The sequence below is a fragment of the Ostrinia nubilalis genome, chromosome 7, assembly GCF_963855985.1.
Source record: "Ostrinia nubilalis chromosome 7, ilOstNubi1.1, whole genome shotgun sequence".
In the NCBI taxonomy this organism is placed as follows: Eukaryota; Metazoa; Arthropoda; class Insecta; order Lepidoptera; family Crambidae; genus Ostrinia; species Ostrinia nubilalis.
Window position 1 is genome coordinate 8168572 of NC_087094.1, and position 72089 is coordinate 8240660.

The 72089-nt window shown below is 35.5% G+C and overlaps 1 protein-coding gene and 1 long non-coding RNA gene across 10 annotated transcripts; one reads left to right on the plus strand and one right to left on the minus strand.

Annotated features, from left to right (window-relative positions):
* Window positions 1-524: 524 nt before the first annotated feature.
* On the plus strand, window positions 525-45640 carry LOC135073197 (vascular endothelial growth factor receptor 1). 9 transcript variants are annotated; one of them, XM_063967279.1, is made up of 24 exons: window positions 525-1085; window positions 25351-25689; window positions 25769-25878; window positions 26219-26384; window positions 28768-28919; window positions 29968-30136; window positions 31371-31491; window positions 31868-32049; window positions 32911-33053; window positions 33264-33552; window positions 33950-34093; window positions 34278-34405; window positions 34718-34898; window positions 35188-35442; window positions 36491-36715; window positions 38330-38486; window positions 38908-38999; window positions 39253-39285; window positions 40200-40354; window positions 40945-41067; window positions 41401-41570; window positions 41968-42112; window positions 42446-42617; window positions 43913-45640. In XM_063967279.1, the coding sequence occupies exons 1-24, from the start codon at window positions 977-979 to the stop codon at window positions 44311-44313; spliced, it is 4161 nt and encodes a 1386-aa protein (XP_063823349.1). In that variant the 5' UTR covers window positions 525-976; the 3' UTR covers window positions 44314-45640. The 9 variants fall into 9 exon arrangements, with proteins under 9 accessions (XP_063823349.1, XP_063823351.1, XP_063823352.1 ...); XM_063967281.1 differs by lacking the exon at window positions 26219-26384 and adding an exon at window positions 26662-26794; XM_063967282.1 differs by lacking the exon at window positions 26219-26384 and adding an exon at window positions 26749-26794.
* An 8456-nt stretch (window positions 45641-54096) lies between these two features.
* On the minus strand, window positions 54097-55459 carry LOC135073592 (uncharacterized). Its single transcript, XR_010257651.1, has 3 exons — window positions 55323-55459; window positions 54529-54594; window positions 54097-54197 (listed from the first exon to the last, which is right to left on the minus strand). It is a non-coding gene; the product is annotated as an uncharacterized LOC135073592 (long non-coding RNA).
* Between the last annotated feature and the right edge of the window lie 16630 nt (window positions 55460-72089).

The following is a 72089-nucleotide window of genomic DNA, read 5'->3' on the forward strand; positions in this document are numbered from 1 at the left end:
TGGCCGTGGTTTCATGATAGGATTTTTTTGAAGCTCGAAAAACTTTTGAAGTATTTTGTTTAATTTAATTTTAACTTACATAGTCATATGAATAAAATACTTGATTCGTTTTAAGCTGGAAATTATGTACCTACCTAAAGTAGGTACTTAACATAGTATGTTTAAGGATAAATTTAAACTTTAACAACAGGAAAATAAACACACACAGCATGTACGCTTGTTTAAGAAATTGATTGCAAATCCATTTTAGATTGTTCTAGTTACATATATATATGCGTAATATCGCACAATTTCCACACAGTATTTCGTTACAGCGTGTATTGTTGTAAGTGACATTGTTCCGAAACCGCAGTCAGTCAGCCGCAGCAATGTCAATACATTACAATGTGAGCAAAGTATAGATCGCTAATCAACATGGTAGTATCTAATTGTTGGAATAATACTTTTAGCGATAACGTAGCGTAAGTAGTTTTGGTCCGCGCTAGCCGGCCGTAGCGCGTCATCGGGCGAAACATTCTGTACGAACCATCGCGCGGAGCGGCCGCGTCGCGCCTTCCATTCAAATATCACGTGTCGCGCTCTTGAACAAGTTTCTCAGTGACCTTATTCCTCGGATACTGTGTCGTAAACATAACACCAATAACAACTTCAAAAGTGTCAACAAAAGTTTTACTATGTGCCAGTGAAAATATCTTATTTACATAAAACTCCGAACCGTATGGTTTAAATCAAAATGAGTCAGTGTTTTCAAGTTCTAAAGAATTTACGGTAATAGTGATTGTACTGTACGACGCCGTAGGTACGCATAACGCAATCTATGGAATTCGCCCTCTTCTGCACTGTTAAAATTGGAATCGATCGAAATAGAATCCTCGATTAAAAATCCATGTCATGGAACTTGTACTATAACTTGTAATTCATATGGATTATTAAATGGAAGAAGAAGATTTATCACACCATTTATTTTAAAATAGCAATGGAATTCTTCATTATGAAAAGCAGCCACAGTTGTTGGTTGTTTATCACGGCGCTGGGAATAGTACTGGCGACTGCGACAGTCGCCGCTAACTATGCCGGGACACCAGGTAAAAAAATAAGACTAAATATAACGGCATAATAAGTAATCAATGAAACTTTGTTTATAACTTTAATTTGGCACTAGAATCAGCAAGACAAGGTTTGAGATTTGAACTCTTTGTTAAAAAACATATTATGTTTAATACACGCATTCACTTCACAGGACCAGGTTCGGATATTCGCAATAACAAACCTAATTCACAATTCAAACGCACTAAAAGAAACGAAAGGTCTTTGTAAAATAACTTTCTACTCGAGCGAATATGCGAACCAACTTCTTAATTTCCATTTCGAATCTCAGTCCAAATATTATGTCCTATTGCACTTTTTTATCTTATCAGTATGAGTTTCAAAGCCTTTTCCAACATCAGTAATGTTTGATACTAACGAACTGTCACGAAAACCTACGATAACACACACGCTAAAACTTATAACGTGTGTTAAAACCATTGTTGCCTATTTTCCGTACAAACGAATACAAAGTACACGGTTTTTACCTCATGCAAAGCGACGTCAACGCGACCTCTAGTTGGTTTCAATCAACAAAAGTTCTGTAGCTAATGTTTACAAGTTTAAAATAGCAATTGTACCTGTTTAAATAATCGCCGCACGAACGCTTCGAAGCAAAGTGCCCAATAAATATCGGGCATTCTTAGCGTTGTTTGCTATTGTAAGTATTGTAACAATAGGATCAGCAGGGCTAAGGTCGCAAAATTTTCAGCATTTGTTCAGGAATTTTAAATAATATAGCATATTATGCTCATTACAAAACCCTAGTTATTATCTTCATGTGAATTGGTAAATGTTTATTTGTTTACTGACTAAACACGCTATGCATGAACATGATTGATCGGGCCATCAGTAATACAAGAGAATTTAATCAATATTTTACCTCTAGTGCGACAAGAACTTTCATTAACTCATGGCACGTCGATTTGCATATTAACCAAAATATCTTAACAGAATATTTTTATGTTTTTAGAAGTGCTATATTATTATCTAATCACCAAATTGATTTTAATAATAACAATCGATAACAATAAACAACGGTTAAAGATTTGGAATGTATTGTTGGAAAAGCTTTGACTCCATAGTGATATCGTGTAGTAAACACATTAAACCCTTAATGAAATCTATTTAACTAGCATTTTGGTCGTTACTATCCTCTTCTTGCGCATCTTTGGCATTATGACAAATGGTCACTAATTTATGACTTAAGGCTTGCAGCTGCTACTGTCTTAACAATCTGTCAGAATAACAAGGAACCGACGATCGACACGGCTTGGCTATGGGTATGCTATGCTCCATGGATTGCGAGTAAGTATGCTGTCTGTTCGAGTAATAATTGTGCTAACACTCCGCACAGTTATAATAATGCATAGGCCTGACTAATATTTAAATTGAAACCATTCACCCTTGAAGAAGCTACCGGAGAAGAACGTAACTAGATCTATCGACGAGGTTCCATTAGGAATGAACGTAAATAAAATTATACCGTTATAAAAGAAGAGATAGGTGATTAGAACATCTGGATATTGCACGCACAAAACCAATGATAATAAATTTATAACGATCGATTTATGATTTTGGGAAAATAACAAAGTATAGCGTCTTCATTTAGAATTAGTACTCTCGTATAAGAAAACAGATAGAAAATATTAGGAAAAGAGTTATTATAACAGATAGGTAAAACAATAATAGGTATTTAGTTAAAATACAATTGCACTAAGTATCATTGTGATTTCTATTTTATTGAAGAGAGCGAAATATCAGCGTACTAAAAATAGCTATTGTGTAATTCGCTTCCTAAAATCAGATTATTTGGTATCTTATCTAGGTAGATCCTTGTAAGATTAAGCACTACAACGCTACTCGGTGAGCTTATCAACTGTTCTAAAAACAATAACAAAACCGTATTTATCGGTCGGTTGTTGGTACTTTACACGCGTATTTATGTAACAAAGTGCACCTACTTACATATTCTTCATGCATGGTTGAAAGAAAATTATGAAAAACATCTATGAAAGTATTTTGAACATGACTGACTAGTGACAACCAATGAAGAAAATTTACAGTCAATTATTTCTTACCTAGTCTTCCTGCCCATAACACAATTTTATTCGTAGATACTTTTTACAATTACGAAGAAGTGATTGCAAATTCAGTGTAAACGAATACCACAAATACTGCATTTGAGCTATAGTCTTTTTCACCTAAGATGATTCGTATGACGTTTCGAGTTTGAAAGTTATAGAGATGTCACATAACTAAACCATAGCGATTTATCTATCGATTTTTTTCTAAGAGTTAGTGAAACCTACTTTTAGAGAAATATTTTGTATATGTGTTATTTAACAAAAAAACATGTTTTTTTTAATTACAAATATTATTGTAACAATTTTTTATTGATAATATTCAAATTCCATGGACTTCGTGTTCAAAAAAACGATTCCTAAAAAGTTCTGGTTCTATTTCTTTAAATTAAAAACTATTAATTTATTTTCAATGCGTTTATTAAAGTCAACAATCGAAAAATATAGTTGATTTTTGAGATGTTTTTAATAACTAAGTAATCACTACAATCGATTAATGAACCGCGGAAATAATCGATTTTGTTATACAACAAATACCCCAGCACAAAATCTATTCCGTTTCACACATTGCGTACATTAAATAAAAAATATTTTTACATCGTATTTAATTAAAATATAATCAATAGACTCAGATTTTACTATATATTTCAAGACAAGTAGTTAATTTTTTTTTTATTATATTGCTAATGAAATACAAATATTTTTTCAAAAATATTCTGCATATGTAGTATGCGTAATATGGATAACCTTAAAGTGTCATACGGATCATCTTAGCTGAAAAAGACTATAAACAGGTATAGTTCCAAAATACTGGACTGTCCTGTCGATGACATTGACAGTGGGGCGCCACCGTCAATACCGAATCGCTGGTTCAGATTTTTGCCATGTTGGAAACCATATAGTTGAACGATGGTAGCGCCCCCCTGTCATTGAGTTTGGTGGGACAGTTCAGCGTGGGTCAACTATATATTGCCAATTGAATTGCAAAATAAAGTAAAAAGGTGGTGGAAGAAACGACTCATCGTTCTATTTTATGCAGTCTAGACGAAGCGATGACACAGACTGAAAAAGGAATAAGTATTAAAGTAAACAATAAGAGAAGTGAATGAGCAGCTGCTCACTTTTAATGACAAAGTTGGTAGCTATTTTTGATAGAACGACAATCCTTACTATGAAAGTAGTTTGCGATGTAAAAGGCCGTCACATACAATTTTGGTAGAGCTCCCAAATCGTCAGTTAATAATTTTAATATTTACTATGCAACCTTTATATTAGTTTAATGTAATATTTCCATACTAAACGTCACTTCAAACAAGTGTTCAACGAGTGAATAACTTTTATTAGTAAGGGGGTAAGTATGTAGAGTCGAATCTCGTATCTCTTTCTAATTTATTTAAAATGTAGGTACTTTATTAAATTTTCAAATGCAAGCAGTTCATCTACTCAGTCCCTACTATGGAGTACCTACATCAAAACTACTCAAAGGCCATGTCCAGTTGCAGTACAGTTTCAAATGAACCTTTACTCATCCCAGTTGCATACAACATCCATAAACACACGTGCCATATACCAAGTGCCCGCAGTGAGTAATCTGCCTATGTTTATCAGAAACCGTAGTACTAAATCAGGAAACTTCGAAGCAGGATTTAGTTCCGGAGACGTGACACAGCCTCCGTAAGGCGCCACTGTGGCATGACTCACGCCGTTTCGGATGAACGCAGACTTTTCGTGACTCATAAGTTTCTTACTACAGTCACAGAATACATAATAGTAGCAACAGAAATTGCACTCCTTTGTGTAGGATCAGATGCCGACATTTTAACGGTAATAATAATAAAGCAAAATATCCAACGCACATGGTGCATTCGAAATCGCACCTTACTACTACGCTCACAAGAGCGCATTTTTTTGTGTTAAGAATTGATCTACGTCACCGCTCAAGCGTCAGGGTTGTATGAGCAAAGTAAAATAAATAAAAACTTTATTTTAAGAAGCATTTATTGTATTTACGATTAGAAAACTTTAATCTAGTGGAGTTTGTATAATCGTACCATCTCTAAAGTACCTATTAATAAACTTCAGTGTTGCGATAATTCGAAATTAAACAAACAGTTTTAAAAGGTGTAGTGTCGGAAAATAGACACGGTGAAGTAATGAAGTAAAGTTAATGTTTTTATTAGCTAAAATAATTTTTTTGCTATAGTTTTTTGTCATAAGTATTTCAAAATAATTTATTATTTAAAAAGTGTAGTTTTTTTTTTATTATTTAAATCACTACAGTTAATTATTATTCCTAAATATTACAATTTTTCATTAAAGAAGAATAACAGTGCTGTTGGAACAATAAACCTTGATTGCGACTATGATCGACCGAGCGTGTATAGATACACGTGTGCAAACAGGCGCGTGGCGGCCCGGACTGATTTGCAACTTGAAGTTGTCGCGCGCTGTAGGTAATTATCTCGGCCGGCATAGGCGAGTGACGGAGGCCTGCTACAGTTAAATGTTTTCCAATAATTGCATATAGTAAAGGAACTAAGTAGGTACTACCACCAATGTGTAAAATAACCATTCAGGAAATGTGAGAGCCAGCCATTTAAAAATTTGCAAGACTATTTTCTTTTCGAAATATAAATCCAAATTACTATTTTTTTTATTTAGTCTATTTATTTTCACACTTAGTTATCTTAAACAGTAACATTATAAACGAGAGAAAGGCTTTGGTTGACTGAACACTTAAATGGAAAACAGCTTGCTAAGTAGTCTGATTGAAAGAAAGTTTGACTGTCTTTGGACTACTATGCGACTTGGGTTATTTCTCGTATACAGGTTTCTTTAAAGGCAGACTATGAGTTTAGCGATTTATCTTCGGTTGATAAACCTATCAGAACAGCTTTTGAACAACGATGAAATAGAACAGCAAAAAACAACTTATTGATTGCAAAAAACACTTTGAAAGAGACGAAATATATGCAAGAATTCACAACACACGCACCACGAGATACAATTTGAATGAATCGATTATGGTAGAACCAGTTTGTTTGATAAGATAATGGACCCAAGACCAGTATTGCGATCCGCAAATAGAGGTGACGCGCATCTGCGCATGAGCATAAAAAATGTGCTGAGCACATTGATATTGTTCGTCTTATTAGGCAGTGTGTACTCAAAGCTTTATTAGATTTGCCATTTGGTCTGCTTATTACAAACTAGTTAGTAATGTCATTTGAGTTCATCGCTTCAACCAAATTATGTCCTCCAAGGATTTTCAAAACGACCGATACATCGCTACCCGCATTCAGGTGCTTCCCGCGACCTTCTAGATCGTTGGGTAATTAATATCTTTGAATACGTTCGGTATTATATGGGGGGGAATGGGATTTAAAAGGTTGGCAGCGCACTTGTGACTTCACTGATGTTGCGGGTGTACATGGGCGACGGCTTACCATCAGGTGATCCGTCTGCTCGTTTGCCTCTATCACATAAAAAAAAAAAAAAAGAATACTCGTACAGTCAGAGATTTAGGAGAAATGCCTATAATTTAATTTGTTTATTAGAACGTGTTCCAGGATTAGAAGATTAGAAACACTATTTGTAGATTATTCTTTACAAACGTAAACAAACAAAACTGACCTTTGTTACATTATAGATACAAGTTGCCAATAAATACCTACAACAAGTAGTGGGCTTCCTACTATTTTTGCTAGTGCCTCATTGGAATGGCCACTCAAGGTTGCTACGTCTAGCGCGTACGCGTTCAATTCAACCATTTACCGGTAACTGGCTATCAGGCTGAGAAGTTTATTGTATAACCTCTAACAAACTCACAGACGTTCGCTGACCACTTGCTTTGATACGGACGTTTTTAAGGCGATTAGAGTCCTCAATGACCTTGGGCGTTTGACCTTCACGCCGCGAGCAACACCCGCGTACCCCGCACCAAAAACTCCGATTTGACACCGATCAAAAATACACGGGCATAGGTAGATACAGAATAGAAGCTCTTTCTTCATACATTACTGCCTATTATTTTAAACTTAAATTGATGAACCTTGATGTCGGTGTCATTTAACTCAGGCGTAAAGGTATTTAATAAAAATAACAAAATCCATGAACATTTTGTACGGGATAAAATTTTATTTTATTTTTCGTAAATTTTCTAATGCTTTTGTCGGTTCAGTCGTTCTCGAAATTTGAACAAACCCGACTTTATTACAAGCTTTTATTTAGCTTGCAATTTATGATGTATGTAGGTAATTACATAAATGTTTGTTCGGGTGGAATCTTGCAAGCTGAATTAGTTAGACCAACTTCCTGACGACAACTAGGCTAGATGACAAAATTTCAATTATTTGTCCGTCAGACAGATAATAGAAAATATTCGACTCATATTTTTTATTTTCTTTCATAATTAAATAATAACAGTGCTACATCGAGTTGAAATGGCGCGATACACCACGCTTGAGTAGAATTTTTACTCAAATGTGACATCACGCGAGATTTCAACTCAATATACTCGTAATACTGTAATTATTCGATTATGGAAAAAATAAAAAATATGAGTCTAATATTTTCTAATTATCTGTCTGACGGACTAAATAGAATTTCGATTTCATTACCCAGTCATCATCCCTATTGGAAGGCATTAGTACCTAGTATTGTCTATGGCCTAAAAAAGCAAATGTTTCTGCTTTTGTCTATTGTCATTCTCTCTGTGTCACTTATGAAGAATAAACTGAAAATGTATTTGTCTTTTTATTAGAAATCCTTCATCAATTGATTGAGTTAAAATTTCGGATATAAGTACATGTAATTCGGGTGACAATGCAATATTGTGATGACATGGAGCTGATCTGATGGTAGAGCTGGAATGCCAGTGGCCCCATAGCAACTCCGGGATTAAACGATTCCATCGAGTTTAGGCTTGTTTGATTTGTATTTATTTATTATTATACCTAAATAATTTCATTACAATTTTCTAAAAATGCACAAAAGCTTAAAAATCTTGAAAACGGTGATATTTTTACTGGGGTCAAAATTGGACGTTAGGGAGACCATGGCGAGGCCTATCGATGGTTGAAAGGTTATCCATTGTTTTTGGGACACCCTGTATAAGCAAGTACCTAATGTTATGTAAGTACGCTACTTTGAAAATCATGAGTATTCAATTCTCTAAGGTAAACTGCAGGGTCTGATGATGGAGCTGGAATGTGGCCATAAGAATAGGCTAGTTTCTTAAAAAAAGACTTTTGGTCCGTCAATTTTACATTATCAAAAAATATTGGACGGGTACTTCTCATTTACACTCAAATTTGATGGTCACACAATAATAGTTCATAAACGGTATAAGTTAGAACAATAACTTTGATATCAGATGATAAAATATCTATTTAGCTACATACAAAATAAATTTTATCGTAATAGAAGCAAAAATAATACGAAAACATCACATGAAACGATAAAAAACGGGGTCATTTTTCGCGTTCTCATCGTGTCACACCTTCGGTTGCAATGAAACATTTGGTTACTGCATTCACAATTTTCATTCAATTTGTGTGTAGCATATACTAAAATCATCGTAATTAAATATACTTTCCACACAATATTCAAAAAAATATCTTCTTATAATTATTTCGAATTGAGAAAGCAAAATACGTTGGTCACACGATTTTAGGTACCTAAAATTTTGAGTAATAATACAAGATTGCCGTTAAACCGAACACCAGCAACCAATCACAGCATTCTATTCGGTTAACGTCAGTCGCGCTCCGGCCATTGGGTAGGTGAGATAGGTTCATCGTCGCTCCGCAAAAAAAATACGTAACTTTTTGTGATTATCCATAGACATACCGTCGCTTGCTTGAACAATATTTTCTACCTCTAAAATTTTAACAATTTAATTGAAACTTAGGCCATTGAAAACTTAACATGTTAGACTTATTTGTGTAGTATTCGACTTGAACCGTTAAATTCAAATTTAAGGATAATTCATAAAAAACTAAAATTTTCGTCACCTTCGTGGCATCAACTTCGTGGTGTTTTATACACGAAGGTGATTTTAGGCCACGAAAGTGATTTCTTGCTTTGGTTTATTTTAAAATATAGTGACTGGAGTTTATGTTTTTACAATATTTTAATAACTAATAAATTATACGTGGTAAGTAGAGTTCAGTAGGTACATCAATAAAAAAATAAGGGCCTCGTATTTTTGTTGTCTGTCTGTCTGTATGACTGTATGTATGTCTGTATAATTATGTGACTGTGTATCTGTTTTTAAGATAAATTTAATCTGAAGTTTGAGTTAAAAGTTGTACAACAAAAATACGAGGCCCTCTGGCCTCAATAAAAAATATATTTTTGTTGAGTGACTGATAATCAGTTAGTTTTTTTTTATTGAGGTACTGATAATCATTTTTTTTGCTTCTTTAGCATTTCAGAATGCCACCATTGTCACCCGTAAAACCAATTGCGTAGAATCTTGTAACTTAGTAGGTGACGTTATCGGTAAAATTTTATCTTGTATTTAGGTAGGTACCTATTTATATTATGTTATTGCTATTTATCTATGAAAATAAGACAAAATATATGTTTTAAAAACACTTAAGAGTCATTTACAGTAGTAAAGTTTGAAAAAATTATTGCTGTGAAGTACAGAATCACTTTCGTGGCATCAAAAAATTCAAAACGTTAAAGCTTCCAAACGAGACTCACTATTTGACTGATTTACTGAGAATACAATCTTCACATCAAGCGCTACAATTTTTGTTTACAAAAAGTTGAAATAAGTTAGAAATAAAATTTGCCACGAAGGTGACGATGAGAACCGTGGCGATGAGAAATACCCGGACACAGGATATTTTTATTTGTCAATTAAACAAGTAATTACGAAGATATGATGCGATGAAATTCCGCGTGACGACACAAATCGCCACATTTTTAAGCATGCCTTGACGTCATGTGCCTCATCTTCTGAACTTTGGTGCGCTTCATCTCTTTAAATTTTCATAAGTTTAAAAATGTGAAAAATACATTTAGAGTTTGTTTTTGGTAAGTTCACCGACGGACTAATTCAAACTCTTGCTACTTTCTTGCTTTATCCACGAAACATCCCTATTCTTCGAAATTATTACGATCTACAAACGGAAAATCTCTGCTCTACTACGCCGCAGTAAATTCCCCATCATAAATAAAAAGTTTTTTTTTAAAACAAGCTCTTGTATGCTAATAATTTTGGTTTCATGACATGCTCCTAAAATTCATCACCTTATAAGAGGATTTCAGTTCTTATCTGCGAAACTTTTTAATAATATAGGTACGTTTCATGGTTTGGTAATTTAGGGAAGTTTATTTGCACTTAACATGAAAAATATGGTATCAATGTACTGTGTACCTATGCACCTTCAGTGGCAACAACAAGGTCTACTGAGTACCTATAGTCTACTAAAGGCATGAAATAGATTAATTTCACTAAAAATTAAAACCAACTCCAAAACGACTCACCAAAAGGTAGGCTGCCACCGACTCCGAAAATGGCTAATTTTGTAATCAGTAGGTATCCAAATTTCTTAATAAGCTCTATGGAACAATTCAATACCACTTTATCTTAATTTTTTTTAATGTGACAGGAGGCAAACGAGCAATTACCGTCGCCCATAGACACCCGCAGACCGAGACCCGCAGACCCTTTTTTTTTTAGTATGAAAAATATAAATTGTTTTCTTCACGTAAATCGATTAAGTTACAGATTCTGACTAGCTCCTAATTTGGATACTGATTGCAAAGGCCTAGTAAATAAATAACGTAATAATTTTTCTACTTGTATTTATCTAGTGCAGTTGTTTTGGAGTCAATTATAGTTTTTTTACACTAATAGATTCTATTCAGGTAGAAAATAGCGTCTGAGCGCGTCATAATTCAATTGTATCGTCTGACTGCACGTACTCTATGAACAATTCTGACATAAAATCTATTGTCGAACAAAAGCTGGGTTGCACCATCTTACTTCAACTTTGACAAGCGTCAAAAGTCTGTCTAACTCCATACAAAAAACACCGGTTATCGCCAAAGCTACGGTCAAAGTTAGGTCACGTCAGGTGGTGCAACTCAGCCAAAGAAAAAATTCATTTTGATCGCTAATGTCAGTTTGCAGCGAGTGACACAACCTCCCCGTCTGAAGGCCAGCGGCCGACTGCCGCCCGCACCCCGCGAAGGCCCCCTCAACAGCAAAACGTTCGGAATTTATCAAAAGTAAAATTTATGAATGAAAGTAATGTTCGATTGAAAAACCCAACGTGTCATTTAAAGATTAAAGAATTCCTAATCTATTCGTGCAAAAATCTTTTAAATTAACATAGCCGTTTTGGAGGAGTAGGGAATTTAAGTAAAAAATCGATGTCCCGTATTTATTTTTTTAATCCAAAACAAAGAGACGTAGCGAAAATTCAAACGTCACAAATGTAGTCCTTGAACTGTTGTATAACATATATTTTTTTCAACTATTTCTATCCAGCAGTAAAAGAGGAGTAGGCTTTACAAAATGCCCATTTGGCGCGGATCGAGGACTCTAATCGCCTTAAGATACACGAGTAGGATTACATATCTTGAAAAGTAAACCATACGATTACTGTTCAAAGTCGATATTACACACTCACAGTCTACCTACAGCTTCTGCTATTGTGATTTATCTCAATTGTTTTCATCGTCAACAAGGACGACTAAGGTGGATACAAGATACGGTACGATAATGTCAAATAAGCGCTTCAAGATAATACCCGTCTGATAAGATTTTATTTTGCTAATTATAGTTCTTGCAATGTATCAACAGTGCCGTAACTAGGGCGGTGCCAGCAGTGCCCAGGCACAGGGCGCAGACCCTGGAGGGGCGCAGAAATGACCAGACCAGTATCTAGTTTTGTTTCATGCATGGTAGTTAGTAGGTACATTTTGTTTTATTGCGAATATGGTGTAGACGCGCCCTCTGTACTATCTATATCTATATGGCATTTTTCAAGCGATCTTGAAACAACAACACTTGTAAAGGTGGTTTTATATTTGTCTGATGTGTCGTGACGTGACGACGCGTCAGAACGGTATCGGTTTCATACATTTAGTACTAGCTGGTGCCCGCGACTTCGTCTGCGCAGGATTAGTATTTCGAACAATATGTTTATAAATTGTAGCCTATGTGTTATTCTGATGTATAAGCTATATTATTGTAAAGTTTCATTAAAATCCATTCAGTAGTTTTTGCGTGAAAGAGTAACAAACATCCATCCATCATCCATACAAACTTTCGCGTTTATAATATTAGTAGGATGGTAACGTTCACACTAGTGCGTAACGTGTTGTGTTGTGTTGTGATGGCTTATGTATGGAACCGATACAGTTCTGACGCGTCACGTCACGACACATCAGACAAATATAAATCCACCTTGTCTTGCTCGCAATATTACATACACAAACAAAAGTACCTATACCGTAACTATGAGACAATTTCTGTCTATATTCATTTGGAGGGCGCCACTTCTAACTTAGAAGTTCTAAGCAAATCTGTCAATCTAGCTGAGGAGATGTACATATAGTTCACGTTACGCTGTCATTGCTGTCAGCCACATTCATTGGTCCTCCCTTTATCTTTGATTTTATTCATTAACTACGTGCGGCGTTACTGACGCACTAGCGTGCGAGAGATAGATAGAAAATTCATCGTTCGACAAGAGTGAAAAGGATGACTTACAAAACTAAACGATTCACAAACGTTCCATTCTGCCGCGACGTCCCACCCAATGTTCGGGGATTCCCCGATACATCGAGAATCACGCATTCAGATAGCCGCAGTGTTGCCAGAAGGTTACTTTTGAACTGCATTGGTTACTTTTAGGTTACACTAATGAAAAGGTTACTTTTAGGTGATTTTTCAGAAATTGTAGAATTAACTTTTACAGGTTATTCAGTAAAAAATATTAATAGTGACAATTTAAAAATTATGTCATAAACTGCATTTAAACATGAATTTGATTTATTATTTGTTATAAAAAATGAGTTTTAGCCAATGTTTTTCGATAGTGAAACGCAAATCCATAAAACGTTTTTATACGACCGGTCACTTTTCGGTCTTCATGGAATGGTCAAAATTTCGAATTTAGGTAAATGATTTGATCAATTGTATTCATTTTCCATCCATGAACAACCTTACACAATCGCTCCGCACGCAGAAGGTTTCTTTTTATTCAAAAAGGTTACATTTTTTTATGCACATTTGTCCACTTTATTGTCAGAAACTGGTTAGAGCATTTTTCAAGGGCGCAGTTTTGAAAGCTCGCACCGGGCGCATAAAAGGCTAGTTACGGCACTGTGTATCAACATAACAAATTAACTTTACTTCCACAACAATTTTGCTAATAGCTTCTAGTTGTCAGGGGAAATCACACTAGATATAGCTTAATGTCAATAAAAAGTTAAAAAACTAAAACCCAACTACGACAAAAAACGACGCTGAAAAAGTATAAAACAAGATTTTCAGTATACTGAACTGAACAAAGTTGCTAATGTAGTTGCATAGTAATTTTCATGTTTGGAAAACCGCAGTCACACGTTGTCAACGTGCTACGGTAGGTAGGTATATGTAACGTGTGACTACGCCTAGTTGGGTTTTAGTTTTTTTACTTTTTATTTATTATTTGTACTGTTTTGGTGTTACAGTGTATTTGTGGCGCATAATATTAACTAAAGTTAAATTAATGAACTGATAAGTAGTAAAGAAGGTATGAACGAAAAAATGTGAGTTATATGCAATCAGCCTATGAATACAGGTAAAGTCACAAGCAAATGCTAGTAATATATATATATATTCGAAATGTACAAGTAAAGCGCTTTCAAATGATACCAAACACGGCATATTTATCTTAACTTTATTTTTTTACTCTGTATGTTTTGTCCGCTAGAGGGCGCCACATTAGATTTTGTAAAACCCCATATAGCCTATAACCAGCGGACAATTAAGACGCTTCTAATGATATGTCATTTGTCGAATTCTGATAAGAAGTTTAGAAGTTACGAGGGAACAGATGAACATACATACATACATACATACATAGTACATACATACATAGCCTGTCAAAATCATAACCCTCCTTTTGCTTTGCCGTAGTCGGGTAAAAACAATGTCGTAAACCAATATAATAGTAGATTTATAGATTAATGGTCACACAAACATAAAAGTGGCCAATAAAATGGACAACCCATTAATGTATTGATAGTAAACAATCATGTATCAAACAAAGATTGTTCACAAATAAATTGGTTAAGAATAGAACGAGAATAGCCGTAAATGAAATGGATTCATTACCTTTTGATAAGGTACTTGATACAAATAAGGCCTACCTAACTTTAAATGCTTATAATTCAATAAATAATAACGCCAATTAACAAAAACAAGGTTAATTATCTTCTTTCATCCTTTAATTTTAGCAATATTACAAAAAATAACACAATTTTTAACTAAATCTATTCAAAATAAGCAAATTACGAAACCACTGATTTTGGCTTTATTAAATCACCTACACGGAATAAGGCCTACATGATTCAAATGCCTCTAGACCTTAAAATTCAGGTTGTATTAAACAAAATGCGGTCTTATAACATTAAACACGTCGATTTGTTTGCGTTATCAAAATTTTACATACCAAGTAAACAGAAATATACTGTACATCTCTAGATATACTTAAATTCCACTTATTAAGAATTATACATAAATTATAGATAAAATTAAATATTCATAGTAACAAAGTAACGATTCCTTACATATATTATCAAAAAAAATATCAAAAACAAACAATATTGTTTTTTTGTATAGGGCTTATTAAAACACCGTGTTCGAATAAGGCCTACACATAAAACCTTTTAAATAAATCAGTTTAGGAACATCATTTAGTCTTGAATTTTTGTAAACAAAATGAGATATCAATTTTTGTTAGAACCAGGGCATAAAAAAGCTTCTGAATCATCTTTGCGAACTCCTACACAATACTTGTGATACCACCTAAAGCAGTCATTTATGGTCGCGTATCTGCTACTTTGTCTTCGAAATAGGCATGATAATACCAGTTTTTATTCTTTTTTCCTTAAGAATTATACATACGGCTTCTTTTTTCTTATTTTTTATTGTTTTTGTATTTTGTTTCTTTTTTTACAGGTTTTGTATTTTTTTGACACTGTTTTCTTTTTCTTTTCTGTGCTGTTAGTAACATTCTTATTAAATAAATATTTTGTTACTCTTTGACTCATTTAGTTTAATGAATTTGTCCGTAATCAGGTGTTAACATAAGTATCTAATATGGCCTACCATGCTGAAATAAGGCCTAGGCCTTATTAGATATCTCGCTCTTGTTGTCTTTAAAAATTTACAAATAATGCATCTATAGCCAGTAGTACAAATTAAGGTAATTATTAGCTAGTAAGGTATATTTAGAAACGATTACTAAGAAAAGCTTAATCTAAAACAGCGTCATTTTACCGAAAACTTAAGATGAAATCGCCTGATTTTTATAAGGGAGTACGAAATCACCCACCACCTTAGAAGAATGCGTGCCAATTGGTGCTGGGATCGTGGATCGGGACGCTCTTGCTCTCTACTGGGTTAAAGGGCATATGAGTACGTATCCTTGAAGTATTGTCCCGGTTGGATTTATTTATCTGTGTTTTCTGATGTATAGGCCTTATTAGAACGTAGGCCTTATTTGTATCAAGTACCTTATTTACGGTTCTTTTTTTGGTATATTTTGTTTATTATATGTTGCAAAAACGTAACAATCTTCACCACGATATTTTCAACGTCTTTATTTGTAATAACATTTATCAAATGCGTCGTTTCATCATTCTTCCATTCACATCTCTAAGAAGTGGTCCAAAATAGGCCATTCACAATGTGTGTGCAATTGAATCCATTTGGAGATGAGATTGCTTATTTGATACTTTTGATGATACTTCTTCATTTTTAGGGTTCCGTACCTCAAAAGGAAAAAACGGAACCCTTATAGGATCACTTTGTTGTCCGTCTGTCCGTCCGTCCGTCCGTCTGTCAAGACCCTTTTTCTCAGGAACGCGTGGAGGTATGAAGCTGAAATTTATATCAATTACTCAGGTCTACTGTCCCTTGAAGCTGTGAAAAAATCAAACTTCTAAGCCAACGCAATCAAAAGATACAGCCGTTTATGCCGCAAATTTTCGACACTTGCAAGGGAATCAAAACCTACAGGGTGCTTCCCGTGAACTCAGAATCTTGAAATTTGGTACGAAGCAACGTCTTATAGCATAGATAAAGGAAAAATTACGAAAACCATAAATTTTTAGTTACATCACATAATATATTTTTTTTTAATAATTTTAAACTTACTACCCATTTCCTCATAAACGCGTAGAGGTATTAAATTGAAATTCATACCAAATACTCAGGTCTATAATACCTTTAAGCTGTAACAAAATCAAACTTCTATGTCAACGCAATCAAAAGAAACAGCAATTTAAGCTGCATATTTTGAAACTCGCAAGTACTCGCAAGGGAATCAAAACCTAAAGGGTACTTCCAGTCGACCTAGAATCTTGAAATTTGGCATGAAGCAACGTTTTATAGCACACATAAAGGAAAAATTCCGAAAACCTTAAATTTTTAGTTACATTCGTTCGTTTCAGCCAAATGACGTCCACTGCTGGACAAAGGCCTCCCCCAAGGTTTTCCACAATGAACGGTCCTGCGCTGCCCGCATCCAGGCTCTTCCCGCGACCCTTACCAGATCGTCGGTCCACCTAGTAGGAGGCCTGCCCACGCTACGTTTTCCAGCCCGTGGTCGCCACTCGAGAACTTTCCTGCCCCAACGGCCATCGTCTCTACGAGCTATGTGCCCCGCCCACTGCCACTTGATTTTAGCAATTCTGCGAGCTATGTCGGTTACTTTGGTTCTCCTACGGATCTCCTCATTTCTGATTCGATCACGCAGGGAAACTCCGAGCATAGCCCGCTCCATCGCCCTTTGGGTGACCTTGAGCCTTCTTATGAGGCCCATAGTAAGCGACCACGTTTCGGATCCATATGTCAACACTGGCAACACACACTGCTCGAAGACTTTCGTCTTGAGACACTGCGGTATTTCGGACATGAGTATATGGCGAAGCTTCCCGAACGCTGCCCATCCGAGTTGGATTCGACGATTGACCTCTTTCTCGAAGTTGGACCTACCTAACTGGACTGTTTGTCCCAGGTATACATAATTGTCGACAACTTCGAGTGTAGAGTCTCCAACCTTCAGAGGAGTGGGTGCAACACGGACATTAGACATGATTTTTGTCTTGTCCATGTTCATTCTGAGGCCCACTTGTTGAGAGGCTCTACTGAGGCCATCGAGCATTGTGCCTAGATCCTCCAAGGTCTCAGCCATGACTACGATATCGTCCGCGAATCGAAGGTGGGTGATGTACTCGCCGTTGATATTTATGCCAAATCCGTTCCAGTCCAGAAGCTTGAAGACATCTTCCAGGGCGGTGTTACAGGTGTGTCCAGTTACATTACAAAATATATATTTTTTAATAAATATAAACTTATTACTTTTTTCCTCATGAACGCGTAGAGCTATCAAGTTGAAATTCATATCAAATACTTAGATCTAATTGCCTTTAACCCGTGAAAAAAAAAACATAGTTATGACTCGATTGTCGTAATGAACGAACTTTGTATACCTTGCAGGTTTGTACGGAACCCTCGGTGCGCGAGTCCGACTCGCACTTGGCCGGTTTTTTTCGTCTATTTTTAGTTGGTTAATTTTGCGTATTTTTCGATGTTTTATTTTTATACAAAATGTTTTATCTACATAGGTAGACTTAAGTTTTCTACGGCTTGTAGAGTCGCCAGAAAATACATAATTCATGAAAATAATGACAAGAATATTGGGTAGGTACGAGTATTTTGGTATTAGTAAATCTTGGGTAAGATAAATGAAAGAATTATATTTTTTAATAGGTAACTTATTCAAAAAGAAAAGATGCTTATTTCCTGATTTGTATATATAAAAATACCACCTTTTTATTTTTAGCTTGTTCTTGTGTTCTTAAAAGCTATTGAATAATTTCTGAATACTTATTCTTACTTACATCGGAAAAAACAATATTGTGTTAATTTGAATTTGTTTGCTTCAGGAATGAAAATATATGAAAAAATAGAAGTCTATAAATCTATGTTAATTTATAAAAACCTACCAAGCTAAGTAGTCACAAAAGGTTACATACACAAATACTCGTACTATTGTATTCAACTACTAATCTAATTGCAGTAAATATCGATGACGGTTCCTTTCTTTTATATTCGGACTTTGTTCTGACCTTTCAGTTCAATTATTTTAATTTAAATGAAGTTTTAATTGCTTTGTCTATTTACAACGAGCAAATAATACTTGCCGGCTAGTTATAGAGTTAGACCTTTGAGAATATTCCTGACCTTTAGAGCCAAGGTCGCGGTATAAATAGTATAAATACACGCTATGCTAGTTCAAGAACACCTTATCAGTTGTCGAAATAAAAGAACTTGAAATAAATCAAATGATCAAATTAATGATAGATAATGTTATTGCAATAGCGTCCTATTTTTATTATGAAGAGGTTATTACTCTTCATCGAGTTCTTCTTAATATTCAGGAAAATAACAGAGTAATTTGAGGGGAGAACTTGCTAAATTCAGAGTCAGTTCAGTAGTATTCAGTCAGTACTATAGGGTAAGTCCAGGATAGATGCCCCACTTTTTGAAACAGCTCTGTAACTCAGTCAGTAAGTTTTTATCAACAATTTGACCTTAGTATCTGTAAACTTTGGTCTTTCGTCTATGATATTACTATAATTATTTTAGTTTAAATTATACCGATTCTGAGTAAATACTATTTTAATTGACCTCTAAAAAGTGGGATAGACGCCTAATGTGGGGGATAGAAGACTCACTGTATGATTGCTTCAAAGGATAGATGCCTGATGCAGGGATAGATGACTCGTTAATACAGTTTTTGAATTCTAAGGATCAAATGCATTTTGAAATCAAATAAGCCAAGTATTATTATTTAAGATTGTTTATTATTAAATGAATTAAAATGAAATTTAATATTTTTTTATTAAAAATAATACTACTTCTAGCGCAGTCGGGTAAAAAGGTAATTCGATCAGAAGGGCACCCTATTTATTACTTTCCTAAGGTTAGCCGTAAAAAAAAGGGCTACCTAAGTAAACTCCGACAACACTAAAAATCGAATTAAACATATCTATCCCGTATAATTTATAAGATAGTCTATCAAATTATATAAAAATCTGCTTCATTTTACAGCTGACAAAAAAATTATCCCTTAAAAAATACTTACCAATATTATTTCGACGCTCGCTAAGGTCTGGCCGCCGAAGATTTTTGCTCTCACTGGCTAAACGAACGCACTCTTTGATGGTTTGCGAGGCGAAAAGTGGTACGGGGAGGTCCCTTTCTATTATACGTACTATAACTTTAGGCTAAGTTGCTTGTAACCTAGTGTACTTAAAATCGCGGCACCTATCCCACTGGGGCATGTATCCTGGAATTACCCTATAGCTTCGTAATTTTGTTCCTATTTCAAATAGAAATCTACGTGAACGAAGTAATTTTTTTGGACAAGTCAAAGTCAGTTTGGTCTTTTCTTTCATTATGCATATCTGGGGGCACGGCAGTGCCCCCACCAAGTCGAGCAAAAAAGCGGCACGGCCGTACCATCCTTTTCTCGAAGCAATTTAGGCCATTTTCGACCGCCTGTAACTTCGTTGTGGATAAAACTAGAAGGCTGAATTTTCATTAGCTATGCAGGCATTGTAAAGACACGGTATATTTAAAATTTCATTCAATTTGAACCAGTAGTTTAAGAATTATAACGGGTCAAAGTTACTTAATTTTGTCACTCACTGACTCACTGACTCACTGACTCACCGATCATCAAAACTCTAAGGCACTCTAGCAGACCTAGAAGCTTCAAATTTGGAATATAAGTAGTGTTTGGTGTATGAATCAAGGAAAAACTAAAATATTTGGGGGCACGGTAGCGCAACCGCCAAGTCGAGTAAAATTTTTCAATTTCGGTCCAGTTTTCTAGATACATAACTGCTGTCTACAAAATACAAAAAGAAATGAGATCCCATCAAAAACAATACTTGTCAAAAAAACCAAGTCTCGCAACTCAGTTGTTCTACGGTAAAAAGTTGTGAGATCCATGTAATACCAAGTCCAGGCCAGGAAATCTTTAACGTTTTACATAAATATATTGACTTGGCCATCGCATGAAAACACGTGTAAATTAAATTATTTAGTGCGATGGCCAAGTCAATAATTTATGTAAAACGTTAAAGATTTCCTGGCCTGGACTTGGTATTACATGGATCTCACAACTTTTTACCGTAGAACAACTGAGTTGCGAGACTTGGTTTTTTTGACATTACTTAGTTCCTATCCTCAGAATGTTAGTGCATATTTTTTAATTAAATCTGACATAAGCGGCTTACCATAAAAATAATGGTGTATTTAATTAGCCATATCAGATCACGATACTGACAGATACTATTTTTTAAACTTAGAATTTAACTGTGCTTCTAAAGTACACATGGAAGAAACTTTAAACAACAAAAAAACTTGAAGCCACTGCATTTATTATTCCTACCTAATAAACAAAAAAAAGTTTAAATGATATCATTATTATGTATCTAACAGTGATCTAGTGCAGCAACACTAATTGGGTTAATAGTTACTAGGTACTTATAACAAAGTATTTTTAGCTCTAGTAATGGCTCCATCAATAACAAAATAAATAACATACCTACATTTACATGTTACTCAAAATCAGTTAAGTACAATTTGTACTCGTACGTACCTACTTAATGTTCTGTACAGTCGGTAGCATATGATTTTTGTCGCAAAATAGCATTAAAATATAAGAAGACCTAGTTTGGATCCCTAAATGCTGCCGTTCAAAAAACGCTAAGTCACAAACTTACAAAATTATACTCTTTCTGCCGCACTCACCTTTAATGTCACCGACGTCAAAGAATATAAAATATTCAGACCCGCCACGGCTTAATCGACCTCTCTGATACGTCATAATAACAAAACACAAACAAAAAATAAAAACATGACTAGATAAGCCGAGGAATTCGACGTTAGTAGGGTAGACCGGGTACAATAGTACCACGGGTTAATAGTACCATTGGCGATATTTCTTCATACAAGCGACGTTAGGTTGTGTGCATAGCGTCAAAATATGCGCTTTTTGTGTTTCCATCCGCTCACCAGTCGGCGGCGCTTGCGCTGAGAAACGAAGGTGTACAGGAAGGATTTTTGTTTTTTGCCCAGCCGCAGTAAGTTTTTACGTCAAATATATGAGCCCATAAGTTGCCTAATATGCTATTTGTTACCAAGGTATTATTGTCAATAGTTTATCCAGGCTCTAAACTTTGTATCGACAGCGAATTATTGGCATTCACTGTGAAAATGACTGAATTTTAGGTGAAGTTCTCTTGACTACCTACTTGGAACAATTGTAGCAGTCTCCATGGGGTCAATTGTAGCGGTACAATCAACCCCGTGGTACAATTAACCCCCGGAACCTCATTTTATACTTACTACATAATATTTTAAATTGGTTATAATAAAATAAGTTATTATAAAACATTCACGTGGTATTCACGTACAATTTTAGGCATACCTAGGTACCTACTAAAATAGTCTGGGCTCATTCATAGTTGCATGCATTAAGCATTAATTAAATACTTACATACTTAACGTGTTTTATTAAATAAGTAGGTAGATGGCGATAAAAAGGTTATACCTACATATATAAGTACCTAAATGCCTACTTAAAATATTTTAATACAGGTTTCTAAAACCCTTCTGAATATGTACATTTTAGCTTAATGCAGAAAGTAACTAAGTATTTGAACGTTTTGTTTTAGATGCCTCGGCGTAGAGTCAAAAGTACGGATCGCGGAACAACGGATCTATTTCTTTATGAACAGGCTTATGAAAAAATCTTAAAAGGTCGAAGCAGTAGTAGGTTAATAATCAGGGTCAATTGTACCAGGGGTCAATTGTACCCTCATACAAAAATAGATTTTTCAGTTTTGATATTTCTATCATTGTTATTATGCTTATTGTTGTTTCAGAAGCAATATCCGAGCCAAATAGATGGCATATTATGTTGAAACAGTTAGTTTTTTCGTTTTTATGGAAGGAAAGTTATTGTTTTGTTTTTAAACTTAAGTGTTGATTTTTCATACTTGTTCCTAAATATTTTCGATCTCAATTAATAAATACTGATGATTGTAGGAGACCAAGAGTACAGAATACCAATAAAGGTGATGATTAGATAAACATAACTACTTTTATTGCCTCATATATTATTGGTACAATTGACCCGTTGTAGGGGTCAATTGTAACATGAGACATCGTACAGTTCAAATTCGTTTTTCATTAAGTATTCGAAAGAATAGTTCAACTCTGCATGCTTAAATTTGTAGCTTAAGAGTCTAGTTTTTACAGCACCCTAACAGAATAAGTTATATTTCATTAGATTTGTCAATATTGAACATTTTCCAAAAAATGGTACTATTGTCCCCGGTCTACCCTACCATCTTAACTTAATAATTCAACTAGTATTTTGGTAATTACTCTGGACTCCGGAAGTGACTGCTCCGAAATTTATCTAGAAAGATAATTAAATAAGTACTCAGGTACTTGGTTCCGTTTTAAGTAATAGCGTCATTAAAAGAAAATTTAACAATCAATAATAATCTAGCGATAGTTTCTACTCGTATGTTCGATATGACTAGTACAAACAACTTGAAGTTCATCTTTTATACAGTTAAAACTTAATAGACATTGAATTCAAGCGACAATATTAATTGAGCTCTAGATTTGTCAAACAATGAACAGTTAAAAAGTCAAAGAACTATCCATAAAACATTTTTTTTTCTTATCTACTCGTAGTGTCGTAGTCCATTGAACTAACGGATAGACTACTACTTCTGACGTAGTTTTAACGCAAAGGATGGATGGTTACATTGTGAATAGTGTAATCGATGAGTAGGTACCTATTTACCTAACTAGGTATGTATTCAAAACTGTAGTTGTGAGTTTATTTGTAAGAAGTAAGTAAGCACTAAAACAACTGAATCGATTTTCAAAATAAAAACAATATACCAACCAAATTGAGAACCTCCTCCTTTTGTTGAAGCCGATTAATTATTCTATCAGTTGAAAGTTGTTATTGTTCTTGAGCAGCATAGGCTTATTTCTGTGACAGATCTAAATTAACGCGGCTCCCGCGGGCAAAAGCCAGTTAAACATTGAAGTCAAATTCTTTAGTAATCTGTGATACCAATCTAGGTACTAATTTCTGTTACGACTTTAACGACGGCCTGTCTAGCTTTGCGTGGGCGGGTTTAATATTAATGACAGCGAAAACAGCACTAAAATCAATTAGCACTTTTACTTAGTCAACGATAACGTCGCTGAATGCAGCGACTGTGTTTTGTTTTAAACTATTTGAAAAATAGATTCTTTTATTTTCCATCCATCACATTCAAGTGTTATCCAGACTGTTCCATAATATTTATAAGTAGGTAGGTAGTTTAAGTACTTCATGGTACTGGAGTGAGGCTGTTATGAGGAAGCAAGTCGTTTTATAATGTTTTAGCAACAGGATGCCGCTGATAAGATAAACGCATTCATCCGTTACTCTTAACAACGTGTTTTTGTTGTAATTAGGATTGTTATAATTAATTAAATGTATTCCAAACACATGAACTACTTATAATTAATCCGATGAATGTTCAAGTCTCTACATTGACTAGAAAAATAATATCCACGATGTTAATAAAGACTCTACGAGTAGGTAGGTACAAGCAGAAAAATTTAGGTACGTAGATGTTACCTATAGTCGCGAAATATTATAACGTTTATTGGCATATAACATAGACTGGGGTTAATTTCATTTTGATAGAGTTCATGAGATGTAAGCGTGACCTCTTTACTGGACGCAGATTAATAGAAATGAAAGGTCTTGATTGTTTGGTCTTGTCTCGGTTTCAAGCAATTTAGTCGTACATTTTGAGGTCTCATTCTAGAAAACGATTGAAATTCGTACACACATACCTACGCAATCCGCGGGCACATTAGCTACTCCTGGAATTTTATGTAATGTTTTAATGAAATTAATAATTATTTATCTTTATTGTAAAATACACAAAGCAAACAGTTACAAAAGCGGCCTTATCTTAAAAAGTTTAGCTAGTTTCCTGAATGTTTTCCCAGAAAATGCAAGTTGATATATTAGTTACGTCGAGAAACCCACTCAACCGTCATTTCGGCGATATCGTTCTCTCGCCTCACCCAAAATGTACGCAATATCAGTAAAGTGACAATATTTGTTCTGGACTGGGAAAGACGTCAGCGTTTTCACTTAATGTGATGACCATTAATTTGTTGATAAGCAGAACCACGGGGTCCTAATCACTTAATTGGTCGGTCTTCGGCAAGTTTGGCGATCAATCGTTATCAACGAACGACGCGACAGAATTCATTTGCTGTGTTAGTAGGAGTAATTTCCCGAATGTTGACCGCACCTCACCGTCACGCCCCAAACCGCTGCTAATTAATAGTGTTTTCGATAGACATGCGGACAAAGAGACGGCTCGCGTTACACATCAACCATTAACCTGATAAGCTCACCGAGTAGCCCACTGGAATCGCTCTCTTCACCCCCTTCACGGCGATATATTACTCCCTCAATTGATGAGGCACTAAACGAACCCTTGTTAGTGCTCGTGTCAGTAACGCGATCGCCGCATGCATAAATTACCATGATAGGAATATTTTCTACGAAACAACCCTAGTATGTATAGCCATAGCTTCATCAAAGAGTAATCTATTAAACGGTTGCGTCACTAAAGTATCAGTTGTCGTAGCGTTATGAAGACTATATTACCTATTACGCCCATGAGCAATGAGAGACATTAAAGTGTTTATAATTTCAAAACACTTAACAAATTGTGTTCGAATTGAAGTTCTTCATTTGCTGGTCAACTGCTAGCGACTTAAATACGAGTACATAACAAATATAGGAATGTTCGTTGCTCTTTTCAGATATCCAAGACACGAGTTTAATTGGCCCAAATCTATATCCAAAGAAAAATGAAATAATACTGCGAAAAGGTCAAAATTTCACATTCACTTGTAACGGGAACCGTCCTTTAGATATAAAACAACAAGTTTTACCAGAAGACTGTTTAACAGAATTTGTTATGGAACTGGACGATGAAGACCCTCTTAACGTGTCTTTAACTCTTTATAACGTTGACTATTGCGCTGTGGGCTATTACGCGTGCTTCGATGACACGATTGACCCTCAGGATATACTCACAAATTTCATAGAGGAGCCCAATAACACAGAACATGTCACGTATACTTACGTCTATGTAGATGGTGAGATTAATAATATTAGCGACTTGATTTGTTGTTGATGCATGTACATAATTAATCTCATGAATTGTAACAATTTTAGGCCCAATGCTATTTGCACCTGTATCAGAATTTATAGAAACGATAAACGAAAATAAATTTCTACTTCAATGTAAACCAGCCATGCCAGACACGGAAATGTCATTAACCCTGGTATGTATAATAACGAACAGTATCATAAGAAGTTTTAATACCGTCGAGTACCTGAGTAAAACAGTCGTTTGATTTTACTTGCCTACAGTGAAAAGAGATGTCAATTTAATAACTAATCCAACTGGCTTTGCATGAAAGCATTATTAATATTCAAAACAAAGCTTAAACAATGAGACAGTTTTATTATCAGTACGTGAAAATCTTTACAAACTAGTTGGTTCACAATATGTCTCAAGCTCTGCGCAAGCAAAAGTATGTTAACGCTTATTGCTGACTATAGTACTTGTACTAAAGCATGGACCAACACTTGTGTTTTCATAACATCATTCTTAATATCCAGGAAATGACAGAAAGTGAATTTGGGTATGACAGTTACGATCCCAGAATTGGGATGATTGTATCCAATGAACAATTCGCGGACTTAAATATAGCTATTCTCGTATGTGGTGCTTCGAGACATAATAAAATGGATTACAAATATTTCTTGTATGATAAGAATCAGAAACGTAGGTGATTAGATGTGTGTTTCTTTAATAACTTTAAGCGAACCACATTCACGAAAACGATAAAAAATCTATTTTGCTAAATCAGATTTGAGTTTACGTAGAATTTTACTAAGCTTGTTCTTAGACTGATAACGTTTCAAATTTCATGAATGTGGCCTCATTATACGGTTTTTCAATTTTAAGTGCTTTACAACTACAATTGAATTTAAAATTGAAAAACAATTTATATGTATATTGGAAACTAACAACCCTTTATTTATTTCGCTATACATATTAGCCATACAGTAACAAGACAGCAAAAGTTATAAAGTATTCACCAAAGATCGGGTTCGTAATAAAGGCAAAATATCATTATTATTACCAGTGCCATGGAAGCAGAGGAGATGTAAAAAATTGGAAACCACTTCGTCGTAAGTAATACACCCTGATGTCACCCAACGGTAGCGTGGTGTTATGGTTTCATTCATCAATTTATTTTTCTATTCTGTGTCGGTCAGCTTGCCGCTTGTCACTTAATTCTTTTCTATGTCTTAACTCTTTGGTGTTTTGCTCTGCGTGTTATTTGCACAATTTTTTTTTCAAACTAAAATTTTATCACTAATCTACTAATTTTATGTTTTACTTTGATGTCGTAGTTATTTAGTGAAAAATGTTTTGTAATTTAATCTTCGTCGACTTATTATTGAACGTTCGGAATTCGTATACACTGTTTCGTCAGCTCGAAGTCGAATTTTTGTGTAATACAGTGTACTTATAATTGTTAAGGACATTTACATAATTTTGCTTTTCGTAATTGTCTCGTATATAGAAGTTTTATGTCATTAATGGATTACTGAAGATACAAACAGCTACAGATTTTATCTAGATACGAGGCAAATATAGTGACTACAGTTGCATGATAAAACGGGAATGCATGAAAGATTTTAATTTATATGTTTGAAGTCTGTCATAGCAGAGTTAATAGATCGAAATAAAAGCTTTAACGTTCTATGTGAGACAGAGTTTCAAACATATTGTATAATTTATTGAATTATGTAATTAAAAGTTTTTAGTTCAGAAAAACCATGAAAGGGGGGTTACCTATTTAAAAATATATAATATTACCGTGTAATTATATTATGTATGTTTATTGTTATTATTGAATAATACTACAAAATAAATATTTGATAATACTTTAAAGATAACGGCACTGTTATTGAGTATTCCTGTCAAATTTACTCAAAGTTAATTTGTAACGCACGGAACAAAGTCAAATGGTTTAAATTTTTTGTTGGCGTATCTATAATTTAATTAAACTTAGATTTGGTTATTAAAACGTTCAATTGATTAAATTGAATTTTTTTGCTAGATTGCATGTGCAATGAAAATACGATTGATGTGGTAGCTAAGGAAAGTTGCATGATAAGTGTTGTTGTATGGCTGTTGTATAATGTTGTAAAAACTTGAAATTTTGTTCTGTGTTGAAAGAACTGAGGTTAGGATTTCCCATTTCAATGCATTAGGAAACTACTGAGTTCAATGAGTTTGTGAAAAAATATTTAAGAAAAGAGGCAGTTAGGAATCACCTGAATCACCCTATACCTAACCAACATGCGTATGTATAATTACGTGGGGTCACTTTTGAAAAATTTCTCTCAGGTCAGGTCTTACTCGTATAATCGGAGCTCAGTAATTAATGCGAAATATTATTATTATCATCATTTCAGCTACAGGACGTCACTGCTGAACATAGTCTACCCCGAATGATATCCACATCGCCCGGTTGGTAACGGCCTCCATCCAGCGCCTACTGCTACCTTATGAGATCGTCGGTCCACCTTGTGGGTGGACGTCTCACGCTGCGTTATATGAAATTCAACAAATATTTCATCATTAACTTTTCGGTTAACCGCCGCTTAGGCTGGATTGCACCATCTTATATTAACAATAACAATCGTCAAAAGTCAGTCAAATTCCATACAAAAACACCGGTTATGGTTATATTGCGGTTAAAAGTGGTGCAACTTAGGCGGCTGAATCAGTAGTATCTGTCATTACGCATAAAGTAGATAACGCCTCAGTTCAAATTAAAAACAATGTTATCACTAATTGCTACTTATTAATTAGATTATCATTGTACTATTTAATTAACCTTCTCAATGAATTGGAATGGGACGCATCATGTTGAAGGGAATCAGGCAGAGCCGTTATCTTATAATTAGTAGAGTAGTTTAGAACAGTCACACTTAAAACTAGATATTTTGGGCTCATAATAGCATCTATTACAACCACCATAAGGTCCAGAGTGTCTAGCTTGATGTAGTGTCGACTGTTTATTACTTCTTAATTATAATTTATGACTACTTTATTTGTTTCATGTTCTTTAACCCATGGTCTGTTGCAGAAAAACCCAAAATGGACATTGAAGTGAAAATTACTAAAGCACCTTCGAGCAAATATTTTATGAAGGGCGAATCGTTCACCCTTAATTGTACCGTGACCTATTTAAATAACTCTCCTTATGCGTTGGAATGGACAAAGCCACGTAAAGATAAGGTAATTCTTTTATTTTTTGAACTCGCTAGCGGTTGGACAATTGATTTTTCATAATATGTATCGTTGTTGTTTTTGAAATTACAGCCTACGTGTGAGATTTTCAAGTTTCAACAAAATCCACCCAGTACTTTTTTGACAAACATAAATTCGTTCTCACAAACTTTCGCGTTTATGAGACGCAGATCTTTAAAATCCTATTTCCTTAGATTAATAAAACCTAGATGGATAGTCTTCATACAAACGCTTCGTCAAGAGTGAGGCAAAAATCTTAAGTCATTAGTGTCAATTTTGTTGGGGAGTGTAGACAGTGAAGGCGATTTTCTCGAAAGTAGGGAAATTTTTTTATACGTTTTTAATTATTTTATAATTAACAAAAACAATACGCATCATGTACCTACTTACTTATTTATTGAATTCAAAGTACCTACCTAATTACAATAAGATAAATCGACTTAAAAGTCTCGATTTCATAAAAAAGGAAGTGTATTTGTACGGCGAACAATTGGGAAATAAATTTTCTTGTTACTGGTATCATTCCCGTATTTAATTTTTGAAATCCAAATTCAAGCAAAATACGCATCGAATCGTACGTACGTACTTACTTATGAAATGTAACACTGGTCACTTTCTTTCGTTTTTCTGATGTATTTAGACACCCTTTCACAGCACAAACCGTCTTAATTAATTAAAAGTCGTCAGACGTGTTTACCAATTTTTCACTTTGACAGTTCATGTGACGTTTACGAGTAAGCCATTCAGGCTCACTAAAATCTGCCTCACCTTTCGTGCACTGACTATCTATCTAGGTTTTATTAATCTAAGCCTATTTCCTAGTAGTCTTATGCCCGTTTTCACCATCAATCCCTAATTTTTAAGTGACCCCTATGGTAACATATATCAGGAATTTTGTTTTCATAGGGGTCACTTAAAAATTACGGATTACACTGTGCTATTAATTAAACTAACAAATACCTACCTCCATCACGAGTAAGTTTAAATAAATTAACGCACTAACGTTGAGTTAATATTTAAAATATTATTGTTCTAGGATACCGATATAATTGTAACGAATGAGGAATCCTTTGGTCAAGGGAGTGTGCTCTATAACACCTTGACGATAGCGAATGCCGACGTGGATGATCAGGGCAACTACACCTGTGTCCTTGCTACTGCTATGGACAATCCTCCAAAGAATTCAGTCTTGAAACAATATTTGGGTAAAGAAATTACTTATTTTATATCATTCAAAGTAAATACACTGAACCGTAAAGAAAAAGGATCGGCTAGAAAATCTTCAATTATCTGCAAAAGTATGAACATGGCCTAGTTTCACGAAATAGAGACTAAACTAATTCAAGTTTTTTATTTTTCATCATCATCATCATCATCATCATCATTTCAGCCATAGGACGTCCACTGCTGAACATAGGCCTCTCCCAATGATTTCCATGTTGATCGGTTGGTAGCGGCCTGCGTCCAGCGCCTTCCTGCTACCTTTATGATGTCATCGGTCCTACGCGTACGCTGCGTATTCGATGAAAAAATTTTTAGTAGCTTACGTTCCATAAAGCTGGGTAAGTATACCACCTAGTTTTTGAGGATGTAGAATATTTTCTAACCCTTTTCTTTGCGGTTCTGTGTATGTAGTTCATATTATATTTTTTTACATAAGCAAATCTGTTTGGTGTAGGGTAGTAACGTAATAAATATTGTTGTCGTAGCATGATACAGCCAATATAATTAACCTGCTGTTTAATTATAAACGGTCTAGTCCAGGGATCGGCAACCGTTAGAGATAGAAAAGCCAAAATATTTTTTTCTAAAATTCTCAATTTTCCAGTTTTATAGAATCACAAAAAATACGCTTATTTAATTTATTTTGATGACCTCCGTGGTCAAGTGGCGAAAAATTAGTTGTATTTTAATAGTGTGGTCAGTTTTGAGGACGTTTATTTGATTTTTAAATGTTTTCGTAGAAAGAGCCCCAACTTTAAGTCAATGAAATGCGGCTTGCAAGCCGCTGGTTGTCAACCCCTGGTCTTGTCCGATAACTTTGAGATATTATTCAACCGATACAACGCCCAGAAAAGTGTGATAGCTAGCCTAGTAACTGAAACTGACAGATATGTATTTGACTGCAAACATAAACGCACGCTATTGTAAATTTAACAAGGACCAGTTTCAATTAGCAGATGAACAATCCAGATAATCGCTTCGCTAACAATAAGTTCATGCCAAATGAATGTTTACCTGGATAACTGTAGGTATTATGGCTAGCCAAGTAATGAACACTGCCCTTCTTAAATAAGTTTATGGTATAAACCCAGTAAAGGTTAATTAAAAAGGAGAATAAGTATAAGAAAAATTTTTATAGATTCAAGGTTCTGTTCCTACATTACATCACAAAACAGGTTAATTATAAAATTAAATCATGATGTCTTCTTTATGTAGAGACACCGTTTATAAATCTCCAAAAACATAGAGAAGAACAACCGCTAATCATTGGACATAAATTAAGGAGTACGACAATGCAAGTGACAGTAGCAGCGTATCCACATCCGACGTTTTCTTTGTAAGTATTCAAAATGCAATTCCTCAAAATGCATTTCATTTCTTTACAGTACATATTTCATTAACAATTGATATCGAAAAAAAAAATGGGTCACATGCTGTCTTTAGCATTGCGGATCGGCGATTTTGCGACTCATCATCATCGATGTAGCATCGTGATTTCGCGACTTCTTGCGTTCGGACGCGGTATCGGAATTGCACGTTTCACGTCGAGCTTCTGAAAAGCGACTCAATTGCTGCGTTTTTAAGTGTGCGATGTAGAATATTTCGTCACTACATTTAGCTTCTAAAAAGCGGCTAAATCGCCCATCGCTGAAGATAAAAAAGTAGCATGTGTGCTGCGGCTTTAATAATTAATCTTTTCGTTGTTTTTTCAGCTTTCGCGACAATAAATCACTGTCAATAGACAACGTCAAGTACGCATGGACCTTCGATTCCGCGACTAGAGATATCAGACTCACGATCAAAAATGTTACTGTGTACGACTCCGGGAATTACACAATAGTGGCAAAAAATTTCTACCTCACAGAAACCGCCACGTACGATTTAAGAAAAAAAGGTAAGTCATAAATACCCATATAAATAGGTAATTCTTCAACTTAAATATGTTTAAAGCTATGGTCTTCTGTAAATCTGTACGCGCACGATCGTACATCCTGCTGCACCGTCAGCATCGACCGCCGGGCGACCCATGAACCCTCAACGTGCACCGTCGGCACTCTACACCGACGGCACACTAACAAATACCTTTGAATGTGTATAGTAAATAAACCATGTATAAATAGCATACTTACTACCAATAAATCAGATATCAACCGTCCGTCGTTGTGTCTCATTTCCCCCCGCTGCGGCCAAGACACCCTTAGCCGTCGCTATGATCAGTCCGGTGAGTCTGCCGGGCTGGCAGCGGGTCTCCGCCGCCTACCTGCCGTCCTAACGCTGCTGCCCTGGGCAACCTGGGCACAGCTTCCTTCCTATCAACACTTATTATAATCTATGTATCTATTGTTGGGCAGGGCTAGGGCTCTAGGGACTTAGTGTCTTAGGGAATAGGGACTCTAGGCTCACTAGGGAGTTAGTTCCCTTCCTGACCGCATATCCCGGGCACGGGAGCGGTGCCTTACAACCACTGCCTCCCGCCCGTACAAAATCTATAGTGTAACTGTACCTGAAATAAATAAATAAATAATTAGGTCTATGTAGAGCTGCACCGGCTAGAGATCTAAATTAGGTATAATTAATAACCAGCAATGTTTATGTTTTTACCCGACTGCGCCAGAAGGAGGGTTATTTATTTAGTTATAATATGTTATTTTTGTCTTTTTTTACGTGTTAATTGTCACTTCAACTCTTGAATCATGTTCATTTCAGTTTCAGTTTAATTAAGATCTTAATGAAGCAATCAAATGTTTTGTTACAGCGCCCCCTGTCGTTGATTTTGGATCGGATAGCGCTAAAGTGTGCTCATTAGATGCACTAATAACTTTTAGTTGTAAGGCTATTGGTTACCCCTTACCCAACATTCAATGGTTGTTTTCTGATGGCGTAAACGAGACCACATTGGTAAGTCGTTTGTAAGTAATTTGTACAAATCAAAAATTAAATTACGTTGGATATCTCAAAACATTTGAGGAGAACTGAATGTACTTTTACTATTGGATAATTTATAATTATTAGGAGTAAATGCTAGTATTTTCCCGCAACTTCGCCCGCGTTATTTGCGGTCTGCCACAGAATTTCTATAAAATATATTATTATACTTTTATATTTCAGAAACGAGACATAAAACTTAATAAGGTATCTGAATACCAAATTGAATCTACAATAAAAGTAAAGGCAACGACAGCTGGCAACATCACATGTAAGGCTGAAAACAACGAAAAATCCGCATTGGCTTCAAAGAAACTAATTGTTTATGAAATAGATGGCGGCTTCGGAATAGAGGAAAGCCCAGATTGGTATTCAGAAAATGATAGAGTAACATTGAGATGTCTAGCCTCCGTGCACGAATACACAAATGTGTTTTGGAGAGGAAAAGATGACAACGACATACAGGAAAATGGTAGATATGCACTTCAATAGGGAATATGCATCTGTTTTCAAAGTTAATTAATTTTATAAATTGACAGTTTAGTCAAATCATAAAATTTTTGTAAAGTACCTAATTATGTACCACATGATACGCGCCCCGTAACTTTTATAAGGGACGTCACAACTGTTGTTATAATGTGTCAAGTGACGTCATGAGATTACCAGTTATTGTTAATGTTACGATTAAAATAAGGTGGTGCAATTGGTGGTAACCGTAACAGGCTGAAGCCTAAAACTTTTTGAGAATTTTGTTATAGAGAAGGCTACTCAAGTGTGAAAAATAAAAACACCTTGCATATTCCCGTTTTATCCGTTTGCTGTTTTGGCTTTGATTTGACTGATTGATTGAAATGTTTCTCATTTTGCAGTGATTTATTACGATAGTCCATTTTCACACGTAGCAAAGTTAGATATCAGCCACGCTTCTCAAAGCCACGAAGGCAAATATACATGTGTTGGAAAAAAGTTGAATAATTCTGAGGAACACCAAGTTAAAAATATTGTCGTTTACCGTAAGTATCATATTTTCGAAATAATATATTATTTTAAAGAACGAAGCAGACTTATCAACCCGAAAATGGATCGTAACCGTATCAACTGCGAAAGCCGACGGTGTTGATCCCTTTCCAAGTTTATAAGTGTGCTATGACCTTAAATCGTTTTCAATTAAACAAGAACCCATTTAATCTCTTGCAGATACAAGAGAGCCCACGATTATAGAGCCTGAAATGGATAACACGGATAGAGATTTTCTACTTGGCCGACAAGCCGTGTTCACCTGTTTAGCAGATGCTGTACCACCGCCACAAATTATATGGACAAAGGTTGCCTTTGATGCTATAAATTATCCTATTCGTAGAATACAGTAAAGTCATTCAGCATTGATTTCATTCGAACTTTTTTTCTCTCTGATACGTAACTTGTTAACCATTTTGCAATCAATTTTCGGTGTAGTTTGGATATTTTAATTCATCATTAAAACTAGCGACTGAAGCATCTAGGCAAAATAACACTCGTAACTACGTTCAATTCTATTCTTTTTACTTTGTTATTACTAAAAATTAATTGAATCTGTCATAAAATGTCACTGTCTTCTGGCACTTTCCACTCCTATTCTAAAAATAAATTTTTCATAGGACGGGATGGATTTACAAAATATCACCGATCAGCTGGAAATATTGAATTACTCTAATCGCACCAAATACAACTCTACCGTTGTTATAAAAAATATGGAAGAAGCACACCAGGGAAAATACGAATGCAATGCTTTCAGCAATACGAGGTCTATCACTAGAGTTGTAAATGTTGAAATAAAAGGTATGTTTGGTGTTTTGGTATAAACTGCCATCAATCATTTAGTATTTGTAGAGATACCCAGCCATTTGCAGCATGTAATTATTATTAATCGCTCTCATTTGCATCTGAGATTACACGTATAAGTCACCGCGAGATATTATCTGCATCGTAAACTGTAAAGTTATACATACGATATTATACAATGCTACCTACCTATAGAAGGACACTTTATTAAAAAACAATTACTTTATCATTTTGTAGTAAATTAATAGACGTTTAATGAACGTTTTTATTGCTTACTTTTTTCTAGGTGGTTTCAAACATACAACCAAGTTATTGGGAGCGATTAGTGCAATCATACTGGCGCTTATAGGCCTGGTGATATATTTGACTTGGAAGATAAGGAAGGAGAAACAGTTCAGGAAAGAGCTTGCGGCTGCCGGTCTTCTATACTTTAAGGAAGGAGTGACCAGCTCTCTGAACCCTGACTTGGGCATAGACGAGCAGGCAGAGCTACTGCCGTACGATGAGAAGTTCGAATTCCCACCGGAAAAACTAAAACTAGGTGAGTATGTTAGTTTGGAACAACGAGTGAATATTGTTTATATTTCCCTACTTTTAGCCGCTACGGTTGATCATTAATTTATCCATGTTTATTCCCACTACCACGGACTTCCACTACGCGCACCGAGTTTGGTATCCTCATTTATTATTAATTAATATATCGCTTTAACACGTCATCGCCTTCACTTTTATTGATGTTGTTTGTAATGGTAAAAACATATGATAATGACTAGCTTTCCGCCCGCGGCTTCGCCCGCGTGGAATTTTGTCTGTCACAGAAAAACTTTATCGCGCGCGTCCCTGTTTCAAAAACCGGGATAAAAACTATCCTATGTTCTTTCCCGGGACTCAAACTATCTCTATGCCAAATTTCATCAAAATCGGTTGCGAGGTTTAAGCGGGAAAGCGTAACAGACAGACAGACAGACAGACAGACAGAGTTACTTTCGCATTTATAATATTAAGTTGGGATTATCTTAAAATGACTTACCTATTTTGAATTTTCTGCAAATCTAGGTTCTTCCCAAATGACATAATTTTATTCTAGGTAATAGAGGTTTTGATTCCCTATCGTTGTCAAAATATGGGGGATAGTCGGGCGTATATTTTGATTTACGTAGTTTGAATTCATATTATCAACTCTATTGGATTGCCTTCCACAGTCAGCTTAACTCTACACGTTCACTAACAAATAAGCGTGTTTTACCGACAATGAATTTATCATAATAGAGTTATTGTTTTCGGCACCCGAAACAACTGAAGTTGTTTCTAGTTTAAGTTAATTTTGCAGGCCACTTCCATCGGGACGTCAGAAATGCGTATAAATGCATTTTTCAAGTGTAATAACGAATATTGTGAGTTGAAATAAACCTGCCTCTCCTCCGATAGGAAAGTTATGTATTTCTGACTTAGCGGAGTGCACGCGAAGGCGATCAAGTTAACTCTTGTGACCTCGTGATAGAAGAAGATTATTTAATTGAGGATTACCTATACTCAGAAGATTATAAGAGAAAACCATGAAATTCTTTAAGTTTCGTGATAATTTATAGGTACACAGTTGGGTGCCGGCGCGTTCGGGGTTGTATACAAAGCCGAAGCTCGTGGTATAGTGAACGCCGAAGAGACCACACTGGTTGCCGTAAAGATGGTGAAGAAGACTGCTGACAACATGTACATCAAAGCTCTGGCTTCAGAGCTGAAGATCATGGTTCATATGGGGAAACATGTCAATATTGTGAACCTGCTGGGTGCTTGTACCAAGAACGTCGGGAAACGTAAGTTAATTTCGTTGATTTTAGCCAAAGGACGTTCACTGCTGGACAAAGACCTCTCCCAAGGGTTTCCACAACATACTGATTTACCTAACCTCCTTTACTTTTGTTAATATTTGATTGAATTAATTTAAGAAATTTTAGTTAAATTGGAATTGTTCTCATAACCGGACAGACGAATCGATTGGACTAAGACAATATTTATAAAAACAAATTATCGTCTTTAAGTCAGCAGAAGATAATGAATCATGTGTAGTCATCGAAGAGCAGCATGATTCATAGAATGGGAGTGTATTATTGGTTACACGTTGTTATTATGCATTATTAGTGCATAGTGCAGTTTAAAGGTTTAGATTGTGGGTCTTATACCTTAGACGTATCAATTAATTACGATTACAACTTAAATTATACTTACTTTAACTTTACTTTGTTCGAGTGAATATGCTCGTCTTAATTGTGACATTAAATCAATACGAAATTCAAAACTTTATTGTGAATTTTTTTGTCGAGTTCTTATAAGTACTTTTCTATTTCTGAGATGATATAATGCGTACGTTTATACTTGAATTAGTTACTTTATAGCCATTACAGTTCTTTATTGCAGAACATTTACCTACATTATCGCGGCTGTTTAACCTCACGTTTCTTATATTTGTATACTGTAGTTCCTTTTACTGTATTAATACACGCAATATTTCAACAGTCAAAAGGATCCTTTTTGCCTGAAACAACTAATTGCGTCACATTACTCTTTTCCTCTATCTAAATGTTGTGATGCCGGTCACACACACATATTTAAGTAGGTACCTACCTAGACTGTCCTTGTTTTTTTTACATACGTATTACCTGTATTTTTCCTTTGGTTATTTTACTGTGAATTTATTAGACTTAAGTAGTTCTAATATTTGGAACTTCAACTAATTTCACAAAAACCATTCCCACTCTTGCCGTGTACGTCGTGAGAGGTTTTAAGGGACAATAAATATGCAAACATCAGGCTTTCCAGGGTGACCAGGGTGGAAAGTGTAGGTCAAATCCTCAATTTGCCTCTGGAATTAGAGAAGATTATGCACCTGTAACCATTACAGGTGCATAATCTTCTCTCATCATAACCATTTCTGGCATTTATTCACCATGAACAAAGACCAGAAATGATCATGATGATGAAGATGATGATGATGACACTCTGATCTCGGATCTTACTACATATTTTGACATTTGTAAATAAGAGGGAGATACTGCTGTCCAAACCCGCCGTCATGAGTCGTCGAGTTTAAACAAGTTGTCAAAAGTCTTACGCCCGTAATCACAAACGATGCTTGCTTAAGTGAAGCAGCAAATCGAACGCACAGCGTTAAATAGAGCCCTGTGATTGGTTCGTGTGTCACCCTGTGCATCCACGCGCACTGTGAGACCTCATATAGTAATGTTTGTGAATACGGGCGTTAGACAAGTCGTCGACATGATTTTTTTGATACCAAGCCTCCGGACTTTGTGTGTGTCCATAAGATTGCCCCAACAGTAACATTATAGTGCCGAGCATTTAGTGTTATAACTTAGTCATATCCATTATCTAAAATAACGTCATCAGTTAATGTGACGCGCCTATTTGTCCAGGTGAGCTGATAGTGATCGTGGAGTACTGCAAGTTCGGGAACATCCACAACTACATGCAGAAACACAGAGAGGTGTTCATTGACCAGCTCACCGACAATAAGGAGAAGAATCTCGGGAAGGTCAACAGAGGGTATTCTTGCAGCAGTGGGAGTAGTGGGTAAGTTTTAAAATAAGTTTAACGTGTTTATTTGTTTTTCAGAGAGCTCAGTAGTTAGAGCAATCTTTTGAAAGCGAAATCACTGGTTCGTAGTCCAATGGATGTTTTCAAGCGACAAGTCGAGAAATTCAATTTTGAAGCAAATTCCGATTGTTTGATTATAGTTATGTATGCATGTTTGGATAAAGTGTAAAAAGTATTGTTTGTTGTAAAAAATATTTAAACTTTGTAGTTTCAGTTTTCATTTCCATGCATTTTTTTGTGTATTTACATTCATTGTTATTTTATTTCTTGGAATGATTTCGTGTAAAAGATAATTTGTGATGTGATATTCTTTTCAAAATAAGGATACATACTTTTTGTCCCAAAAAGTTCACACATTCGCATCACAGGTTAAAAACATTTAACATTTTTTTTGCAGGATGAACTCCGACTATTTCGGCATGAACCACACTCAGGCGACCGATCAAACTGTCCTCAACTCAGCTAATACCAATAGATCAGCCAGAAAAGGTGAATTTTATTGTGTTTCGTATTCTTTAAATTTATAATTTAGTCAACAAACCCTTCACTTTGAGGTGGGCAATATATTTTTAATAGAATGTTTAGATATTTAGGGTTGATGATGATAATAACTGAATGATAAATAACTAACTTGAAGAGGGTTATCATAAGTAGGGTGCTAATTTTATTGTGCAAACAAAAAATTAGTTTGCTGAAACCTTCTGTAATCTTTTAATAAAGTGTTTATTCATTACTTGTTCAGATAAACAAAAACAACAAGAGGAATTTACTAAAGGTAAACTACAATGTATCATAAATAATCTGCCTGTGATTTTATGTTCCCTCTATCTCTTATCTTATCTTTATGCACGGTTGTAAATCTCACCTTCATTTTAGCGATAAAAATAATGTGTGAAAAATGTGCTTTCCCGAAATACTTAACTACTAACTAGTATATGGATTTATTTGAGGAAAATGGGAAAATTATTATCCGATTATTTATCTTATAGCCCACTGTACGCTTGTGCACGCACGATATTCTGTTTGCAAATTAAAATAAGCTTGGTTTACATCTTATGTCTCTCTTAGCACTCATAAAAGTGCACTTTTTACAATTTTCTAAAAAAAACACTTCTCCACAAACAACACAAACTTAATACTAGGTATACTTAGTTAATAATTTAGTTAATAGTTCTTGTATCCATTAATAATGATTGCAAGGATTAAATTGGTTAAACGGCAACATGAAGAGTACTACGGCATAGTACGATAGTACTCTGAAAGTTGATACTCAACTAAATCAAATACGTTACCTAAATTCTACCTATTGCATGGATTTCCATCGCATGCCCGAAAGTTTCTTCGCGTTTGTAGTCATCACTTCTTGAATTAAAAAAATAGAATAAAACAAACTAAAGATAGTTCTAGATAGTTTCATCCACGAAGACACACCCCACCATTATTCCGCGAATGTTTGAGTGTTATCGGTACACGCAAAATTATCATAGAGTGCACACACATACTACAATAATGACGCTCGGATTGCTCGGATCAAACTTCCCGCACCCCGCGCTTCCCTCGACCAAAAATTGGTGGGGCGCGTCTTCATGGATGAAACGATCTATACTGATGCTTCTTGAAAGCGACACCATGCTGACGTCCTAAACTGCTGATGATGAAACTTTATCTTGATATATTAATATTTCACAGTATCCGAAGCCGGCTACATACAGCCAGAGTGGCGGTCCAACTACGAGAGCGACTACAGCTTCGACGGCCGCAACCCGCGGCCGCTGACGTCCCGGGACCTGCTAGCCTGGGCGTTCCAGATCGCCCGGGGCATGGAGTATCTCGCCAGTAGAAAGGTAAATGAAAGCTAGATTTATTATTTGCTAGCTTAAGCCCTCTACATACAGCCAGCCCTGGTGGTCCAACTACGAGAGCGACTACAGCTTCATCGGCCGCTGACTTCCCGGGACCTGCTTGCGTGGGCGTTCCAGATCGCCCGGGGCATGGAGAACCTCTCCAGTAGAAAGGTTAAAACTATATTTATTATTCGCTTTAGCCCGCGGCTTCGCTTGCGTTAAACTTTAAATTGAGTTACGACCCCTTAGAAAGAATAAGAAACATTTTTCCAAAGATAACCACAACTTTAGAAAATCCGTTCGTAGCAGTTGGTTAATGCAATGTCATAAACTAACTTACGTGATTTTCAGCGCGATACGTTCAGTGGTTTGAGCTGTGTCTTGTTCATCGTCAGCTTGTAGATCTGTCAGTTTTGGTATGCATTCATTTGTTACAGACTCTACGGTTATATTTACCGTTAGAATAATGGAACCATATTTCCTTTGAGACAATAATACGACCTAATTAAACTGAATACACTAGCTGAAAGCGAATACTACGAGCCATCTTTTTTATTTGTTTTCTTAAAATTTTCTTTTGTTCATTTCAGGTTCTACACGGAGACTTAGCAGCCAGAAACGTTTTGCTGGCTGAAGACAACATTGTCAAGATCTGTGACTTCGGCCTTGCCAGAAGCATTTATAAGAATGATGAATATCAAAAGAAAGAAAATGTAAGATACTATTTACTTCGTTCATTCGTTCGTTTCAGCCGAATGACGTCGACTACTGGACAAGGGCCTCCCCCAAGGATTTCCACAAAGACCGGTCCTGCGCCGCTCGCAACCAGGCACCTCCCGCGACCTTCACCAGATCGTCGGCCCACCTAGTGGGAGGCCTGCACAAACTACGTCTTCCGGCTCATTATTTACTTAAAACTTTGTTTTACAACATTTATGGTGCAAAAGGTGGATAATAATTTTGATTTATTCCTTCACCCTTTTTACGTATCAGTCCATGGTATTTTCAGCTTTATTTTAATGAACTCTCCTAATTTCTAATTCCAGAGTCCCTTACCAGTGAAGTGGCTCGCGATAGAGTGCATGATGGACAGGATCTTCTCGACGCAGTCCGACGTGTGGTCTTTCGGCATCGTGCTATGGGAGATGTTCTCGCTGGCGAAGACGCCATACCCCAACATGAGCCCGCAGAATCTCCTGCAGTGGCTGTCTGAAGGGTAAGATTTGATGATACCAGTTGAAACTTTAAAGTAATAATTGTGTAATCTATGATACTTATTGTTGGTAATGAAGTTGAAGGTACAATTACGGTGGTTAATAGAGCTATTAAGTATTTTACTAAGTAATAAATCCGCAGCTGTGCTTATTCAACTGTTGGATATTGGTTTGGAACCAAAAATATTATTATGCGGAATTTAGTCATTTATCAATATACGAGTACTTGGAATTTAAAACAAGTGATTAACGATTTAAAAGGTTTGCCCTTTCTCGACAATAAGTTTACTACTTAATAAGTTTATATACTGCATCAGAGTCTACTGACGGCTCCTATGTTTACAAGATGAGCTACTTAATTTGTGCGTGCTTGTTTATATTTTATTTAAATTTTTACAGACATCGGCTGGAGAAGCCCCCTTACGCAGATGACCGGCTATATGACGTCATGATGCGCTGCTGGGAGCACAAGCCGACCGCCCGGCCCTCCTTCACACAGCTTCAGGAGTTGCTGGGCTCATTCCTCGAGGACAACGTCAGAAACGTACGTTGACCCTTATCAGCTTAAACTTAAAAAACTTATTTTGGAGAGAAAATATCCATTGTGAAAAAATATTCCATAGTCTGCACGAATTCTTTTACTTTATTCTCAGTTCAATCTTTATTGAAAGCTGCTTAGTGCTTCAATTAGCACGATTACATTACGTCATAACCATATCCAATCACTTCTCATTTTAAGAGACTCATTTATCTAATAGAGGTAGTCCCAAGGAACTTAATTTTTGCATCGGAGCCATATTCATAATCATAAAACCAAGACCTACATATTACGCCGTTTTAGTACGTGTTCATTGAACTTTTTTTTTCTCTATTTCAGCACTACGTAGACCTGAACTCCTCGTACATGGACATGAACGTGAAGGCAGAAGGCCAGGACTACCTGCAAATGGTGTGCGCGCCCGACTATAACAATTTAGTCACGCCGAGTCCACACCACTACGTGAATTCACGAAGTTTCTTCCCACCTACTCCAACCCAAGTGCCACTAGGTGAGGAAGATGGATTTTTATACGATAATGATCTCTATTTAATTTAATATTAGCTATGAAATTCTGCGGTGCTCTTCATTAATGAAATTCTGCGGTGCTCTTCATTAATGTAATTCCGTATATTTGCGTAAAACACGAAGTACACATTTGTCTGAACTTCAAAAAAAGATTCGACCTCAAGCTATTTAAGCTCATAAAGATTGTATTCAAATTCAAATTCATTTATTTTATTATTGTTTGAATTCAATCTTTTGTTAGACCAATCCGCGCAGAATTTATGCTTGAGTTTTGAGTATCGTTTTGTAATACGGGCCATATTTTAAAAGTTTATGGTGTTTCAAAAATTTAAGTAATGAACCAAATATTGACAGATTTAAATAAATATATTTTGTTTTTTAAAGCAGCTGAGACAAAAGAAGGTACTAGAGTGTTTTTCCTTTTAGAGCGAAACACATGTCCATGTATTTTTATTTTTAGTTATATTAATAGCGCAAATTCGTTTTTTGTCAGCTGAAATGGAAACAACTGCGTTCTGAAAACAAGAAAATATGTTTAGTGTGGTAAAATTACATTTATTTTGGATTGAGAATGTTTAAACTACTAACAAATTAATGTTCCGATACGACAGTGAAATATTGAACCCAAGTGTGTTATTTGCACTGAAATAACAATAGTTATAAGTAAATGTATTTTGGTGTTGATTGCATTTGGCTGACATGTTTTTTGGCGATTTGTATGTAAAAAAAATCTTGCACATGCTTGTAAATGTAATTCTTTTGTTATATTTTTATTTATTGATGTTGTCAAAATTACACTCGCTTTAACCAGTTTGCATAGATACAGGGTGTAAGACATAGGATTGCAAAATATTTAATTGACTTTTTTATTAACTATACTAGTTAACGGAGTCAAGAGCACGTCATGAGAAAATACATATTTGTTGCAAAATTGCATCTGCTACAACTACGTAACATTTCAGTGCTAAGCTAAGTGTGGACCAATTCCAGTTGTTTTTAATTCAGAAGTATTGCCTGAGCCCCGATTACGGTAATTTTTAACGTCTCCGTTCCAGACGCGCTTCATCGATTCTGCGATACGATTGGTCAAAACAGCTGACGTACGCTGTTGAACGACCAATCGTATCGCAGAATCGAGAAGCGTGTCTGGATTGGAGACGTTAAAAATTACCGTAATCGGGGCTCTGAAGTGTTTAAATTTTTGGCAACCTATTCCTTTCATCCTGAAAATCAGCTAAAAAGTTAAGTAGTTATAAAAAAAATGTTTCCATTTTTCAGATGAGGAAGGTTACTTGCAAATGACTCCAGCGAATGCGTCTGTATTTAGTCCACGGGCCCAAAATACAAAATTCGATTTTGACGCGAGGAAATTCGACCCACGAATGTCTGAAGGTAACGGCGGTTCAGAATTGACCCCCATGCTGACCTTAAGCAACTTGCCGGCGAGAAGTGGGTCAGAATCGGACCACGAAGGTCACTCACCCTACCTCAAGATGTGCCCAAGAATATCCGAAGAATCGGATGACGTATTTAAGCCAAACATCAATAACATAAAGAATAATATTCAAAATAGTGCTGTTTCCAATCCCACGTACATTACAGCCTTAGATATGGACCTAGAAAAGAAACCTCAGAATGTTAATACTTACATTAATATGCCAAATGGTCTAGTCAAATAATACTTTTAGTCAATTCAGTTGGGTCTAGCTCTGGTTCTCAATTATCTCATCAAATTCAATGAAGGATTGGATACGTTGCTCTAAATGAAACGTATTTTTGTTGATCTCTTTTGATTTCAATTTTTTTTAAATAATGGTGTGGGTGCATTCAATAGTTTATGGCCAGTGAGTGTGAATTTGTTTACTTTATTTTGGGCATTGATAAAATATGTGTGATGCTGTTCTGTGTTTAAAAAGCTATGAATTTTATATCTGTTTATCTAACTATATTCTTTTGTTTTCTATCTGTATCTTAAGTTCTTTTTGTATCTTTTCTCTACATTAGAAGCATACTTTCTTCACTGTGCATGTAATTTTTCTTGTTTATTATTTTCCTGCATGGCTTTGGTGAAGGTGCGGTGAGAGATATAGAAGAAGAGCGGAAGAGAGAGAGAAAGAGAAAATTATAGTTGTTGGTTTTGTTGTTTTAAGATATTGAAATACTTCACAGTGAAGTATTTAGATTTACAAGTTTGAAGCATTTATGTATGGACTTTCGGTTTTTGAGAGGTTGGAAGAAACACTTGTTTGGGCAGGTGTTAGTTGATGTGATATTTTAATATAATTAGTGATGGATATAAACTCGTTTATATTTAAGTACAAAAATACATGTTTATGTGTAAGATAAAATGAATCTTTCGCTACTGCATACCCACCTTAATAATTTAATCATGAATGCGAATAATTTAATTTTATAATTTTCATTCCTTCTGTTATGTAGTTAAATACCTACGTAAACAACTACAATGTGTATGCATTTTAATATCGCATAGTACATTTATGATAGTACTAACATCATAAAGTAAGTAGGTATTAAAGGGATTTCTTAGCAGTTTGACATAGTCATGGTACTTAATGTGTATTAAGTCCGACTATGAAGGTGTAAATCAAACTGTTAAATATTCCCTTACCGCTAATACAGTGTGAGTCACGTTAAAGTGTACATATGAAAATAGATGAAACTAGACCTATTTTTATCGACAAAAAAGAGGTCAAAATTTTTTTGAGATTTTTAAAAAAAAATTTATAGAATTTTTTTTCTTTCAATTACTTATTGTAAAGAAAACGTAATAACTTTTAAACTAAGCGGTATATCCTGATAAAATAAAAACAGTAATAATTCTAAATAACAGGCAATACTAAAAAAATACATAAAATACACAAAAAAGGCCAACAAATAACAAAAAATGATAATTTTTGAAAAAAAATCTGCTTAAAAATTCGTGTTTTTTTGGTTATTTGATAAATTTCTCCAAAAAATGCCCCTATAACTGGTGGTTTTTATTACTTTGTATATTCTCTATCGTATTACCTTCGTAAAACCAAAAATCGCATGTCTCTATCCCTATCACAACGTTTGCAATGATCGTTTGAACTAAGCCTCTCCGAGCGCGCCATTCAACGCTTCGTTAACAACAAAACTGAAAATGGCTCTAGATTTGTAATTTTGATAAAGACAAGTTAGATTTCAAATAAAAACAAAAGATTTCGAAGTAAAATAAGCATTTTAGTGAAAATTAAAATTGTCTCTACCTGTAGCGGAGAATAATGTTGTGGCAGGCCTTTGTTCAAACGATCATAGCAAATTTTGTGATAGGGATAGAGACATGCGATTTTTGGTTTTACAAAGATAATACGATAGAGAACAATACGAAGTAATAAAAACCACTGGTTATAGGGGCATTTTTTGGAGAAATTTATCAAATAACCAAAAAAACACGAATTTTTACGCAGATTTTTTTCAAAAAGTATATTTTTTTATTATTTTTTGGCCTTTTTTGTGTATTTTATGTATTTTTTTAGTATCGCCTGTTATTTAGCATTATTACTGTTTTTATTTTATTAGGATATACCGCTTAGTTTAAAAGTTATTACGTTTTCTTTACAATAAGTAATTGGAAGAAAAAAAAATCTATAAAAAATTAAAAAAAAATCTATAAAAAATTTTGACCTTTTTTTTGTCGATAAAAACAGGTCTAGTTTTATCTATTTTCATATGTACACTTTAACGTGACTCACACTGTATTACTTAAACTGTGCGTGTATCTACAATATAAATGCATAAATATTTATTACGAATCTACTATAGGTAGATGCAAAGTGAATATGTAGGGCTATTTCTTCATCAATTATCTCAAATTAGGGACTTGATATTCAAGATCCGTTTATAGAATTATGGTTTATCGTAAACGTAATAATATGTAACATATTATTTGTATACATCTGTTACAAAAATAGGTACAGTGCTCTAGTCTGAAATAATATACACCAAATACCTTTAAATTTAACTGTTATTAGTACTTATATGTTTAAAAATATAACGCTAAACTATATTTTCAGATGCCTGTTATTTGAAATACGATTGAATTTATGTAGGTACTGTAGAAATAATTTATTAAATAACGGAGTAAAATGCATCTTAAGTGTTATTCATAATGTAATTGTACCATATTTTAATTCTTATTTGTTTTCCCGAATTAAACCAGTTTTATAAGTACGCCTGTACACTGTTACGCGCTAGTAAATAATATATTGTTTCTTTGTTTTAATGGAAGTAGCTTGCCATATAAATTGTAACAAAATAAACGTGATATGATATTACAAACTAAATTGTTTCTTATTTACCTACTCGTTAATGACACGCACGCATGCAGGCCAGAAATAAAACAAAATTTATAAAAATAAAAAAGTATTTATTATACTAAAACACTCCTCTCATGAAGGCGACCACCATACTTTCGATAGCGTCCGCACCCTGTATTACAAAAAATATCATTTTCATTACACAAAAGATTATCAAATAGCCTACAAACATAACATTTTTAGTCATACATAACAGATGTAACCAAAATAGGTTTTAGCTATAAGGCCTCTGAAAAACATCGAGACAACAGTGCGAGAAATAACTTTTGGAAGAGCCCTTACGTTTGAATTTTTAGCGGTGTACCTACAGTGTTGTACCTATATTGAGTGAACAATCACACTGCTTTTATATCCGAGTAGTACCTACTGTACGTCAGAAGTTTTACGATTTAATACAAAAAACTCAGATATACTTACATCCTTGAATGCTTCTACTATGCCCATCGGAATGTCAATAATCATCTTAACCAAGCTGGATACTGCCTGTAAAAAGAAAATGCAAATGTAATTAAAATGAATGTCTTAAGCGGGCGCTAGGCTAAAACAGGGGTTTTCAAGTCAGAAGATCGCTCTAGTTATGAGCACAAAATTTGGGCACCCTGAAATTCAAAATAAATCCGTATGGAAATGTTTCTCGGATTTGTAATTATCCAATCACGACCTTCCATTAAAATTGAAATATTCATTTCTTTATGTGCTATTATTTAATCTAAATAAAATCTGCTCCATTCGATTCTATACGTTGGACTCCACTGAACATAGGAAATAACATATTGACACCACTGTTACCACCAAATAATCAGATGTTACTATACATAGTAAGTCTATTATTTACATGCCGTGTGGGCAGGCCTCGCACTAGGTGGACCGACGATCTGGTGAAGGTCGCGGGAGGTGCCTGGATAGACTGGTCTTAGTGAAAATCCTTGAGGGAGGCCTTTGTCCAGCAGTGGACGTCATTCGGCTGAACCGAACGAACATACCCCGGTATGCTTCATCTCCTTGACTCCCGCCCCTGTAGCAGCAGTGGTTCCCGCCGGCGCCGTGGCATTATCTGCACACGTCACTATCTCCACAACCAATAATAACACCAACAGCTTCCAAATGACATAGCCCATAGCTACAGCACTGCTGACGTGGTTCCACACAAGATTTTATACAGCCAACACGTGCATGTTACAATTAGCTCGACTAAGCAGCAACTGAACCACTTCAAGAGATAATTAAGCATTTATAATGAGATGATAATTTGGTGTTAAAGATTTAAAGATGTTGCAGAAGTGTGACGGTCGAGGAGGCATTGAAATGTCAAACATTGTGGCTTGTGCCTGATTGTAACAAAGCAAGGAACACCTTGAACTGATGGGGTAATTCAGGGCCGTGCGTGACAGTATTCAAAATAATTATTTGTCAATTTTCTAACATTAAAGAAGAAATATAAAAATAATTATTACATTATCTTATGCCCGCGGCTTCGTCTGCGTCAAATTCAGTTTGTGATCGTTAAATAAGTTATTTTAGCATAAAAAATATACTGTAAAGTTTCATCAAAATCCGTTCAGTAGTTTTTTTGTGTTACATTTATAATATTAGTTGACTTAACAAATGCTTTTCAACTGTAAGCGATTCATGAAAAATATAATTTATAATTTAGGCTTTTTCAGATAAATCAATTTTTTTCGATCCTGAAAAGAAAACTATTGCTTGATTTTATAAAAGAGACGGTGTTTTGACTTTTGACGTAATAGTGTTGGACCATAGCGTTGGACGAGTTATTAATTCTGTTTTTGGTCTTTACTACTCGTATTATTGTGGCGAATAAAACCCCGTGATATCCTTGTGTACTAGTGATTACCGTATTTGCGGATTTTGCATATAAGTAGTTCGGAAGGTCTAACAAAAAATAACTCTATGAATACAACACGTAGCGAGTGCTAAGTGACGAGCTGCAGACTTGGAGTTTGAAAGCAGAATTTGGGTCATCTGCTGCATTGTTATACTGCTACAAAGTCTCAATAGGTAAGTTTTTTTATTCCTATAAAATATTATTATTCTTGATAAAATCGTATTCGTTGGTGTACTGCTACTTAGGTATTATTGTAAATTATAGCTCTGTATGTTTGGTTCACTGCAGGAGTTAGGTGGAGTATGAACGTGGTTTCACGTATTTGTCTTCTTAAGGTATGAACTTTTGACTGTACTGCCAGTGATGATGAGGAAAATTAAGAGATGATATACTTCAATCAATACCGTCTTACCGATTGTAGAGACTGTTTTTTGGACGCGGAGGAAATGCTTTGCGTACCACTGCCGGGAACAGGGTGGTGTATGGTATGAGACTCTTGGCGCCCTGAAAATGACGCTGCTCCATTCTGGAAAGGACGGGGTATACCGACGAAAACCACCTTCGTTCCGTCATCGCACGAATGGTGGGTGATGTCGTGAGTATCCGACCGTAACCTTAGACTTACGCGACAATCTGGAGACTTCATCATTATCATTTCAGCCATAGGACGTCCACTACTGAACATAGGCCTCACCCAATGATTTCCACAATGGCCGGTTGGCGGCGATCGCGATCTGCATCCAGCGCCCGCTACCTTTATGAGACTTACTCGTTAGGCATTAGTTTGATGGCACGTTATATGTAATGCTATTCAAAACTAAATTCTGACTCATGCAGAGTTTTATACTTGACATTGGCTATAGGCTGAAAAATCAATCAAAATTTTTCCCACAAAAAAAAAACATCACAAGGGCAAACAAACAATATATAATCAAAGTTAAGAGAACAACAATAATACCTACTCGTAGTTTTGTATCATAATATTTTTTAGTTTACAACGTCCATGTTGACAACAGATAAAACTTTTCCAGTGTTTGCGATACGTGCCAGTCGCTTGCGGTTTACGTATTTCGGATGTTACACGCAGCATAATGTCGGCGACAGGGCCGAACGTGGCCCAGCTTGGCCGAACGTGGCCGAACAGGGGTCGAACCTCAAAGGCAGATTTATCAAACTTACTATTATTATCAAATGTTTGGACATCCTTACACAAATATGTAAATAAGGGCAAGGGTTATTACGAGTTGAGTGCTTAATATAAATATTATTTGGACATTTTGTAACATTATGATTTTATGTGGTATGCAGCTATGTAGTTCATTTATACCGATGGAATCTGCTTGACATTTTTGCTATTTGATATAGTTTTCGCTCATCCATGTCCAGTTAAAATTGATGTGCTTGATAAGTATCTAGGTACTTGCTGTTTATACATTTTATTTAACTCATTAAAATGATGTTTATTAAAAAAAATTATAAAAAAAAAAAACTGACTCCAAAAAACCTACACTAAAAAGTAGAAAAATAATTACTAATTACCTACTTATTTATTAGGACGAATTATTAATATTTATGTAGGTATACCATGATTGATACTTCTGGAGTCGGTGCCAAGATTATGAAACATGTAAAGTTTGCCTGCACCGACTCCAAAAGTATCAATCATGGTATACCTACATAAATACCTATTAATAATTCGTCCTAATAAATAAGTAGGTAATTAGTAATTATTTTTCTACTTTTTAGTGTAGGTTTTTTGGAGTCGGTTTTATTTTTTTTATAAAATTTTCTTATTTCTTGCTTTTTAGTTAACTAATTATTACCTTGATGTTACCACTGAAGGTAGGCAGTACATTGAGACCAAAAAAAATTGGTTCATAATCGGCGGAGATATTGCGTATAAAAAAGTTCATCCCCAATTTTCCACCCTTGGGGGTGAAATATTTTCTTCAAATTCGCATGAAACCACCCTTTTGATAATACCTTTTCAACAAAAAATAATCGTTCAAATTGGTTTATAATCGGCGGAGATATTGCGTATAAAAAAGTTCATCCCCAATTTTCCACCCTTGGGGGTTGTTTTTTTATTATTAAAGAAGAACGGTCACGCCCCATACAAAAAAAACCCAGACCCGACAGAAACGAGACATACCTCAGTTTTTTTGTCACGTCTTAATTAGTTAAATTGTATACTTTTTATATTCGAAATCTATGTATAACACCAAAATATTACCCTTTGTTTTTGTTCAGGCGTTATACAAAATCTAATACAAAATGCCTATTTATCACCAAAATTGGTAAATGTATGTACCTAAATGTCTATTACAGCTGCTATGGAATGTATCTAGGTGACCTGGAGATACAGCCGGATTATACAGGGTGGTTATACATATGGAACGATAAGTGATTTCACTCGATTATTTCTAAACTATACAAGATATCGAAAAACTAGTTACTGATTCTGAAAGTGCTTCACGAGCTCTTTCAAATGGTACCAATAATAGGTTACAGATTATGGAAACTGGTAACATTGAATTTTTGGATTTTGTAACTTCTCGTTTCCACCCAGTATAATCCGGCTGTATCTCCAGGTCACCTTGATACATTCCATAGCAGCTATTTAGGTACATACATTTACCAATTTTGGTGATAAACAGGCATTTAGTATTAGTTTTTGTATGACGCCTGAACAAAAACAAAGGGTAATAATTTGGTGTTATACATAGATTTCGAATATAAAAAATATATAATTTAACTAATTAAGACATGACAAAAAAACTGAGGTATGTCTCGTTTCTGTCGGGCCTGGGTCACAGATGACCGTTCTTCTTTAAATGGGACCACCCTTGAGGTATTACCTATACGCCGAAAAAAGATTTGTTCAAATCGGTTCATAATTGGCGGAGTTATCGCGTAACAAACATAGAAAAAAAAAAAAAAAAACATACGGGTCGAATTGAGAACCTCCTCCTTTTTTGAAGTCGGTTGAAAATCAGAAACCATCAGGCTACCTAAAACCTCTGTGTGAGAGACAACACTACTTAGCTGCTTTTCTTCGAGGCATGAATCAAAGATTTTCCTCTTTAGCAAAAGAAAAAGCCAAGCAAGCAAATAAAATTAAAAAAAAATCTGTCTACTTTCTAAATCTCTTTACGTATGAAACAAAAAGTTTTAAAGCAGGTTTTAAACAATTTATTAAACACTAGCGGCCGCCCGCGACTTCGTACGCGTGGATCCCGTTTTACCCCCTTCATCTATCTTACGCGGTTTAGATTTTTTCATACAAATGTTTTTTCCCGCTAACTCCCGTTCCCGTTGGAATTTCGCAATATCCTGTTGTAAGTTAACTAAGCTTTAAGTTTACTAAGGTACCTGCATGCCAAATTTTAAGCGTCTAACTTACGCGGTTTAGATTTTTTCATACAATTGTTTTTTCCCGCTAACTCCCGTTCCCGTGAGAATTTTGCAATATCCTGTTGTAACTAAGCTTTAAGTTTACTAAGGTACCTGCATGCCAAATTTCAAGCGTCTATCTTACGTGGCTTAGATTTTTTCATACAAATGTTTTTTCTCGCTAATTCCCGTTCCCGTAAGAATTTTGCAATATCCTGTTATAACTAAGCTTTAAGTTTACTAAGGTACCTGCTTGCCAAATTTCAAGCGTCTAACTTAAGCGGTTTAGATTTTTCATACAAAAGGATTTTCCCGCTAATGCCCGTTCCCGTGGGAATTCCTAAGTATCCCATAACCTGCCCAGGAGTATGAAGAATAATTGTACCAAGTTTCGTTAAAATCCGTCGAGTAGTTTTTGTTTCTATAAGGAACATACAGACAGACAGACAGACAGACAGACAGACAGACAGACAGACAGACAGACAGACATAAATTTTACTGATTGCATTTTTGGCATCAGTATCGATCACTAATCACCCCCTGATAGTTATTTTGAAAATATATTTCATGTACAGAATTGACCTCTCTACAGATTTATTATAAGTATAGATAATAGACGATGGAATATTCTCGGCAGAGTGAACTACCTAAGTTGTATTTACTTCTAATTAAGTAATTTGGCAAATTGCCCGAAGACCATTACTGAAGTTTGATTAAGTTCATCTTTAATAACAATACCTAATTAAGTCAATAGACAATTGAATTAAGCTCCTTCGTTTCAGACAAATGACAATATACTGTGCAAATGATGTCCATTGCTGGAGAAAGGCCTCCCCCAAAGATTTCCACGACGACCGGTTCTGCGCTTGCATCTAGGACTTCCCGTGACCATCACCAGATCGTCAGTCTACATAGTGGCCTGCTCACACAAAGTCATCCGGCCCGTGATCACTACTGGAGAACTATTGTGCTCCAGCGGCCATAACCTCTACGAGCTATGTGCCCCGCCCACTACCACTTCAGTTTGGCAATTCTGAGGGCTATGCCAATTACTTTGGTGGTTTTCCTTCGGATCTCCTCATTTCAAATTGAATAAAGTATTTTGATATAATAAAATAACACGAAACAGTTGAATACTTTCTATAGTTTCGAATGCTTCGAACCTGCTTTTATATGTTAATGCAATTTTTGGTTTAATCATTCTTTATTAACCATTATGGAGTACACTTCGGTTATTACTGAAATGAATTAATTGTGCTCGTACATTCAACAAAATAAATTTAAAGACCCCTGAAATGATTTCAAGCTTTATCATAAAAGACTAGAGTTCAAAATTGAGTGAGGAATCTGTCGACGGTACATTTTCAATACCTGATATTTTGAGGTTACTACAATTTTGTTTTTTGTATTAATCCCACTGACCAGCGATTTATTCTGAGTCCATACAAATTATTGATAAAAAGGTTTGTTGGAAGTCTCTTTGAATAAATTAAATTGTTTTTACCCGTACACTTTTTATACAATATAAATAAATAGGTATAATATTATGGTCTTACACAAAATATAGGTATTTTATTAATTTTTTTATTTTATTTTTATTTTATAGAAACCAATAGCGATACATTGAAAATGTTAGTTATAAGATTTAGACTGATAGTATAGCCAATGAAATGTTTCCCTTTTTATAACATTGTTGTTGGGAAAAAATATGAATGAAGGATGTTAAAAAAAATAATTAAAAATAACAAAAACTCACAAAGAAGCAATTCATTGCGTCAATAATAGTAAGTATAATTAGTTAAAAAACACTTGAGATTTTATATGTATTTAAAATTTCGTCAGATGAAATAATACAACATTAATAAATTAAAACGTATCTTTAATTAAAGCCTAAAATAATACTATATCGCCGTAATATCTACCACCAAGGATTCGTGAAGAAACTTTTCACTGCTTCTGCGCCCTGAAAATAAGAAGTATTATTTTAAATAAGTATGTAAGTATTATTTAATTATTAGATTCTAGCCTAGGCACAGACCGCTGACTTTTAGTTGGGCCCTATTTTAATTTGTATGAAGAATCGGCCGATAGCAAATCGGTATGTGCGCACTTTCATACATCTCCATACTGATTAACAGCCCGACCCACCTATGGCCAACTAAAATTCGGTGGTCAGCGCCTAGTCTAAAGTATATGATTAGGTATTCAATATAATATACATCTTATGATAAATTATATATAGTACTTGGTATTTGGTGTGAACTAAATGTTTTTTCATAATTACTAATACTCACAGCTTCACATGCTGTTGCCAGTCCCACAGGTATTGCCGCAACAAAATTTTCGATTGTTTTTAATATCTGGGAAAAGCAAAAAAAAAAATTAATACAGGTATATAAATAACAAAATATAATCCGGTTCTAGATAAGTACCTAAATATAACAGGCTGCCAATTTGCACATCCCTGAGTATGTAAACCTCTTAGGCTGAGTTGCACTACCTAATTTTAACCGTGACTATAACGTTAAAAGGTGTATTGAGTTTGACAGATTTTTGACAGCCAGATGGTGCAACCCAGCCTTATACTTAATTTGCCAACAATTTATCGTATTCTTTTCATATCTACCATGCCCCTATTATTGGGTAAGTATTTTTCCTACACTTATAATAATGTGTTTTTGTCGTTTGGTTAGATCCTTGGAAGCTAGAATTAAATCTGACTGCCTGAAAATGAATATTTTGGCTATCGGTCCTATAAAACCAGTTTAAGCGACTACTTATGGCGGGTCATAAAATCTGATTACGGCACCCCATAGTCACTATTTAAAATGTAACTTTATTATTGTTGAATTTCCCGGCTTTTCTCTTCTATGTATAATATGAATGTTTTATACCTTTATACTTTCCTCTTGAGTCACTCTATCTATGTAATAATACTGCATCAAAATCCGTTGCGTAGTTCTAAAGATTTAAGACACCGGAAAGCGACTTTATTTTAAACTATGTAGTGAAGAAGTTACCCTAAACATTAGTATTTGTTTAGCACTGGAAGTCTTGCAGTCATAATTGTAATTCAGTAAGTACTTACACCGGGAGTTTTAGTTGGAGCGGGCGTGGTGGTCGCCGCAGTGGTGGCCGGTGCAACCGTGGTGGCATTGCCTGCACTGCTCACCACAGCAACCACCATCAAAAACACCAACAATAATCTCAAGTCAACGCGCGCCATTATCCGCAAACAACTGTTTTTTCCGCTCCACCGCTTATTCTTATATACCAAATCGCTTGATATCCATATCCAACTTTGTACGGATTGTTTTGACCGGATAAAGATTTTAAGATGTATTGTCATGCTTTTTCCAGTTCACGTTATGCTAATTTACTGAACACCGAAGGCTGTGCTGAGCTTGTGATGAATATTCAATGTCCAGTCAATAACTAAAGGACATTTACAGCTGAAAAGGTGTTCGTCATAACGTTTTGCGTTTTATTCAAGAAAAATATTTTGTTTTGGCGGGTTTGACGTGGTTCCCAGTGCATAATAGGTAATTTATTTTCCGTTGACTAATTGTAGCGCTAGTCTTCGTAGCACTGTCCCCTTATTAGGTCATATCATCAGCATCACCACACATCATCATCATTTAAGTCAGAGGCAGTCCACTGCTAAACCACCCTTTTTCCCAAGGAACGTGTCACAAAGCCGATTCCGCTATTTCTATCCAGCGGCTGCCAGCAATCTTTTTGAGGTCGGCAGCCCATGAATAAGGATACATGTATCTTGCGCTGCATTACAGGCTAACACACAGAAACTAATTTTCTTGTAGAGCTTGTAACCGACCATCTGACAGGGACTTACTATGGAGTCCCACATGAAGGCTGTTTCACCTACGGATTAATATGAATGTTCCGTAAAATACAGAATTTAAAAGGGATTAAAAATAACCTCTGATTACTCATTTGGTTTATTCCCTTGGTCCGACATTTGACGTCCTGTACACATACGAGTATTTACTATGACAAAACAAGCACGTAACGCGCCGCCAAATTAATGCCTATAAAAGCCGACAGCGTTATCCTGTGAAAGAACTGTTAAACATTTGCGCCGTTGGAAATTAAGGTTAATTGGTACGAGAACGGAATTATGGCCGCGGAATATTGTATAAATAAAATGAAAGTTGCATGCATACAGAATGCACAGCCGCCAACACAATAGGACATTGCAGGCTCGTCGCCAGGTGAAATTGTGGAGCTCCTATCGCCAACGCGCACTGTACCTACATTCCGGTGCTAGGGTTGAATCTCTGTTTCGATCTGAATATTTAAATAAAGTACCTAAGCAATAGGAGTTTCTTGTACATTATGTTCTTATGCCTCTATAAGGACATTCTTGTACGATCGTCTTTAGACTACGAGTGACTAGGCATTTTCTGGTCAACTCTTTTCATCATATTATTATATCACAAACTGTTTTGGCCCACCCATAGCGGGGATGAAAATTATTGCCGAAGCTCAATCTCATTAAAATATTAGTAAAGCCTCAATATTTTTTCACGGTATGAATAATATAGCAATCACCAATAGCCCTACTCGTATATGCGTAAGTTACAATCAGTCTTTTAGCTTCCAAAATATATACAATTATTATCTATTGGATGTAATACATAAAAAACCAAATGATTAAATAGACTAAAGCTCGTCAGAAACCGTTTTTGTAAGTATTAAACTAAAATGATCTCACCAAGTTTGAAAGTCAAAAGGTCCATCTTACGAACTTAGCAATTTGGCAAACTTCTTAATCCATCCAAATTACAATGATTTGATTGTGTTTTTCTGAGTCTGCCCTTTGGGCTCTGTTTTAATGATAACAAAAGACTTTTGTTATCATTAATACTTTGTCCTAACCCATATTACTCGTAGTTTAATTAGATAAAAAGCAAAAATCCTCGCACCCGTTAAGGTAGATCAGATTGCAGGGTCGGGTAGGATTAGCACCCCTGTGTCATGTTCCGGCGACTCATAATTCAATGTTTATTTTACAAGCGTTGGTTAAATGAAATGACGTGCTCCAGCGTTTGAGCCACACCGTTATTCGGTGTTAAAGCGATTTATGTACACCGCATGACTGCGTCACGGTATCATATTATCCTTGAATAGTATGACTGAGATTCTCATAAAAACATGTGGAGAATAATAAAATTTGGAGATGAACTCTCATGCCTATTATTAAAAAAACAGAATAAGTATCACTTTATTTGACATTTATAACTGCCTGTAGTGGGTTTCAGATTTTACTCTACCTATGAAAACTATATTGAAATGGTTTATATGCATACGAAAAAATATTATTGCAAATAAACAGTCATAAGAATCACATAAACTGAAAAGAAAATCCTTTCAACAGTAATAACGTCCAATACAAGAGCATCACTCACGGAAGGAATGCATACCCATAGCTATGCGTCACAATTATATGTGTATGACCCGGAATACACCCCGCTTTTCATCTTATTTTCACAGTAAGTACCCCATTGTAAGTGCCCCAAAAGGAATTGTACGAAATTTGATCGATATGTGAATAAGTTCCTCCCTCGATGAGGGCTTACGTTCGAGTAGCTTTTGACCTTTTTTCACTTGAAACGATGCTGGTTTTACCCTATATTACGGTAGAGAGCATCGCGATTAAATGCCAACGCCTAAACAGCGGGTAAATCTTTTTGAAATAATCCATTGAAATAATACGGAATGTTCAAATACTTTCAATTGAACACTTGATGATCATTTTCGGATTAGTCTTTTACAACTACGCACATTCGTCAGTCTATTTATTGGCTAGCAATTATAGCACACATCAAAACAGTCCCATCACTAATAAAGTTAAGTTCATGCTCAATACGTACTCGTATTACAAAATTTTCAACACGCTACCTGCCACATTAGTCAACAGGAGAAGAGGTCAAATATTAATGTTTTTTATAAATTAATTGGCAAAGGAAATGCTATATTTATCATACCTGCTTGATTCATTTTCACCTTAGCTATTTATTGGGCCAGCTCAGTAAGTACCTAATTTCCGGTCCTCTGTCTCTGCAGGCCTTAGGAAAGCACTCCGGAATATTGACAAAAGTTACAGCCCAAGGAAATGAATTTCACTTCGATTACAAGATTGAACGTTGTAATAAAGTAGTTAAAATTTGGATTATAATATCAAAGAATAAAGTTAATTACTTTTAGGAAAACATGGAAGTTGGTACTTGGAAAATATTAGATTCGTCTTCTAATGCTGATCTATGAAGAGAGAAAATCATGTTTTCTCAATAGGTAGGTATGCATGATTACTTGGTAGTTTCAGTTGCCTTTTAACCCTAACTACAATACGTCAACAAATAAGTAGGTAAAGTATGCTGGGCTGTTAATGATTATTATATTTTAATAAAAATCAGAACATTATCATCCATTAATTTAGTGAGCTTTAAAAATTATTTAAATACCTTGCAAAAAAGTTAAGAATTTAAAATTATGACAGGATATACAACAGTGTTAAGGGCTCCCTTCACATTGTGATTTATCGCAGACTTCATTACTTCTGAAAAAGTAATTGCTTTAAAAAGTATGTAGCTGAAGTAATAAGTAAGGAAAACACTGTACCTATACATTATTATTTGATCGTATACATTATTGTTTTGTACAGTTATAATCACTGTCGCTGAATTAAACGAGTATTTTCCTAGAAATAAAACGCATTACCTGTACATGCACTAAGCAAATATAAAATTTCCATCGGTTTCGATACTTTATGAACTTAACAGATTTAAATTAGCTTGTTTTTAGTGATTTAGCATTCTTTAACTCACGTGTTTGTTTCAAAATTAAAGTGTGCAGCAAGCTTAATAGCCTCCCAGGTACGTCACTTTATGCCGCCGCTAGTCTGGAGCACTCGACAAAATAGAATTATCAACCGTTTCAGCAAAAACTGTTACGGAGTGGCTTTTAATGCTTTTTCGGCATTCGACAGAAATTTAAAATTTAAAGCTGTGGTATCGGATTTCATTTCATTCGCTCACCGGTTATTTGAGTTTGCTAAAAGCTTATACGTTTTGTGTCATTTCTAACACTATTTAACATACACTCGTGACACAGCTTAACATTCACTGGTTTTTATGGATATGTGACTATGATTTTAGTATTTTTGGGACTATTTCTCCCTCTCGTTCCCACTGTTGCAACTCTGCGTAGCCACGATCTGCAGCTTGATCAACAATAAAACCCGACCAGGGAAGCCAAACTTCTAATTTCAGTTTACTATACATTCCTATTACCACAATTGCATGTCAATAACCTCGTTGATTAGCAAGGTCGAAGCTATATCGATTCGATGCTCACAAATACTTCGCTGACAGCCACTAATCTCAAGTAACAAAGGTTGGTAAATAGCCCAGGAATACACAGTCTCCCAAGGGATATATTTTCTTAACGAACCATTTCACGCTGCCATAAAAGGCAAATGGCATTGGAAGATTAAAATTAGTACTTAAAGCAATAACGAAATAAAAACCGGATGGATTTCCTGATTATTGCTGTTATTTCAGAAATCTTCAAATTACTTGTCAATCAGAACCATGTTTTTTTATTTAGCTTTAACTTAAAGTAGAAAAATATCAATGCAGAAAATACTATATTGCATTAATTAAGGTCGTTATGGTAGTTAATTGTAAACTATTCAAGTGACAGCTGTTCTAAAACATAAAAAGCTTGATTAATTTTCGTTTCACTAAAATCAAATTCTAATCTAAGATCGATTTCGACAGATCACAAAATGTGTGTCGATTCTGTCAATTGAGTGGTATTTCTACCGTATTTAGGTTAAATTAACTGAGTTATCTCATTGAGAAGCCAACACATTAAAATGCAGGAGCGTGGCGCCATCCCGAGAGGTACCGTATCCGGCCCGGACTCCGGACGCCAGCGAGCCCGTTAAGCTTGTGCCGGGTTACTTTATTACCCAAACAAAATAAACAGAATAATTAACTAACTCAATAATCGGTATCGTTACCTAATTTGATTCGGTCGTAACAGCAGAAGTATCTTAGATTGAAGATTGATAATGAAAGGTTCTCGTAGATTCTAAAATCTACACACATTATTCAGATTCAATCTCGCATATAGATTGTCAAAAAACTCTAAAACAAAATGATTGGCGACAGTAGATTATACTCCTAAATCCCGTGAACCCCTAAAAGAAACTAATGGCAACAAAACAGTATTTATGTTACAGAATCTGACATGACATAATACCAATAAGAAACACAAAGAAAAGAAGGCTGAAAGAAAGCACTTAGGAATAAAGGGACGTGATATCCAGGTATTTGTGAGCGAATAGGCTTTCCCGAATTCCGGGGCGGGCAAAAAATGCCGACGTATTCATTCCGCGCTCCGGGGAAAAAACTATTTTATTCAAATACAAACAGATTGAAATGGATTATCTAGTAGATAACAGTACGTCACGTTTGGTGTACGGTGCCCGTTTATTGTGTTTATATCGAGCCGAAACACAATTTGAGACGGTTCAGGATGCTCGGGGAAATTCAGCTCGCCTTATCCTTTCACGTAGAAAATTAAATGTCTCACGGTAATATCCGAGGGTGCGGTTTGGTTTTGGCAGTCAATCTACTGTCTGCCTCTGTACAACTTCTTCTGGAGTAATTAATTTTGTTGGCTAACTGGATTTAACAAAATATAGTTTACAAACTCAAGGTAATAAGGTCTCTTTAATGTAAAACATGAATAATAAATAAGCAAATTGATGTTATTATAATTTTGGTTCTGAATGGGACGGTAAATGGTTCAAAGGATTCAGTCAAGTTTATAATTCTGTCAAATCCGTTTTGATCCCGCTATTCATTCATAAGAGGGAGTAACTAAAAATGTTTGTCCACTAAATCATCTAAGCTACTTGCTTTGTAATCAAAAGCAAACAAGTACTTTTGAATGACAAAAACTTCCAACAGCAAAAAGGCAATTTAGATCAAATGAGACGCAAGCATAAATTAACCGTTACCGTTTGCTAGATATCTTCATTAACAGTAAATGAAACAAAGTGCCATTTTGCTTGGATTCTCCAAAAATACGGATGCATTAAGAGTGGAGCGAGCAGGGAAATTCTTCCACTAATTAATTCGGGCGCCTAAAAATTTAGTCCCAAATAAAAAGAAAAAAACTGACTTGTCATTCCGGGCAGCGACGTTGTTTATTGTCGCTGTAGTCGTAAATTCCTCTTAAAATGAGACTTATTTAATTACGCGAGGTCCGATGATTTAATTTTGCCTCCTCTTTGATGTATAGTATAAGCAGGCGCCTTAGGAGGTAATTGAAGCGGTCAAGAGCGAACCGCTGTCAGTCGCCGGCATCTAACTTGATTGAGAGCACGTTATTATCAATATTTTAACATCACAGGATTATGATTGAAACTTAATAATAAAATAATAATCCATTCCTCCATCTAATCTAACACCACCTACACATTTCTTCTTCTTGAATGATTTTAATTAAACACTAAGTAGGTATTCCAATAAAATTTTAATTTTATAATAATTAACTTCGGTCTTCTCTAAAATATTTATTCCAGGTATTGGATGTTACTAAGCTAAAATTAACTGTTTTAATTACTTTTAGATAAAATGCTTAAAATACAAATTAATTCGTAGAAAAACATTGTTAGAGATATAGATCTACAACTTTTCCAATTAGTTTGAATACCTAATAGTTATTATGTAATCAAAAAGCCAACATCAGGTGGTGACCCATCCACGTGCTAGATATGAGTAAAAACACTAGTAGGTAAATACAACTCCAGTAGAAGAATCTTTAACACATCATAAATTTTATATGAACTTGAACAGCCATATGCATCTGTGATAATATGACGGCGGCTTTCTTTATCCTATTTGCTCGCTGCTTACCCGCGCATGATGCACTGCGGATGCTGCATTTGCATAAAAGCGTCCATTATCCGCCGCTTCGGCCAAATAAAAAATCAATAGGTGCCGAGCACACCCACATAAATACCAATACGTACATCAAACTAAACAGTGGCATATCTTATGGGGTTGTGATAGGATTGATTTTGCAACAAAAATAGTCAGATATACTGCCGGTTGTAGGTATGTATTGTATGACCTAAAGGCTTGTTCCCACGGCAAGCCAGTTTGCGAGATCCAGTAATGCAGGATCCCGCAAAACTGGACTGTCGTGTGAACACACATTTAATTTTTTGAAATTCCAATTACAAATTGGAACGGCTGGGATTTTTTCGGGACAGCGAAAATGGGATGTTCGTATGAAAGTTTAATAATAAAACAAGTACTATGCTACTAAACGGGTTCTTTCAAATATCAGTTCCTGCAAATAACGGGATGTCTCTATGGGAACAAACCTTAACGTTAGGATCGGATTCGAATTCGCGATGCGTTCATTATGAAAATGGCGCCCAGATGCTCGCGCTTTGAGTATTGAGAAGAAACTAAAGGCACAGTAACTCTGACGCTGAATGCACATTGATGACTTTCCAATGGGAAAATGAAATTTTAGGCTTGATTTCGAAATGTTCAATTTGTTTGCGCACAATTTTCATGCTTAATCCTACTTTAGTGCACATAATTTCGTGATAATTAAAACTTGAGTAGAAAAAGTTATTCAAAAATTACGTAAAAAAAATATTCGTATTTTTTATCATCACACAAGTTTAAGGCACTAAACTAAAGAAAGATTTACATTACTATGGACTGCATAGTCGTGGTATAGTAGAGCTGAAATAGATGCAGGCGCTAAAATCAGTGGACGTCATTTCGCTGAAGCGAACTAACGAACTTATAATAATCTACGAGACTACGACTGTATAATTTCAGTACCCATCACACTAACGTATGGCTCAATCCTATCAATATAGGTAATACACAGTACATAGTGCATCAACCTCCAAACCAGGTAGCCTTCGTTACTAATACCTTCTGGACAGTGGTATCCAGTCGCTCATGAATAAATATGAACTCCGTTTGGAAGGCAATATTTTTCAGAATATTTGAAGCTGAAAAATGCTTTGTATCGCTAGAGTTTAGATTATGTTTCCAATTAAGAGTCATAACAAAGTTTTATACCTATCAAAAAATCATTCTACCAAATTCTGGAAACTTTAAAAAAAATATGCTATAGCTCTCAACTATTTATTTCAATAGTGTACTACGGTGCCACCAACGGTCAGTGTTATTTCCTTTTCTCTCTGTTTTGGAACCCTAAAGTATTATTATGTGCTTAATAGAGAAGAGTGTTGCCATAATATGTAAATTATTACCGCCACGAACCACAAGCCAGAAGATAAATCAAAGAGATTTGCTGTCGTACGTCATTTCTGCATATATAGCTCAAATGTCAGCTGAGGTCATGTCAGGCGTGAATTTATGTGAGCCGTGTTGGTATTGGTAGGTATTGTTCATGTCACCTATGCAGTTTTAAGCTCGGGCTTATCAGTCAGTCTTTAGAATTAATTCATTCACCTACAATAAACTGTCCACACAGAGCAAAGATGTAGATTGTTATTATTGACGGGATTGCTACCGTGTACTGTAATTACGAGCCTCCGATATTCCGGCACTGTTGCAAGCGCTATCTATGATCACGGGGTAACTGAGGAACTGGCGGGTGAGACGTATCGGTCTACCATGAAAGTTTAAAACGATACCTATAAAGATGTAGAATGTAGCGTGGAACCGCTCTCGTTATATTTTCAGCGCCTGATAGGGGCCATAATAATCATATCCCACTGTAACACCACTAAGTACTCGTATACAATTGCAATATAAATAATTATTTAAAGATATTGAGTAGGCATGTTTGTTACAATTAACAATTTTGTCAGAGAAGTACTTCTAGTATCTATGTACGAGTATCATAGTATGGCATAGATGCCACCAAATAGGAACCCTTCGTTGTGCATAATGAGAACATATTATTGAGTTTTTATCAATATATTTTATTTTATTTTTATTTTGTTTTATTCAGAAAACAAATAGCTCACATAATTAACAGATTTCAACGAAATACAAATTGTGCTGAATTATTATTTAGAGATAATGATGATAACGACATAATTTTGATAATATTTACCAAAGAGAAACCTCAACCGGAAAAATGAAATGACGCCGCAAATCCTGTACAATAAAACCATGTTTATTCTATTCATAGTTTCCTATAAATCAAGCATTTTATCAAGATTCATGAATCAACCTCTTAATAATACGCAAAAATTATGTATGAACGACTGATCGTTCAGAAATCGTATCGCAAACATTTTTCCAGACAGTTTATTCGATGTAACTACTTTCATATTCCTTCATTCAACAAGTCTGGCGTCAAACGAGTCTATTCGGTCGTGCTCCGGCCTCCGTTTGTATTTTTATTCGATGTCAATACAACATTTATAAGGTTTGCTAAAGCAGTGGCTTTGAATTTACTGGAATACTAAAGATAGAATCTTTTTCTACGGTTTCCACAATCGAATCAAAAACTAAGTCGACAAAATTATCCAATTTCTGCTACTCTACTTCTAGTAGTAAGGCCATCTGTCTCAGACCCAGTACCGGGTTCGATTCCTAGTGGAGGCTTTTGGAGAGGATTGCTTGATTGCAAGGCCTTTTCTATGTCAATAAACAACAATGTTAAAAGCATTGTTATGTTTTGCCAGTTGAGGCAAGATGGTCAGTTAATGTGGTTAAGGATTCCGGTTAAAGCTCGCCTTCGACCTTCCTAGCCTTCGACCTGATCATCACTTTCCAGGTGAGATGCAGGCCAAGACATTCTCCGTTGTTCTCACGTGTCTTAACTTTTATGACCTTTACTCAATATACAGGGTGGAGGGGAAAATTGTAGTGTTGTGGTGAATTTTCGAAAAATTTTTGAAAATCTTTGAAGAAAACATTCCTTTATTTTTGAAAAGAAAGAGAACTTCTTTTCAAAAATAAAGGAATGTTTTCTTCGAGTAAAATTTTCTATCTACAGTATTAAAAGTACTTTGCCTCCAGGTGGCATTACAAAATTCCACCCTGTATTTAACAAATCTTCAGAGAATTTGTTAAAAGCCTTGCCTTAGTTTTCACGTAACTAATAGTCATAGCAAAAAAAAACACCGCTCTTCAAAGAATAATTCATTCAATGTTGTTTCCTATTCTTCTGCTGTCAAACTGACGGGCAGGCAAAGCAACGATGTTTCGCTTCAGCTTCGGGGTAAATTCTTGTTTAGATACCATTACGTTGAAGGTTAGTACTACACCTATGAATTATTCATTCAATTGGTCTACTACGGCTGTGTATCGAATTATGTTGGTATTTTAACCGACTTCAAAAAAGGAGGAGGTTCGCAATTTATCTGTTCCCCGATTAATTAACTTAATTTATAGACTACAATCTCCGCAAACTTTAACTGCCAGACTTAATAATAAAATAGAACTATTAGATGTCTTTTGAGGCTGTATTGAGTTGTTATCATCTTAGACAGTATTATGTTCGCTAAATTAGAGATCTAATTTTATAGCATTTTGCCAAACAAAATCTGGGTAGGTCCATTTTACTTCTATTCATAATGAAGATAATTTCAGAACTCTACTACAGATGTCGTCTCATATAAATGAGGGGTCTTCTTTGATTGGTCTTAGACTTGAAGTATCGTGATTAATGTGTCCGTATTCTGGAAAATGTTTTCCACGTGTACGACGTCCCAGGCACGACTAGTTTAAAGTAAATTCCTTATTTTACTTTAGGGAACCTTAGATGACTCAAAATTATTAATGGTTTTGTAAATATCTGTTCATTGCTATACAATGCAATTTTTGTAACTTAGTTTCAGTCCAATAGCTTACCTAACAATGTATGAAACGCAAATGATCCCTAAACGGCTCTACAAAAATATGTATGTAAGTAAGAAAATGAAATCTGCACAAACTTTCACAAATCTTTATGTAGGTACGATGTGAATTCCCACCGATGTGTACATAGTAGATTACACTCTATTGTGCAGGTTACATAGGGCGGTGACGTCATGCGGTGGCACGGCGGGTTATATAAAATTAGTGAGATGTAAGAGCCGGCGGCGGCACCTGTTTCCGGCCGCGGACGGGGCACTAACTCAGCGATCCTGGATCCGACCGACGCTACATTTAATTCTTATGTCGGGGCCACTAAAACGGCGGGTCTAAGTAAGTAATTCCAATAAATAAGATCTAAATAAGTACCATCCAAAACAGTTCTCCGCCGAAGCGTTGGGAGCCGTCGCGTTATTCATGTCAAAAGTTCTTTATTTGTATAATACAATATCACACCGCTTCACTCATAAGTAAATAAGTAAAGAATCGAAGAGTATCAAGGGATGTGCGCGTAGTTTTTTTAGAAAAATAATATCAAACAGAGAGGTTACAGATGTTTCGCAGACAATATTTTATTCTCAGCGATGAAAGCAATAAACATTATCGTCCGTTGTGGAATGTTCTGGTGCCTTGCATACAGTCATAAACATTGATGTATTGAATGAACGTTTTCCGGATAACCGCTAAGGTGTAGGTATGTACCTAACATTTGTATAAGACTCGATCCGTTTCAAGCCCAGCCGTCCGCAGTCTGATACTAAAGTATATTTCCGAAATTTCATTGTAAAATGCTAACATACGACAGACGACATCATAAAGGTAGCAGGAAGGCGCTGAACGTAGGCCGCTACCAATCGATCAACATGGAAAACGTTGGGGGACTTGGGGGATGCCTATAATGTTCAGCAGTGGCCGTCCTATGGCTGAAATGATGAACATACGAGTAAACAATCCGCTCGTTTCGCAGCCTCCGGCTTACACTACTGCGGTTTCTGCTTCCGCCGGCTGCTGCTGACTATTAACTTAATTTCAATCCTACTTTTTTCCCCAATGCTTTTCGTTAACGCGCATTGTTACAGTAGATAGTTTTTACAATCCATTTAACCGCGTTCGACTTCGCATCTTCCGTGGATATTCGTGAGCGCTTCCGTAAAAAGTCAATTTTAGTTTTGTTTTGATAAAATGCTCGTCTGTAATGATTTTAATGAGTCTTAAAATTTACTGTTAGAAGATATAGGTAAATAAAAAGAAGAAAGAGTTCATTTACACCTTATGATATTCTAGATTCCGTCGTAAACTTGCCTGACCTATTTCATACCTTCAAGATTTTTACGACAAAAATCTGCTTTTTTACCAGGTCTATTTTTATTCACTCATTTACGCGTCCTTATGCCAAGAGTCAACAGTTATATTTTGGTGGCTTACTGCCTACTTTTATAATACATTATCCATCTGCTCATTTGTCTCCTGTCCCATAATAAAACACATATTTTATTATTTGATTTAAACTAATACTCGAGACTATTTAAAATAACCAGCCTAAAATAAGCTTATACAAAGACAGTAGAAGAATAGTACTAGTAACATACAAATTCTAGGCGTATAAATATTCAACAATGATAAAAGCCTGTTCTGGCTAGCACTGAATTCAAACACTTTTTTGCAAACTGTTTCTTTATCCCAGCTCACCTATTATCTCTCTCTGTTTGTCTGAATTTCAGAGCCGGGAGAACTGCGGGTATTGGAAATTCGGCTATGTTGGATTTCGTTACACATCCTTGCCATCCATTTGCATGAAATTAATATACTTCTCCGGCATGTCCTTTCATGTTTTTGCCTTTAAAAACGAAACCTTAATTAAAAGATCACTCTCTTCTGTGTGTTTGTCACAGGTAAAATTTTCAGAATATTTTAAATTCGGCAAGATAAATAATTAACGTCTGTCGTTTTTACTCGTCCTATAAAGTCTTTATAAACGGACCGGTCAGTTACCATGTCACGTAATATCGTAGATTTATGTTACATCAGAACAATGACAGAATATATTTTCAAATTTAACTTGTAATATGAAAGGAAACTTTTATTAAGGTCAAAAGAAATTCAGTCACCCGAACAAATTCCGGGTGCGTCTCTATGGTGGGTGAGTCGGGCCTCCGTCAACCGCATATACAGTTTACCGTCTTTATTTTCTCTTACGAATTTTACATTCACTTATTACGAAGTAAAGTGTAACATAATAAATAGATTTTGGCTACACTTATTTCAATTAGATTTGCTTTGTTAACTACGTGGGACAACGACTACGCAAAAATGGGAGGTAAATCTCTCACTATGTATGAAAAATTACATTAGATTAAAACCATTGCAGTGAGGAATCCATTACACTTGATAATTAAAGTTTGTTTTTGTTCTTCTATGTTTTGGCACTGACGCAGCGGTGCCGCGTTGGTGCAAGTGCTAAAGACCAAACCCTGCCCCGAAAAGAGCGACCTGAAGAGGTCTTAAAGGTTTTCAACTCGCAACAAAGGTAAGTGATTAGTGAACTAGTATACCTACTTAAATACGAACATTAAAACAAATCCTGTAATTCCAGCAAAGCTGAACATTAGTGAACATAGTTAATTAGCGTTGCCTGAGATTAACAATTTGGAAACCTTTGCGTAATCGTACTAAGCGTTTTCCTATCGCAAACCAAGCTGAAAATACGAGTAACTCAGAACTCACAGTTATGAACTAAGGTTTATGCACTGTTTAACAAAGACGGTGCAAAGTACTGAAATCTTTTTAAAATTCTTTAGCGTACTTTATTTTTTGTTCAGAGTATTAGCTACGAGTATTTCTTTGAGCTGTTACAAGGAATTATTAATATTTCCCATTCCCCATAACGAATGTTAAAACCTTGCTCTTTGCAGAAAGAAGAGCATAACCCCAGTTGAAAAAGATAAGCAAATGCGTTAGTTCTATGAAACTCTTTGACTACTTTAATGAAGCGGAGAGTTGCGTATTTTCAAAATGCTATTTGATACTCATTAATGAAGTTGACTCGCAAATGGATGTAACTTAATGTCAATGCTAAAACGCGACTCGATAAGTACTTGTTAATCGAGTTTGTCCCTTATGTATTGGCTGATGGCGTCCACGTTACGCTCCACACGTCATGACGTCACGGTTATCTAGTTACGTTGCCCTAATTATAAGCCGAAATATCCCTTTAATTTCAAAATTTAAATTTAACATCGTTTATTTTATGAACAAAGCGATGGTAATGGATGTCATCAGTAGCATTCTGTTTGAATTATCTAAAATTGTGTTTAGTAATGACGAAACACTTTTAACGGAATTATAGTAATTTGTGAATTGTGTTTTATGATAATGATATTGAGGTATTTGTAGCATAAAAGTACTTGTGGACTAAACAATCCTGTTGTCCCAGATTAGGCTTGTCCATATGCCGTTGTTTTGTCTTTTGCTATTACAACTCTGTTTCATTTGACAGACCATTACTATACACACACTCCACTCTTACTCTTATACTTAACTGATAAGTTACTGCTACTTAATGCTCACTTAGTTTACTCGTAGTCGCATTGCAAGCGAGCGAGAGGAGCCGGTGTGCCGTGCGGCCCCCAAATGTTGTAGTAATGAACTACCTTTCTGAAATTTTAACCTAGTGTAGTAAAAAGAAGGCTTTGCTACCGCCTTAATTTGTAAGAAATATTAATTTGTAAGAAATAGCCAGCGTGGGACTTCCACCCACGCCACCCCGTGGGTGGAAGTCCCACGCTGGCTATTGACCGATGATATCGTACAGGTAGCAGGAAGGCGCTGGACGCAGGCCGCTACCAACCGGGCAACATGAAAAGCATTGAGGGAGGCCTATGTTTAGGAGAGAGAGCCTGTAGCTGAGATGATGATGAGCCAGCTGTATGTATGTGACTTTACTTCAAAAAAACCCGTAATTTATTTTATCAGATCGCCATATTTAATAAAAGACTCCATACTCCAAGATGGATGTTCGCTTTCCCATTAATATGCACCTTAGCTCCCAGGTAGGACTGACAGTTAATATAATAACTTAACTCAATCCCGGTAATTAATTTAACCCAAGATTCTCATATCACGTATTTAGATAGGCACACCCCTTCATTGAATAACTATTATATTGTGGGATTCTAAATTAAGTTGTGTTTTGTATTATTGTTGTAGATTGAATAAGTTTGATTAGTTTGAAGCAGTGTTTTGAAGGTAAGTATTCTGAGATGGAGATTTGCATTATCTATGGTTTCCTGAAATATTGAGCTATAGCTAGGGTCATAACCAATTAAAATTATTTTGTCCGTCTCACTAATAACATTATTAGTTAAGGTCAAACTTAGCTACAATAATTGTCAATTTATTATTTCACACTACACGAGCTTCCAATCCGCTATTTGACAATAAAGCCTTCGTCGGTTCAGCTTTGGATAGTGTATTGATAACAAATCAACATTAGTATTAATGAAGCCGCAAGACTATGGGACATTATGGCAGCTAATTACAGCTTGATACCATCGATACTGTTTCTAAGCGCTAAACCGGGACAGTCTATAAACAAAACAAATCGATGCTGTCGGTCTACTGATCGACGAACGTTTTTATGAAAGACGAACATTCCTTTTCCATTTCTAAAGGACGAACGTTCTTTTTTCTATAGGACGAACTTTCTCTTTTCTCTAGTACGAACGTTCTATTTTCTCTTGTACGAACGTTCTCTTTTCTCTAGTACGAACGTTCTATTTTCTCTTGTACGAAAGTTCTCTTTTCCTTTGTACGAACTTTCTCTTCTCTCTCATACGAACGTTCTGGCTAAATCAAAACTTGAACCAAAATAGTTACACAACACTACCAAAACGTTGTAAATTATTTCAGGGCTAGTAAATATCAATGGCAAACAAATTAAAATGGAACGCAAATTGCGAAACTACCCGTATGAAACGCAACATTTAGAATTTCCGTGAATGCTGCCGCGATTCAATTATCTTAATGCACGGACTGACCGACCAAGTTAATAAGCAAAGTGTTTGTCCGCTTATTTTTGAGCGACTCCGCGTGATTGAATTTGCTTTATTGCTTTTAAATGCTATTAACGTTTTCAATTTTTTAATGGCCATGTCGTTCTGTATTTTTATGTAACACCTCAGCATCATTTCAGCTACAGGACGTCCACTGCTGAACATAGGCCTCCCCCAATGATTTTCATATTGACCGGATACTAGCAGCCTGCATCCTGCGCCTTATGGACCGACTTTGTGGATGGACGTCTCACGCTGCGCTTTCCGGTACGTGGCCTCTTATCCTTGCTGCCCCTAATAGATAAATGCCACCATATAATTTAATCTCCACTGCAGGAAATTTTCATTTAGAAATTTTCATCAACAGCCTCTCAACTCTCGTAGGTAATGAGATTATACGTTAACTTCAAAATGTATGTGTCAGTGGCCTCTTAGTTCTTATGCGGAAAAACCGATTTTGATTTAGTTTGATTCTATAAAAGTGTTTTAGTTTTGATAATAATATGTTAGGAGAAATCCAACCACGCCGCACTGGAGCACACCGCATTGCGTGATCGCCTCCAGTCATTACTGTAAAAAGTTTTGATTTAGTTAGGTTTAATGTTTCATCCTCCACCTGGCGGTAACAATTGAAAAACTTTTATAATCACGTTAGAGCTGGAAAGCAATTTTACAAATGTAAAAAACCCGTTCCAATTTAGGTTTTCCTCGTCCGAAAGTTTCGGGTCAGATACGACCCGCGACACTATCACATTAACGACTTGCTTTGTTTGTGAACGAGCTTTCAATTTAATTAGGCAGGTCTATTGTAGTTACGCTTCAGAAAAACTGCCTAACTTCCTCAATTTGCCCGCTTGTAATTGGCTGGATGTTTCAGCCTACATGTTAATGTGGGTGAAT

Coding starts and splice junctions, on each gene's coding strand:
- LOC135073197 (XM_063967279.1), top strand. CDS start 977: ATGGAATTCTTCATTATGAAAAGCAGCCACAGTTGTTGGTTGTTTATC. Junction 28,920..29,967: donor CAAAGCCACGTAAAGATAAG/GTAATTCTTTTA, acceptor TTATTGTTCTAG/GATACCGATATAATTGTAAC. Junction 33,054..33,263: donor GCGTAAACGAGACCACATTG/GTAAGTCGTTTG, acceptor TTTATATTTCAG/AAACGAGACATAAAACTTAA.